This window comes from Cetorhinus maximus, chromosome 16, assembly GCF_964194155.1.
Source record: "Cetorhinus maximus chromosome 16, sCetMax3.hap1.1, whole genome shotgun sequence".
Classification (NCBI taxonomy): Eukaryota; Metazoa; Chordata; class Chondrichthyes; order Lamniformes; family Cetorhinidae; genus Cetorhinus; species Cetorhinus maximus.
The window spans coordinates 22625994-22697859 of NC_135894.1; the positions used below are offsets into that span (position 1 = coordinate 22625994).

Consider the following 71866-nt stretch of genomic DNA (forward strand, 5'->3'; position numbering starts at 1 on the left):
CCCCCCAACCCCTGTCCCCACAGGCAACCCCCCCACAACCCCTGTCCCCACAGGCAACCCCTGTCCCCACAGGCAACCCCTGTCCCCACAGGCAACCCCTGTCCCCACAGGCAACCCCCCCCCCCTCCCCCACCCAACCCCTGTCCCCACAGGCAACCCCTGTCCCCACAGGCAACCCCCCCAACCCCTGTCCCCATGGGCAACCCCCTCCCCCCAACCCCTGCCCCCTCGGGCAACACCCCCCCCCCCCCCCCCTACCCTCATAGGCATCCCCCCAAGCCCCATCTCCACAGGCCCGCACACCCCACTGGGCCCCTCCAATCCCTATCCCCATAAATCCCTAACCCCATGCACTCCGCCGTCCCCACAGTCCCTACCTCCATGTGTTCCCCACCTTGCCCCTACCCAATCCCTTTCCCATGGGCTTCCCAACACCTACCCCCACACCCATGTGCCACCAAACCCTATCCCCACGTACCCTCCCAACCTCTACCCGCATCCTGACATGCCCCAATCCCTACATCTATTCCCCAACCCCTCCCTCCATTGGTGTCCAACCCCTACCCCAACCCCAACTCCTGCCCCTATTGAGTGGGGGGGGGGCATCATCCAACCCCTGTCTCTATTTTTGGGAGGGGGACACCACTGGAGACCCTGCTCCAATCACCTACTCCTATCCCACCCCTAAGCACCCACCTATCTCCCACCCCCAAACCCTCAAGTATCCCAAATTACCCCCTATTGTGGGCCGTCACTCTCCATCCATTTGGGGCCCCAACCCTTCCCCCTATTAAAGGCCCCCAGCTCAACAGCCCCCAACCCCTCCCCCCATTGGGAGCCATACACCCCAACCCATACCATCACCACCACATGGCAGCCCCCCCCCCCGCCAACCAGTACTCCCACATCCAAAAGCCCCAAACATCTCCCCCTATTGGAGCCCCCCACCGCCCTACCCCCATGAGCCCCCCAACCCCAGCCCTGACCCCTCCCCCTATTGTGGGACATTGGCCCCCAAATTCTGCCCCTATTGTGACCAAACATCTATCCCCTATTGGGAGTCCAACTCCAATCCCTACCCCCCAACCACCCATCCCCATTAGGAGCCCCTAAACCCCCGCCCCCAGGAAACCCTGGCTCCTATTAGGCGCCACCCCTCCCATCATTGGAACCCCACATCCCAACCCACAGAGGGCCCCAACCCCTCCTCCTATTGTGGGCGGTGGGCTGCCCCAGCCCCAGTCCCACCCCCTATCGGCGTCGTCGTCGTCGGCGGCGGCGGGAGGGAGGCGAACCCCCTCCATGATCCCACAGCCCAATGGTACCGCCGGCACCCCCTCCCACCCCACCCCCCTCCCTTCCGATCTGTGAGGTGGGGCGGGTGACAAGAATCTCGGGGCCGCCCGGTAAGCGGCCCGGTGAACGCACCTTGACGAGCCAGACGCCGGTGTTGAGTTTGACTCCGGTCAGATCCAGTTCCCCTCTCTCGCTCATGGCCACTCCGTCACTGTTAGCTCGCGCTGCCCGCCGCCATCTACCCGGCAGCCTCTACTCCACGGTGGCCGGCAGGGGGGACTGAGCGGCCCTGTTTAAAAAAAACAACGGTTTTCTCGAAATAACTGACTGTCTGAGACTGTAGAAGGCAACCAAACCTCCAGCCACAGTCCAGTATCCACCAATTCTTATTTATTTGTACTATTTCCATTGGTTGTGAGGACCTATTATAATAGTGAACTGGTTTTAAGCTTTCGAGTTGCCTGGACCTACCATTTCAACAGGTCATGCCTGGTTTAGCCACTGCTACCCATATAAATGTTGGCAGAATACAGATATTAGTCTCTGATGCCAACAAAACTCAAGCAGAAGACCTTAAGTTCTGGAATTCTGTCCCTGAACTTTCCCTCTTTTAACATGCTCCTTCAAACCTGCTCTTTGACCAAGCTTTAGTTCACCCGTCGTAACTCCTCCTTTGGCTGGTGTCAGGTTTTTGTCTGATTACATTCCTTGTTAAGCACCTTGGGACATTTTACTTTGTTACATGTTCTCTATTGTTAGGAAATAGAGATAGTTTAAGTAAGTTATATTGGCATTTGTGGGAGTTCGGAATGAGTTTTAGCTTTAAAGTTTAAGTTTCATTTGTATTTTTGTGTCTGTGTGTTAAGAAAGGTCAAATGAGTTTTATTTTCACTTTAAAACGGTGCCTGCTTTTCTAATGAGAGTTTTACGACAGTAAACTAAGCAAACAAGAGTAGAAAAAAAGTACTGTTGCCTAGCAACAGGGGGCAAGAGAGGCAGGTCCCTCCCACAGGCACACACACACACAAGAAGAGAAGCAGCAGTTTTGGAAGCTGTTCGAGTTCAGTTAGTTTTGAAAGTAGCTGCCAGGAGAGACTGGAGCAAAGGAGACAGATAGCAAGTCCCAAGCTAAAGAAAAACCCCAAGAATCCAGGGGAGTGGAACAGGAGAAAGTCCCAAGAAGACCTTCTAGCCAAAGCAAGGACAGGAATCTCGAAAAGGTCCTGTTAAGTGATGTTAAGAGTGAGGGGCAGAGAGAAAGGCTCCAAGCTTCAGATTTTAAGCGACAAAAGATGAAGATAGCAGATTTAAAGTAAGATCAGCTTGCAGGAGGCAAGACAGTCTAAAGAGACAACTGAAGGTCTGTAACTCTTTGCTATGGGCATGTGAAGCAGTGGTACTGTTGACGGCTGAGGCAGTGAGAGAGAAGACAGCTTGAATGCATGTGGTGACACAGGGAAGAGGAACATCGGAAGGAGAGTTCAAAACCCTGGAGGTGAACCCTTGCCGAAGACGTCTGAGAGAAAGCATTGGTTTGGGAAAAGATTCCAAAGTGAGTTCTTGGAGAGTGGAGGTTGGAAACCCTCGTGTGAAAGACGGAGTGCAATGAGACTGGTTGGCTCACAGTATTACAAGCGTCTGGAGAGGGGGAGGAGTTGAGAAGAGATCCATAGCATCTGGTTGAGATGGCATCCATCACTTGGTTTCAGAGTGTGGTGTGTCTGACCACAGGATGCCTATTGGTTTACATGCACTGTGTATTTACTGTGAACATTAAAGTATAAGATAGCTTTTGTAACTTGTGTTATCCTTATAAATCTGTATATATCTGTAAAGGTATTGTTGTGGGTGAAGGAGTGCAGTAATATAATTCATCTTTCCTTGTTGAATAAATGTTTTATGCTTTTGTTAAAAGTTTATCAGCTGACCTGTGTGAATCTGCTCATTAGCTACTCTATATGTATCTAAACAATCAAAAATAAAAGTTAGGGTCTATCATCTGGGTTTCATTCTGGGATCAGGCTTGTCCAGGGGTAACCTCAGCTGGGCTCATAACACTATACACAAGTTGTTGATTTATAAAATTACTTTTCATCTCCCTTGGTTCAAACATGGACAAAAGAGCTAAACTCCAGAGGTGAGGCGAGAGTGATAAAAGCAAAATACTGCAGATGCTGGAAATCTGAAACAAAAACAGAAAATGCTGGTAAAACTCAGCAGGTCCGACAGCAGCTGTGGAGAGAGAAACATAGTTGACATTTCGAGTCTGTATGACCCTTCAGAGCCACAGAGAGATAGAAACGTGATGAAATTTATACTGTTTAAGGTGGGTGGAGCAGGTGAAGCTGGATAGAAGGCCAGTGATAAGGTGGGGGCAAAGTAGAGATTGACAAAGATGTCATGATGGTTCAAGGTGAGAGTGACTGCCCTCAACGCCAAGGCAGCATTTGACTGAGGGTGACATCAAGGAGCCCGAGCAACACTGGAGTCAATGGGAATTAGGGGGAAAACTCTCCACTGGTTGGGGTCATATCTAGCACAAAGGAAGATGGTCGTGGTTGTTGGGATTAATCATCTCAATTGCAGGACATCACTCTAGGAGTTCCTCAGGGTAGTGTTCTAGGCCCAACCACCTTCAGTTGCTTCATCAATGACCTTCTTTCCATCATAAGGTCAGAAGTGGGGATGTTCGCTGATGATTGCATAATGTTCATCACCATTTATGACTCCTCGGATACTGAAGCAGTCCATGTCCAAATGCGACAGGACCTGAACAATATCCAGCCTTGGGCTGACAAGTAACATTCGTGCCACACAAATGCCAGACCACGACCATCTCCAACAAGAAAGAATCTAACCATTACCCCTTGTCATTCAATGGTATTACCATTGCTGAATCCCCCACGATCAACATCCTGGGTGTTGCCATTGATCAGAAACTGAACTGGACTAATCATATAAATACTGTGTCTACAATATCAGGTCAGAGGCTAGGAATCCTGTTAGGAGTAACTCACCTCCTGGCTCCCCAAAGCCTGTCGACCATCTATAAGGAACAAGTCAGGAGCGTGATAGAATACTCTCCACTTGCCTGGATGAGTGCAGCTCCAACAACTCTCAAGAAGCTTGACACCATTCAGGACAAAGCAGCCCACCTGATTGGCATTCCATCCACAAACCTTCACTCCCTCCACCGCCAATGCACAATGGTAGCAGTATGTACCATCTACAAGATGCACTGCAGGACCTCACCAAGGCTCCTTAGACAGCACCTTCCAAACCCGCGACCACTGCCATCTAGAAGGACAAGGGCAGCAGACATATGGGAACACTAATACCTGGAACCTCCTCTCCAAGCCACTCACCATCCTGACTTGGAAATATATCACCGTTCCTTCACTGTCACTGGGTCAAAATCCTGGAACTCCCTAACAGCAGTGGGTGTACCTACACCACATGGACTGCAGCAGTTCACTTCTCAAGGGTAATTGGGGGATGAGCAATAAGTGCTGGTTTAGCCAGTAAAGCCCACCAGCCTGGCCAGCTCACAAGCTACTAGATACTTTTGATTTCAATTTCACAACTTACCATGGTGGCATTTGAATTTCTTTTTCTTTCATAGGATGTCAGCATCGCTGGCAAGGTATGTTTGTTACTTATTCCCAATCGCTCCAGAAACTCATGAACTCTGGGGCGCTCATCCGATACCGTAACTACCAAGCCTCACTACTCCATTTTCCCTTGCCCGATCCCTGCTGAATCAAAAACAGAAAAATGCTGGAAATACTCAGTAGGTTATGGCTGCATCTGTGGAGAGTTAACGTTTCAGGTCTGTGCAGCATCTGTGCAAAGAGGGTTAATGTTTCAGGTCTGTGACACAGGTCTGAAAAGTTAACTCTTTCTCTCCACATGTGGAATATTTCCAGCATTTTCTGTTTTTATTTCAGGTTTCCAGCTTCTGCAGAATTCTGCTTTTCCCTTCTGAAGCAATAGGCCATTCCAGGGATGAAAGTCACAGCCCCCTTTTGACATGGCATTCTTGCGTAAGCCTAGACATTGTGTTGGAAAGCTATTCAACATAGGAGGTCATCACTGCTGTGTGTTCCTGTCATCACGTGACAAGCACTCCAGCACTCTGAACAGCGGAGACAGGGGGAAAGGATGCAGGGAACATTCATATTTCCTTTCTCTATGCCACTTGTAGTAGAATCATTAGCTAATTCAGCACAGACCGAGGACTCAGTTCCACATCACGCAGTGGGTTTATTCACTATACCATGAGGGGGAGTTCCACCACGGAAACATTAGGGGCCAGAACACAGAAAATCCAATCTAGTTGCTCAGTTTTCCTATTGGTGGCAGTTCTAACATCTGCCTGGGTCACTATCTCCTCCTGCAGGATGCTGTCAGTACTTCTCACTGGCCAGCCTTCAAAGGTGGCTGTGAAACAGTAGTCCAAGCTCCAGAAGTTCTGTCTTTCATCAGGAGAGAAGCTCTAGTACAGCTTTAGCACTAGTGCTGTTGTTGAGGGGATAAGGGAGGAAAATTCATCCAAGAAATGGGCTTCAGAGAAACCCAGGTGGACGGGCCATCATTAACATGGTTTCATCCATTGCACCAACACTTTGCAGAGTCACTCTGCTCCATGCACTTGGACTGACAAACTGTTCCAAATGTTCTAATCCCAGCAGGGCCCACCGCTGATGTATTCAAGCATTGAAAAATTTGTGACATTCTTCCCCAAAAAGCTGACGATGCTGGACCATTGGAGCTTTCAAGATTGAGAAAAGGCTTTTATTAGGTAAGGCTATTGGGAGGTATGGAGTCGTCAGGTAAATGGAATGGAGGTGCAGATCAGCTAAGATCTAACTGATTAATGGCACAGGCCTGAGGGGGTTACATCCTGTTTCTCTGAGAAATCCCCTCAGAATCACTGTACATGCACCCACTCTGCACATCATTGGGATGGGCTAGGCTGAGAAAGTACGTGGCTGCAAGCTCCACCTTTTGCCCACCCACATGGGCTTTGTATCCAGTTTTAACCACAGAACAAAGATAATGTGGCAAACAAGAACCCACTAAAAAGCATAAATAAAACTGTTTCATCTTTATTCAGGTTAATCAAAATTAAACAAAGAATATTTTATAACAAGAGACCTGCTATTCATACGACACATCAGTTTGAAACATTATAGTTACAATACAGAAATATTACAACAGACTTAAACTATAGACTGACTGCAGTTGCTCTAAATCTGCAATTTGCCAGTAGATTGTTTTCTTTTTTACAGAAACATGTTGCTTTTTCCATGTGAAAATCTGGTGTTAAGCTCCTTAGACTTCTTGATCAGGGCTTTCTTCTGGGCTTCATCAAACCGATGAACATGCAGATCCTGTTCACGATCAAACGCCCGTCGCTCCTGGGGTCTGTCCTTCTCGACTTCTGCTTTTCTCTTCAACTTCTTGCTGTGCATGTCGAGGAGGGACTCTGATCGTCGAGATTCCTTGGAAGAACAACAACAAAAATATTGGTCGCCATTTCTAACACAAGCACAGCCCCTTTTCTCATCCTGGATATTACAGCCACTGAGGCCCCTGGCAAAGGAAACCAAGAGACTCCAGCGCACAAACCCATTTAGTACCATGAAGCTCCAATAGTCACAGGCTAGGAATTCACACCAATGGTGGCCGACTGCTCACGCTAGCTTTACAATGTGCTATACCTCACTGAAAATACTAATCTGATGGGAAACACCCTCCCAGAACATGGACTCAGGTTATACTCGGAATGGTGCAACAACTTGGAGGAAGGGCTGAAAGTTCTTTTTTAATTCATTCATAGGATGTGGGCTTCACTGGCTGGGCCAGCATTTATTGCCCATCCCTAGTTGCCCTTGAGAAGGTGGTGGTGAGCTGCCTTCTTGAACCGCTGCAGTCCATGTAGTGTAGGTACACCCACGGTGCAGTTAGGAAGGGAATTCCAGGATTTTGACCCAGCTAAAGTGAAGGAACGGCAATACATTTCCAAGTCAGGATGGTGAGTGGCTTGAAGGGGAACTACCAGGTGGTGGTGTTCCCTTGTGTCAGCTGCCCTTGTCCTTCTAGATGGTAGTGGACGTGGGTTTGGAAGGTGCTGTCTAAGGAGCCTTGAATTCATGCAGTGCATCTTGTAGATGGTATACACTGCTGCTACTGTGTGTCGGTGGTGGAGGGAGTGGATGTTTGTGGATGTGGTGCCAATCAAGTGGGCTGCTTCGTACTGAATGGTATCAAGCTTCTTGAGTGTTGTGGGAGCTGCACTCATCCAGGCAAATGGGGAGTATTCCATCACACTCCTGACTTGTGCCTTGTAGATAGTGGACAGGCCTTGGAGAGTCAGGAGGTGAGTTACTCGTCGCAAGATTCCTAGCCTCTGACCTGCTCTTGTCCAGTTCAGTTTCTGGTCAATGGTAACCCCCAGGATGTTGATAGTGGAGGATTCAGTGATGGTAATGTCATTGAACGTCAAGGGGCGATGGCTAGATTCTTTCTTGTTGGAGATGGCCATTGCCTGGCACTTGTGTGGCGCCAATGTTACTTGCCACTTGTCAGCCCAAGCCTGGATATTGTCCAGGTTTGCTGCATTTGGACATGGACTGCTTCAGTATCTGAGGAGTTGCGAATGGTGCTGGACATTGCAGTGGACATCCCCACTTCTGACCTTATGATGGAAGATCATCGATGAAGCAGCTGAAGATGATTGGGCCGAGGAACTTCTGCAGTGATGTCCTGGAGCTGCGATGACTGACCTCCAACAACCACAACCATCTTCCTTTGTGCTAGGTATGACTCCCAACCAGCAGAGAGTCTTCCCCATGATTCACATTGACTCTAATTTTGCTAGGGCTCCTTGATGCCACACTCAGTCAAATGCAACCTTGATGTCAAGGACAGTCACTCTCACCTCACCTCAGGGGTTCAGCTCTTTTGTCCATGTTTGAACCAAGGCTATAATGAGGTTAGGAGCTGAGTGGCCCTGGCGGAACCCAAACTGGGCATCAGTGAGCAAGTTATTGTTATGCAAGTGCCGCTTGACAGCATCATTGATGACCCCTTCCATTACTTTACTGATTATCGAGAGTAGACTGATGGGGCGGTAATTGGCCGTGTTGGATTTGTCCTGCTTTTTGTTTCCAGATAGCCGGGTAGATGCCAGTGTTTTAGCTGTACTGGAACAGCTTGGCTAGCGGCATGGCAAGTTCTGGAGCACAGTACAATTTCTGAATATTGTCAGGGCCCATAGCCTTTGCACTATCCAGTGCCTTCAGCTGTTTCTTGATATCACGTGGAGTGAATCGAACTGGCTGAAGACTGGCATCTGTGATGCTGGGGACCTCCGGAGGAGGCTGAGATGGATCATCCACTCAGCACTTCTGGCTGAAGATTTTAGCAAATGCTTCAGCCTTATCTTTTGCACTGATGTGCTGGGTTCCCCCAATATTGAGGATGGGGATATTTGTGGAGTCTCCTCCTTCAGTGAGTTGTTTAATTGTCCACCACCATTCGCAACTGGATGTGGCAGGACTACAGAGCTTAGATCTTATCCGTTGGTTGTAGGATCGTTTGGCTCTTATCTATCACTTGCTGCTTATGCTGTTTGGCAAGTGGATTACGCAAGTAATCCAGTGTTGTAGTTTCACCAGGTTGACACCTCATTTTTAGGTATTTTCAGGTGCTGCTCCTGGCATGCCCTTCTGTACTCTTCATTGAACCAGGGTTGATCCCCTGGTTTGATTGTAATGGGGGATATGCCGAGCCATGAGGTTACAGCTTGTGTTCGAGTACGATTCTGCTGCTGATGGTCCACAGCGTCTCATGAATGCCCAGTCTTAAGTTGCTAGATCTGTTCGAAATCTATTCCATTTAGCGTGGTGGTAGCGCCACACAACGCGATGGAGGTTATCGTCAATGTGAAGATGGGACTTCATCTCCACAATGACTGTGCGGTGGTCACTATCGATACTGTCATGGACAGGTGCATGTGATGAGGATGAGGTCAAGTATGTTTTTCCCTCTTGTTGGTCCCCTCACCGCCTGCTGCAGAACCAGTCTAGCTAGGTCATTTAGGACTCGGCTAGCTCGGTCAGTAGTGGTGCTATCGAGCCACTCTTGGTGATGGACATTGAAGTCCCACAACCAGAGTACATTCTGCGCCCTTGCCACCCTAAGTGCTTCCTCCAAGTAGTGTTCAACATGGTGGAGCACTGATTCATCAGCTGAGGGAGGGTGGTACATGGTAATCAGGAGGTTTCCTTGACCATGTTTGACCTGATGCCATGAGCCTTCATGGAGTCCAGAGTCGGTGTTGAGGACTCCCAGGACGACTCCCTCCCGACTGTACATCATTGTGCTGCCACCTCTGTCCTGTTGGCGGGGCAGGACATACCCTGGGATGGTGATGGTGGTGTCTGGGACATTATCTATAAGGTATGATTCCATGAGGATGACTATGTCAGGCTGTTGCTTGTCTAGTCTGTGAGACAGCTCTCCCAAATTTGGCACTAGCCCCAGATTTTAGTAAGGAGGGCTTTGCAGCGTTGACAGAGCTGAGTTTGCCATTGTCGTTTCTGGTGCCTAGGTCGATGCCAGGTGATCCGTCTGGTCTCATTCCTTTCTTGAGACTTTATAGCGGTTTGTTATAACTGAGTGGCTTGCTAGGCCATTTCAGAGGGTATTTAAGAGTCAAGCACATTCCTGTGGGTCTGGAGCCAGACCAGATTCTCTTCCCTAAAGGACATTAGTGAACCAGGTGGGTGTTTTTTCTTTTTACAACAATTGACAATGGTTCTATGGTCATCATTAGACTTTTAATTCCAGATTTTTATTGAACTCAAATTCCACCATCTTCTGTGGCGGGATCCAAACCCGGGTCCCTGGAACATTATCCTGGGTCTCTGGATTACCAATCCAGCAACAATACCACTAAGCCATCGCCTCCCATGAATAAAGTTGAAAAAATTTATTTTATCTCCCCCCCACCCCCACCAAGTACTAATAGCAACCATAGGTCCTTGAAGGCGGCAGGGCAGGTGCACAAGGTGGTCAAGGAAGCATATGGAATGCTTTCCTTTATTGGGCAAGGTATTGAATACAAAAGCAGGGATGTAATGCTTGAACTGTACAAAATGCTGGTTAGGCCATAGCTGGAATTTTATGTCCAATTCTGGTCACATTACAGGAAGGACATACTTGCTCTGGAGAGAGTGCAGAGGAGATTTATAAAATTGTTACCAGGACTTGAAATTTGTAGCTATGAGGAGAGATTGGGTAGGCTAGGGTTGTTTTCCTTAGAACAGAGGAGGCTAAGGGGTGACCTAATTATGAGAGGGCTAGATAGAGCAGACAGGAAAGACCTGTTTCCCCTAGCTGAGGGATCAATTACCAGGGGGCATAGATTTAAGGTGATTGGTAGAAGGGTTAGAGGGGAGATGAGGAAAGTTTTTTTCACCCAGAGGGTGGTGGGTGTCTGGGATTAACTGCCTAAGTTGGTGGTTGAGGCTGAAATGCTCAACTCATTTAAAAAGGTACCTGGATCTACATCTGAAGCTCTGTAACCTGCAAGGCTATGGACCAGGTGCTGGAAAGTGGGATTAAAAGGAGCAGCTAGTTTATTTTCTCTCTTTTTAGCTGGCACAGACAAGATGGGCTTAATGGCCTCTTTCTGCACCGTAACTTTTCTATGGTACTATGTAACGGTTCTTAGAATATTCCTCAGAGTCACACATCAACCTACTCCCCTCCTTCAAAGGTTAAAAGTGCAGGTCAGTGTCATGGGTGCCCAAACTGTACATTCTTGAAACCGAAATTCACTCCAAACCCTTCCTCTTCAGAATGGACGGCCTTTGAAGTTAATAAAATAGAACTTACCATTGTTTCCTTAGAAATAGTAGTTCTGTTTTGGACTACATTATTTTAAAATGGGAGGCACAATTTAAAAAGAAAGGCTGTTACAATTTTCATAGTTTAAGTACATATTGCATTATTTTTGGATATAAAACAAACGCTTACATTGTACGATGCCACCTCCTTGGCCATCCGTTTATCTCTTTCGGAGAGACTGGGCCGATGAGGTTCCTTTGCTGGGGAGTCTTTGGCTTTTGATGTTTCCTGAAGGAAGAAAGCAAATACAGGTGACAACAGTTACCCAGGCAGAATCTCCTCAGAGAAAATGACTTTAAAAAATTTCAGGGCAAAAAGCTGAGAACAGTTATATGTGGTATATATATATATATAGTGACACCACAAGTCCCGACCAGAATGCAGATGGAAGGGTAATATCCCTGTCAATCATGGCTGGACTGTCAATAAATGTATTGATCTGTGTTAAGTAACTATCCTCCACTCATTGCATTTTACTGGAGAAATAATCCTGCTTTTATCAGGAGACTTTGCTCCAGTTTTGGACATGTGTTCTGTTTGCTGTACTTTACAGGACCTCTGTTTAGGTAGGCTCTGCTGAGTAAATAGACTGTTTGCTATAAGACCCACTCCGCCTCTAACTCATTGGTCAACAAAGTGCTGTCAAATACTCACTTCAGTCAAAGCAAGTTACCCTGCACCAGCAGCTATAAAACTCAAGATGGCTCACAAGCTCCTGCTAAGTGAATGACATACAAAGTGCCCTCTGAAAAAACCTCTTGTATCAATCTTACTACAATATTCAGACTAGAAAACTGCAGACACATCTGAAATTAGTCCTCATTTAATACCAGCCACCTTCAAAAAAAAACAAAAGAGGTCTGACATCTCTCCACGGCTCTCCTTGCTTAACCAGAATACGGTCAGAAGGATTTGATTTTTTTTCTCTTTCTCCTCTTTTCACAGTGAGTGACATTATTCCCTGAGCACTACCGACTCTTGAAATAGTGCTGCATCCAATCTAATCCACCTGGAGTCCAGATTTTCCCTCCCTCATACAGAAATGTCTCTCCAGCTTTTGAGGTTCAATTTGAGAGTGTTAGCAGGGTAGAGAAGAAACTCTCCACAGCAATGTCGCAGTCATTGCTGGTGAATATTCTGAAATTGGCAGTCACTGTGTCCCATCCACAATGACGGGGTAATTTTCCCTTGAAACGCTGACCTAGTTCATACACAGACCCTCAACCCCGACCCCAGATCAGGGCCACAAATCCATTCCCCGCACACATGGTCCCCTGCCTCCTCCACACATGCTCAGGCCCCTTGCCCACCCCTCATGCGCATGCACCCCCCAACGCCCTCCCCTCCCATGCATGCCCCCCAACGCCCTCCCCCTGCCCTCCCCTCACGTGTGCGAGCCCCCCTGCCCTGCCCTCACACGCCCTCCTACGCGCTGCCCCTGCCTCCTCCCGTGCATACGCATGCCCCCGCCTCGCTTGCTGTGCCGCTGCTCGTCGCACCCCACCGACTCGCTCGCCCGTGTACCCGTTCGACACCCCCCCCCCAAAAACCTCGTGCGCCGCCACATCCCATGCCCCCCCTGCCTCGCACGCCACTGCTTACGGTCACTCTTTTCCGGTGCACTGCCGCTCGCGGCTATTCTCTCCTCACGCGCTGCTTTTCGCGTGCACTCTCCCCTCTCTTTTGAGACCAGATCATGCTGCATGCAGCCCCAGCCCAGTATCTGAAGCCACTGTGTCTGCTATGATCTGCAGCTAGGCCTGGCTCACCTGGCCTGATCCCCTTGCACAGCAAATGAGAGTCTGTCTCATAAGCTTGTCACTGTGCTGGGAACAAGATATGTACAGATGTACCTCACCTTCACCCCTGTTCACAAGAAACTGCATTCAACCTGACTGTATTTAATCAGCATCAGTGTATGGATTGCACAGGGGAGTATCGATGTACAATTCTGGAACAATGTAGCTGATTTCCCATACTGCAATGTATAGTACTGTCAAAGTAATACCATCACTGCATATATGTAGTGGACATGTATTCTATTCTCCAGTGAGTTCAACAAAATTTTTTAAAAGCTGTATAGTTTTCACTGTCATGCGCTTCACAGAATGATGCAGCACAGGAGGAGGCCATTCAGCCACTCTCTACCTGTGGCTCTACCTCTTTGGTAAAGCCATCCAATTAATCCCATTGCCCTATTCATTTCCCCACAGCCATGCATTTCCCTCCAACCCCCACTCTTTTGAAAGTAACGACTGAATCCGCTTTGTCGAACACTCGATTTCCCGAAATTTGCTACTTTGGCTGTACTCTGCTTTACACTTCAAAAAGAAGTTTCATTTCAATCAGAATAGGCAGGTGAATCAATGACTGAAGCACCTCCACACTATCTCATCGCCCCACAATGGAACAAGTTACTGCCATCCAGGTTTCTATACAATTAGCTACGACAAACGGCTCCCAGAAGGATCTTGCTGACGCAAAATTGAAAACAAGTCCCTCTAAAATATTAAAAATCTTAATGTCTGCACCCACATCCTCTAAGTGTCACACTTAATTCCTGCAATGCTTTCCTTGCAATGCTGTTGAGACCAACTGTGGTGTTGTGAAACCAGGGATCCAATGCTACCTGGGAGCCATTCAAATCTAGCAAGTGCAAGTCAACAATCAGAAAATTGCGGCCCTACCTGAGCTTTCTTTTCCTTGTCAGCTGGAGTATCTGTCCATATGGAGCGGTCAGACGACTCTCCGTTCGCACGCCTCTTAAACGTTCTCGCGCCCAGGCCTATGTTTTGTAAGACCGGTGGAAGCTCAGTCATCCAAGATTCTCTGGCGTGTTTCTGGGTATCATCCTGACAGATAAAGACAATGGGAAAACACGGAGGTAAATTTTAGACCTTGGATGAAACAAACGATCCGCGCCTGAAAACAGAAATGCAAAGCCTTGTCCAACGCACCGATACCAGAACAGGGCAGAATTAAATAAGGTCATTTCTCTGTGGTAAGGAAATGCTGAAAGATGAGTTTTAGAATAGGTGTTAGACTCTCCAATCAAAGCACATCATACTTTTAAATATGATTCGACAGGTTCTCAGGTCTGGTTCTGTAACAGTGAAATTCCATTGATCACGAAGAAGGGAGGAGGCTAGAAGAGAAGCTATTTGTCAATATGCAGCACGCAATGTGCTGTGGCACAGCTTATGGGAAACAAATATCCACAGCCCATGCAGTAACTATAGGAAGCAGTTGTTCTCTTACCGCATTACCAGAAGCCAGCTTTTCTTTCATTCTGTTCGCTCTGCGTTCAATATCTGCCGCCATGTTGCTTTCAGCAGCAGCTGCTGAGGGCATTGGGCCGATTAGGGCCTCCTCGTCACTGTCTTCTTCTGCGTACTATAAAACACAAACACGTCGGAACTTACAAAGCTAGGTTGTTACATCCATTGCTTCTGTTGACAAGAAGTGACAGGGGATTGGTGGGTGGGTGGGTGGGTGGGGGGAGGGGGGTTGTGGGGTTTGCTTTGAAGGCCCATGGAGAGTCAAACCAAGATAATGTTTCAGCTCATCAAGTATATGCTGTACAGCAGATCTGTGCTGCCTGTGGGTAGGACATACCCCAGCAACCAGTGAACCAGATGGATTTTATGACAATCCAGAGGTTTCACGGACACCATTACTGAACAAATTTCAGGTTTATTTAATTAACTGGATTTATATTCCCCAGCTGCTGTGGTGGGATTTGAACTTGGATCACTGGCTTATTAGTCAAGGCCTCTAGATTACTAGACCCATAAAATAACCATTGATTCTGGATCCCACGATGTTTCATGGACAAGGAAACCTCCTGCTGATTACCAACTGTTGTGCTCTCTCAGCTGATGAATCAGTACTCTTCCATGTTGAACACCACTTGGAAGAAGCAAGGGTAGCGAGAGCACAGAATGTACTCTGCGTGGGGGACTTCAATGCCCCTCACCAAGAGTGCCACCACAGCACCAATACTAACTGAGTCCTGCAGGCCATAGCTGCCAGACTGGGCCTGTGGCAGATGGCGAGAGAACAATCACTTAATCTCGTCATCACTAATCTACCCAGCAGAGAAGCATCTATCCCGTAATATACCCAAAATGCAAGAACTAAGGGGCGTGCAGCTTTTCCTTGATCAAAGCAGATCTCATGTAGCATGTTAAGATGTTATGTAAATTTTGAGACCCATTCCAAGGAAAATGAGGCGTGACAGTGCCAGCTACAGCCCTAATCAACATGAGCCACAACAGCCCAAAGTTGGCATTTTGCTCATATCCCATGCTATGCATTAGGGCAGGTGCTGTACTACAATTTACATCCATCCTGTCCCCAGCAAACCTCAGCATCAACGAGACCTTATGATGAGGCCATTTCATAGCAGTCACAGACTGATCTTCATCAACTGCTCCCTGCTGGAAAAAGCATCTACACTGACAATGAGTGAGCACAGGATTGAACAGAGTGGTGATGCCCCATGTGGTTGAATAGCCAGCCTGCAATTATCAGAAGGTTTTCTCTCAGTCATACCCAGGTGGGCTCAATAGGGAAGGAAATAGAATACAGGAATCAGGTCTTAATTTACATCGTATCCTGCTTTCTTAGGTTTCACAACTTTCTCCAATTAGGTCTGATATACTCATTGCATCTCAGCTTCCATCCCAAGCCTTTATTGACACTGCTCCATGACTAGCATGGGTTCAGCTCCAGAGAAACTCACGTCTTCCCTCCATATGAGGTCAATCTCCATTCTGCACAATGCAGGCTGGGAGAGAATCAGAGGGAACACTAACACCCCTTGCTGCCCCCCCTCCCCCCCCATCTCTCCTCGCTTTCACCAATCTGCTGTAAAGTATTTTAGGAAGAAACTAGGTTATATAAAGCAGGTTTAAGGAAGAACAAGAGTTCTACAAGGGTTCTGCACTGCTCAGAGAGTCACAGCAAAGTGTACCAAAAGTGACAGAAAGGAGATTCCTCTACTTCAGTCAGTGACAAGTGATATCAAATCAGCAGCAACACACGTTACAACATCAAAACTACCGAAATGGAAAGGTTTCTTAAATCCTACTTACCGATGTGCTTAAACTTGAGGGTACAGCTGGTTCTCTCTCTTTTTCTGACCTACTGAATCCAGGTGGTAATGCGGGACCTATAAAAGGTCTAAAGAAAAAAAAAGCGCAACAAGTGAATCTTCAGATCAGGATCGAGCTCTCTGGCAGTACACAGATAAGGGCTTCAGTCTTCGAATACCAGGCCTGCAGAGTTAGTGATGTGAATGCAGCCCCAGGTGAAGCTGCTGGCCCAACAACTTTATCCCCAGGTTTGCCATGCCAGGAATATAATCCAGCATATGGAAGCAGGAGGAAAACAAAAAAGTCTTAAGATTATTTTTTTAAGCTGGTGGCAGGGCAGGATGGGGTGGTTGCACATCCACAAATGTTGCAGCATTTCACTGTCAAATGCTGCGCTCATCTTTCTGAAGAATGAGGCTCTCACTCTGTTGTGAATGCTACCCTCAAAAACTCAAAAGAGTTTTTCTTGTCTATTTTCCTTCCTAAACGTCCAGTTTGTGCTGCCAGGGGAACTGCAAACCACACGTGAGGAGGAACACACTGGGAAACGTCCCAGCATTCCTGAGGGAAAATGGGAAGATCTGCAGTCTTGCTAGCTGTGACTCAGTTCATAGTACTCTCCCCTCGGAATCACAAAGTCGTGGATTCAAGTTCCACTTCAGAGTTCTGAACACTAAATCCAGGCCGACACTCCAGTGTAGCACTGAGGGAGTACTGTACTGTCAGAGGTGCTGTCTTTCCTATGATATAATAAACCAAGGCCCCATCAGGCCATTTTGGGTGTTACAGATCCCATGGCAATATTTCGGAGTACCACAGGGGTGTTATCCCCAGTGTCCTGGTCAATACTTATCCCTCATCCAACATCACTAAATCAGATTATTTGATTAATATCACACTGCTGTTAGTGGGAGCTTGCTCTGCATAAATTGGCTGCCAGGTTTCCTACATTACATCAGTGACTATACTTCAAGAAGCATTTCATTAACTGTAAAGCACCTTGAGGTGTCCTGAAGCCTTGAAAAGTGTTATTTGAGTGGAGGACTGTCTTTCTTTCACGTGGAGGCACAGATCCTGAGTTAGGATGGGCAACGTTTAAAATCATGGTAGGGCTTTGTAACCTAGCCTGGATACTGTCGCACCAGAGTCACAAATGGCCCAAAAAGATTCAACCCTCCATCCTGTGTGAGTTGCTTCTGGAAGCTGGTGGAAATAAAAGAAAGTTATGCTGGGGACCTCTAGTGGCAGAAAGATTGCAGCATCTGAGTGATTTTGAACTGAATCTGAGGGACAACAATAAAATTGTAGCTTCTTTAATGATATCCCATTTACCGCTCAGGCGATTGCTCCCGTTTTGGAAAACCTGGGGGAAGAGCGGGGCCAAAAAATCCATCATCTTCATCATCATCATCATCCTGGGGGGCAGCAGGCTGCTTGCTGGTTAAGAAAAAGAAGACAGCATTACTATGCAACCAGCCACACGTGTACAGGACCATCGCCGCTCAATCAGCCGCGCGCGCACAGGACCGTCGCCGCTCAATCAGCTGCATGCAGGACCGTCGCCGCGCAGTCAGCCGCGCGCGGGCGCAGGACCATCGCCGCGCAGCCACACGTGCGCAGGACCATCGCCACGCAATCAGCCACACACGTGCAGGACCATCACCGCACAGCCGCACGTGCACAGGACCGTCGCCGCGCAGTCAGCTGTGCGCGCGCAGGACCATCACCGCGCAGCCACACGTGCGCAGGACCATCGCCATGCAATCAGCCACACACGTGCAGGACCATCACCGCACAGCCACACGTGCACAGGACCGTCGCCATGCAATCAGCCACACGTGCGCAGGACCATCGTCGCACACACCAGCATCATCAGTACTGTGGTATACAATCAGGTGGAAGTGGTCTTGGAAGTCGTCAACTGACTCCAGACTCCATGGCATCAGGTCAAACATGGGCAAGGAAACCTTCTGCTGATTACCACCTACTGCCTCCCTCAGCTGATGAATCAGTGCTCCTCCATGCTGAACAACACTTGGAGGAAGCACTGAAGGTAGCAAGGGCGCAGGATGTTATCAGGGTGGGGTCTTCAATGTCCACCACCAAGAATGGCTCGTTATCACTACAACTGACCGAGCTGACCAAGTCCTGAGGAACATATCTACCAGGCTGGGCCTGTGGTAGGTGGTGAGAACCAACAAGAGGGAAAAACCTACTAGACTTAGCCTTCACCAATCTATCTGTCACAGATACATCTGTACATGGTAGTATTCGTAGGACCGAACAACTGCAGTCTCTTGTGTCAGCTGTGGTTCAGTTAGTAGCACTTTTGCCTCTGAATCACAAGGTTGCAGGTTCATGTCCCACTCCAGACTTCAGCACAAAAATCGACATTGACATTCGAGTGCATTGCAGGGGGAGTGCTGCATTGTTGGAGGTGCTGCCTTTCAGGTGTGACGGTAAATCTCGGTCCCACCTGCCTGTCTAGTGATTGTAGCGGATCTCATGGCAGTATTTTGAAGAAGAGCAGGGGATTTATCCCTATATTTATCCCTCAATCATTATCACAAAAAAAATCATCTGGTCATTAAACGTTGTTTGTGGGAGCTTGCTGTGCACAATGTTGCCACTATGTTTCCTACATTACAACTGTGACTACACAAAAGGTGCTTCATTGGCTATAAAGCATTTTGAGACATCCAGTAGTCTTGTAAGATGCTATATAAATGTAAGTCTTTCTTCCTTGCTGAGGACACCCTCCAGTGTGTCGTGTGGCAGTACCACCAATGATGGGGGAGCCCAGCACATCAGTAATCTTCAGCCAGAAGTGCCGAGTGGATGATCCATCTCGGCCTCCTCCTGAGGTCCCCAGCATCACAGATGCCAGTCTTCAGCCAATTCGATTCACTCCACGTGATATCAAGAAATGGCTGAAGGCACTGGATACTGCAAAGGCTATGGGCCCTGACAATATTCCAGCAATAGTACTAAGACTTGTGCACCAGAACTAGCTGCACCCCTAGCCAAGCTATTCTAGTACAGCTGCAACACTGGCATCCAAGGGCAATGTGGAAAATTGCCCAGCTTTGTCCTGTCCACAAAAAGCAGAAGAAATCCAATAACTGCCACATCAGTCTACTCTTGATTATCAGCAAGTGATGAAAGGTAGGATTGACTGTGCTACTGACTTGTCCATCAAGTTGCATTGTGCTTTGAGTCCAAATGCCTTAATGATGGGGCAGAGCGGTGGCAGAGGAGGAAAGAAAAGGAAACAAATCCTGCACTCTGGATCCCGCTACCTCGTGGGGCATCCTGTCCCACGTGCCCAAAACTCAGTGGGTCAAGAATCAGCCTGTTCAGTCACATGAAGATCCATGGCAGAAACTCATGAACCCAAGTAGACATTACCCTCGAATTAAGGGACAACTGACGACAACACAACAATAACCTGCTCACCCAAGCTCAGTGTGGATTCCACCAAGATCATTTGCTCCTAATCTCAAAACAGCCTTTGGCTCAAAGATGGACAAAGGAGCTGAACTCAAGAGGTGAGATGAGGATGATTGCCTTGACATCAAAGGCAATATTTGACCAAGTGTGGCATTAAGGAGCCCTAGCAAAATTTAAGTCATTGGGAATCAGGGGGAAAACTCTCCACTGGCTGGATTAATACCGGGCACAGAGGAAGATAGTTGTGGTTGTTGGAGGTCAATCATTTCAGTCCCAGGGCACTGCTGCAGGAGTTCCTCAAGGTTGTGCCCTAGCCCTACCATCTTCAGCTGTTTTATCAATGACCTTCCCTCCATCATAAGGTTAGAGTTGGGGATGGTGGTTGCACAATGCTCAGTTCCATTTGCAACTCCTCAGGTAATGAAGCAGTTCGAGATTCACGTGCAGCAAGAACTGGTCAACATTCAGCCTTGGGCTGATAAGTGGCAAGTAACATTCATAACACACAAGTGTCAGGCAATGACCATCTCCAACAAGAGAGAATCCAATCATTTCTCCTTGACATTCAATGGCATTGCTGAATCCCCCACTATCAACATCCTGGGGTTACCATTGACCAGAAACTGAGCTGAACCAGCTTTATAAATACTGTGGCTGTAAGAGGCTGGGAATTCTGCAGCGAATAACTCACCTCCTGACTCCCCAAACCTGTCCACCATCTGCAAGGCACAAGTCAGGAGTATGACGGAATATTCTCCATTTGCCTGGATGAGTGCAGCTCCCACAACACTCAAGAAGCTTGACACCATCCAGGACTTGATTGGCACCCCATCCACCACCTTAAACATTCACTCCCTCCACAACCAGCATACTGTGGCAGCAGTTTTTAATCATCTACACGATGCACTGCAGTAACTTCAACAGTACCTTCCAAACCTGCAACCTTTACCACGTAAAACGATAAGGGCAGCACATACATGGGAACACCACCACCTGCAAGTTCCCCTCCAAGCCACACCCATCCTGACTTGGAACTATATCACCATTCCTTCACTGTTGCTGGGTCGAAATCCTGGCACTTGGACTGCAGCGGTTCAAGAAGGCAGCTTACCACCACCGCCACCAATGGCAATAAGGGATGGACAACAAATGCTTGCCTAACCTGAGAAGTTAACAATCCATGAACAAATAAAAAACCCACCAGACAATCAGCACTGTCATAACACAATCAATCAGTTCCATATACAGGAACATAACCATACAATAAACACCAGCACAGCACCACTGCCACAAACTCAATGTAGTCTATTATGAAGCATGCACACCCAACGTGGTCAGGTCTCTTGAGTGATCAGCACTTCTTTACCTGTCTCTTGACTTGCCGTTACATTCCTCTATAGTTAAGTCGGCGGATTTCCTCAACTCCAGTGGTGAGCTTTGCCGCCTCTCTTCAGCACAGTGGATAGTGGCATCCTCATCACCTGAACTGTCCGAGCTCTTACTCGACTGAAATCCTGGAGGCAAAGCTGGTCCTGCAACTGTTACATAATATCGTGACAAAGAATTCTTCACGTACTGGGATAAAATATAGTAATAAAGTATAATCATCAATGATCGCTGCATTCTTGCTCCTAAAATTGGAGGTTCAATCCTTGCACCAACTCACGTCTTTGCCAGCAGCCTAACAGGAGAAAAGACTGGGAGGACAAGATAAAATGGACTGGCAAATTTTCTTTAGCAAAGGCTAGTTACTGGAGCTTAACAGGCTTCGACAGTGTAATGGATATGTCAATAACTCGAAGAACTCAAGTCCAAATATCATTTGATTATATAAGCTTTTAAAAGTTCTGGAAATATAAAGTTGGCATGAATAAAAATGACCCACAAGGCTGTCAAATTGTCGTTATAATCTAATGAGTTCCTTAATGTTCATTAGGGAGGGAAGCCTGCTGTCTTTACCCAGCCTGGCCTTAATGTCTAATACCCAAATATTCAAATAGATACAGGGGTTACACAGAGGATTGACACCTGAAATGGACTCCCAGAGATTTGTGGAAACAAAATCCCTGGAATAATTTTGCAGGACGGATGGTCCAATGAGTTAAATTCCCATTCTTCATCTTTAAGGGTGAGAACAGATATGGAGAAGCCGCTTCCACTCGCTGGAGGGCCAGTAACTGGAGGACACAACAGAACCAGAGACAACACAAGGGAACTTTTTTTTAAACACGAATGAGTTGTGATCTGGAAGATGCTGTCTGCTGCTGGATACAAATTAAATAATAACATTCAAAAGGGAATTAGAGTACTTGATGGGGAAGGTTTTACAGGGTTATGGGGGAAAGAGCAGGGGAGTAGGCCTAACCTTCCAAAGATTTGGCACAGACACAAGGGCCAAATGGCCTCAGAGTACTCTATCTTCCATGTGGTTGATGCAGTTGTTAATATATTAGAAATCTTGTGTGCAGCATGCAATTGGTGCAAACCTCTTTCCATTCCAGGGATGAGGATCTTCCATTATGAATATAGATTGGAGAAGTTGGGACTTTATTCCTTGGGGAAAAGAAAGCTGAGTGGAGATTTGATGGGGGTATTCAAAATAGTGAGGGGTCTGGACAGGGTAGATAGAAGAAATTGTTCCCATGGGTCCTGACCCGGGAAGGGGGAGAGGTGGAGGGTTCTGACAAGGGAAGGGGGAATCCTGACCCGGGGAGGGGGGAATCCTGACCCGGGAAGGGGGGAATCCTGACCCGGGAAGGGGGTGAGGGGAGGGGAATCCTGACCCGGAAAGGGGGGGGGAAGGGGGTCCTGACCCGGAAAGGGGGAGGGGGGGGGGAGAGAGAGGGGGTTCTGACCCGGAAAGGGGGGGGGAAGAGGGGGGTTCTGACCCGGGTGGGGGAAGGGGAAGGGGGAGGGGGGTGGGGGAGGGGGCTGGGGGGTATTCGAACGCTGTGGTCCCAGCCGTTCCAAAATCGAGTGCGCGCACCTGTCTCGTCGAATGCCGCTTTGGAACGCCGCCGGCGGTCGCATTCCGAGTGCTGCTGCTGTCCTCGCGCAGTCCTGTATCCGGGGGGCAGCGCGGGCCCGATCAGCGGCGCCTTCTCCTCGGACATGACGCACTGCAGCTTCCAACACTACCCCCCACCCCCCTCTCAGCCGCGCGCTGCTGAAGTGTCCTCGCGACCAACCGCCAGAGACATTTACAGTTCAACAAACAACAATAAGATCGCTACTTATTAGGTTTCCTTTTAAAAACGGCATCGAATCGGTGGCAACAACTAAAGGCTGAAAGCTCGGTTCCGCTTCACTCAGACAACAAAGAGCTTGCGCCAGCTGTAAGTGGAGTCCTCCTGACTCAATCTCCCGGTCTTCCCCGTGCAGCGCCGCCTGTTGGTAGGAAGATCTCGGTAGGAGTGACGCGTAAAGAAAGCGCCGGCACATGGTTGAACCGATAGCGCGACGTTATCTTTGAACAGCGAGGTCGATCTGTCGGTCGGTCCGGTGATTGATTGATTGGGATGAACCAGTACGGATGTTACCCGCCGCCAGTTTTCAATCCTCCGGTTCGGCTGTTGCGGCCGCCGGTTTTTTGTCCGCCGCCTGTGGCGTGGCAGCAGCCCTTCTGGGGCGGAGGGGCGGCGTCCTGGAGCCGGCCGCTCTGGGGAATGGGGGCCGGGCAGCACCACTCATCCTGGTTAAAGGCCTGTCACAGCAGCAGCCAGTTTCCGGGTAAGAAAGATTCCGCAGGACGTTTGATCAGTGGGAAGAGAGTTACTGAAAGAGATGCACGGGAAACCTGTGTCGGCCCGGGGTGACCAGCTGTCCCGTATTATAAGGGATCGCCCCTTCTTTTGACTGTTTGTCCCGCATCCCTTAAGGGACGCCTTTTGACCCATAACGCTAGGACAACCTGCGGGAGACTGAACCTGGGGGGCTCAGTTATATGATTTGAGCGGGACTGCAAGTCTGAGAGTTGGCCAGCAGAGAAATGATAATGTGACTCCACCAGGTAAATTGTAAGTTTTGGTTGCTTTAAATCATCCCTGCCGCTGTATGGCTACCAGAAATCACCCCACTCAGTTGGTCACCAGCAATCTCCCAGTTCTGCGATCGAAATGTCCCTTATTTTGTTTCAGAAGAGTTGGTCACCCTGGCCTCAGCAGATTTTCCAGGCGTTGCTCTTGGGGGTTTAGAAAAGTGTGTCAGGAAGCAAGGGCGAAGCAGGTGCAATACTTTTAACCTGGAGACTTGTCAGTGCCACAGCTCTATTCTTAAAGGGGTAAACTAGATAACTAAGGACCAGTCAGGTGAGCATTGTTGGTGGAGATATGGGATTTAAAATGAACACTCATCCAGAAAGTCATGGGTTAACTGAAGGCAACCAAGGTGGATTTGTAAAATTTAGAAGAGCTATTTGAGAATGACCCATTGATGAAGGAAATGTGGCTGTTACGCATATGAATTTTTAAAAGGATTTTGATAAGGTGCCACATACGAGACTTGTGGATGAAATGCCAAGCATGGTATTAAAGGGAATGTGACATTGAATATGAAGTTGGCTAAAGGACAGAAAAGAGTAATTGTTCATGATTTTCTTTTGAACCAGAAGGATGTCAACAGTGATGTCATCCAGACTCATTGTTGTGACCATTGCTCTTTTGGATAAACGATCTGGATTTAAGGATACGGTAGCAAAGCGGTCAAGTTACCGAGCTAGTAATCTCGAGGCCTGGACGAGTGATCCAGCGATATGATTGCAAATCCCCACACAGCAGCTAGGGAACTTAAATTCAGTTAAATAAATCTGGAATTAAAAGCTAGTTTCAGTAATAGTGACCATGAAACTACTGGAATGTTGCAAAAAGTCACCTGGTTCAGGTGTTCTTTAAGGAAGGAAATCTGCCAGTCTGGCCTGTATGTGACTCCAGATTTGTAGCAATGTGGTTGACTCTAAGTTGCCCTCTAAAATTACCTAGCAATCCATTTAGTTGTATTCAGGAAGGCTCACTGCCACCTTCTTGAGGCCACTTAGGAATGGGCAGTAAATGCTGGATTTTCCAGTGATGCCCACATCTTGTCAATGAATTTTTAAAAAAACTTAAATAAAAGGCTGACTGCTAACAAATCACTCCCATCAAAAAATCCTCGCACCCATTTGAAATCCCTTAGCCCCTACTGGAACACGCTTCACAGCCCTACAAACTGATGACAGCCTCAGTTCCCGATGACGCACTTCCTGGTTGACTGCAAACATCACTGACCGCAACCTGGTAACTGACCTGAATGGTGAAGTCCCAGGTTTCAACCATCCACGGAAAATCTGGACAGCCCTCAGCTGCTTGAAGATGGGCCAGGGAGGATGTGGCCACTTGCTCCACAAGTGGAACACAAGGAACAAAACAAATTGTGACTGCGGCCATCCAAGTCAGACCATCACCCACATGCCAAACTTCTGCCCTGAGGTTCATTCCTGGTGGCATCACAACCATTCACAGTGCACCAACTGAAGCTGTTGAATGGACTCTTAAGCTCAACATTGAACTATACCTCCAGCCAAATGAATAAAAAAAGTATAAGGAACACAAAATAAAAACTTACAGGCAAATTAGGAAGCATGGTTTACTGAAGAGATCTGAAAGAAGGGAAACAAGTTAGTATATTGGAGAGAACACAGACCAGAGGCGAAAACTTTAAAGGAAGCAAAGGAGCAGAGAATCTTGGAAGATCAGATACACAGTGGGAGGATAAATTGATAAAACTCTTCCTTTTAAAAGCACAGTTGGATCATAGGTTTTATAAATGAGAATACTGAGTATTAAAAACAATGGAGTTATGCTAAACCTATGCACATCTTTAGCTCGGCTGCAATTGGAAATTATGTCCAGTAAGTTGAAGAAATGTATTTGTCTAGATTTAGCATTCTTTACCTTTGTAAACAGTGACTTTTGCACAGGTCAATCAGGTGGCAAATCCAAATGTCACTATGATAACTTCAAAAACTGTTCTATTACTGAAGAAGACTTTGAGAATAAATAACAGGTAGCCTGTCCAAACTGTATATGTGTCAATAAATTTCAGTGGCAAACCAGAAATATGTTCTGATAAAGCATCCAGTATCCTGCAAGGTCTACTAGACGTGGAAAGCTTCAGGTGAATCAGTGGACTCTAGGTGGTTGAATTACCTCACCAATCAGGCACTTAGGAAAGTGCATATGGGCCAGCATTCGAAGACAGTTTCTCTCGTGGACCTGAGTCAGGTCAAGATCAGACTTACTCTGAGTTCACCCTGTGTAAGTGCCACACAAGTGAAGTACTTAAGCAGCTGGTTACATCTAGATTTGAGTCACTCGATCTGCAAGATGGAGTTTGTGTGGTGATTATAAGTTGTAAATGCCTCTCTTTTTTAGACTGGGATATATACAGACTTTGCTTTTCCCATAGCAAGAGCACACCAGCAACAGATGAATGCGCTACCTATCCAAAATAACACTAGAAGCAAGTCTTTTGAATAATATTAAAACTGCCTTAAAAAGACTATCTATCCATTGTGACTCCCACTGTTCGTAGAAGGCTTCGACTCAACTGATGTATATTGTGCTCAACGGTCACCTCCCCATAAACCAGCGCTTTTAAATGTGGACAAGCAATTACAGCCTCGCTGCATAGGGATCCTCCAGATCCTGGACTGAGGAAATGTTTATTTAATGCTGGTTAACTTTTGTAATTCATTAGTTGCTGGATTATTAGAAACTTTTCACAGTTAAAGCTGGTATTTCTGATATTAAAAAGGAAGAGGGGCGTTTTAATTGGTTGTTTCTAAATATTAACAACCCTTGGGTCAGATTGCTTCTTTCATTTATTGGTTAGGCAGTTATTTGTTGTTCACAATGAAGTATATCAATCTGTACGTAGTATTTTGACTATATTTTATAGTGTAGATGTTTTGCCTAGAGTGTGCACTTCCTGTAGCATCACATTTGCTTCCTGTAATATTTTCCCCATCATATTTTGTTGGTAGTGCCTATATTACATAATCATCCTTTAGTGTACTCCAAGCAATGCCACAGAAGCTCTACCGGCCATAAAGTATTTATCTTGCATAAAGAACATACTTCTTGCATGTATGCTCTTTCTGTCACTTTCCCTGTTTCTCTCTTCTGACTCTGAGTAATGCCACAGATCTGTACCCATCTCTTTTCAAAATTGCTTTGAAAATAAATATCTTCGTGATGTATCGGATGTGGTAAATGTGATTGGCGAGGTGTGAATGATATGAAAGGGAAGTAAGCACAAACTGTATGTGCAGAACACTGTTAAACTGTGGCAACATAGCAGGAGCGTTTTTTTATTCATTTGTGGGATGTGGGCATTGCTGGCTCGGCCAGCATTTGTTGCGCATCCCTAATTGCCCTTGAGAAGGTGGTAGTGAGTTGCCTTCTTTGACTGCTGCCGTCTGTGTGGTGTAGGTACACCCACAGTGCTGTTAGGGAGGGAGTTCCAGGATATTGACCCAGCGACAGTGAAGGAACGACGATATATTTCCAAATCAGGATGGTGAGTGGTTTGGAGGGGAACTTCCAGGTGGTGGTGTTCCCATTTATTTGCTGCCCTTGTCCTTCTGGATGGTCGTGGCTGTGGGTTTGGAAGGTGCTGTCTGAAGAAATTCCAAGCATTAGTCACTTGGTTTTAATACGTAATGGTTTTTGTCATGTCACAAGTGTGGAAGTTATAAAACACATCCTCATTGTTTCAAACAACCTAAATGTTAGGGGAATGTGTACATGGAAATCATTTGGCTTGTCCCAAAAAAATCTAGTTCACAATATTTCAGGATCTTCTCAGACAATGCTCCCGGATGTAATTTTTGACCATTGTAACCAGTGTAAATATTCCAGAGGGAGGAATAATTAACACCTCTGGCCTGTATGTGCAGAAATGAAAGAATATTAAGTAAACAACTTTGTCAAGTTATACAACCACTCCTCTTGTGTGCGAAAATATCTATTTAAAAATTCAGAGTAGATTTGATTGAATCTCCAACAATAAGTTGGTGTCTTCTACTCTGGGTGCAGTTGATCCTATTTACCAACCTCCTTTATTAAATAATCAGTTATCATGGTTGGTTGTTGACTTGAGTTTTGGATTTATTAATACTGTTTAATGTCTATACAGGGGCCTAACTAGTTTTTTTTTCTCACTCTTCCACCCGCCCCCCCCATTTGTAAATAAAACCAGGTAACCGTGACCAGAAGTGGCCAAACCAGCAAGCTTCAAACCAGTGGTCTCCCAACACCAACCAATATGATTCCAGAAAATACAAGGTAATTTTGATATCCCACGTACCAACTCTGCTATTCCCTGCAGCATATTTGGGCAGGCCACTTGCTTTTAATAATGTGATACCCTCCTCCTTGGGGGCGTTTTGACTTGCCCTGGAACCCACCCAATTGGCCAAAACAATACAGGACACTAAGTAAGGAAGAACTTGCATTTACATGGTGCTTTTCACATCCTCAGGATGTTCCAAAGTGCTCCATAGTTTGAAATGCAGTCCTGTTACTATGTCGGCTAATGTGACAGCCACTTTGGGCACAAGGCCCCAAAAACACAAAAGAACAGCTAAAATGTTTTTGACTTTGTTAGTAGAAGGAGTTATGCTGACCAGGAAAACTTGTCTGTTCCTCTTTGAATAATGTCACAGGATCTTGTACATGTATCTGAACAGGGAATTGGATCTCAGTTTGACATCTGCAGGATGACATCTGTGACAGTGCAGTAGTCTCAGTCCTTCACTGAAATGTTGATTCTTTGCTTAAGTGGGGCTTTAATGTCCAGCTGTTTGATTCTGAGATATGCGACTGCTACTAATTGACAACACTCCCCGTGAGTTGTTTTCAGTATCACAGGGAGGTTTGTTATGCCTCCTGGTGGTCAGCTCAGTAGCAAAATTGGCAGCAACCTGAAAGTAAAAGAGAGCGGGAGTCTAAATGTTGAGGTAGTCGTCTACCCCTCATGGCCATGTTATGCACAATACACAAAATAATTTTGCTCAAATTTATTGTAATGTTCAAGATTCAGGATTCTGTAATTTTATTTTGCATTGACTGTTTAATTTTCCAGTAATTAATAATAGTTTTCATCACCCAATTGAGGGAGAATTAAAGTGAACCATGAAGTTGAGCCCAGAAGCTCTATGCAGTGGCTTGTTGTCACCACAGTGTATTATGGGGTGAGGCACTGAACCCATTTATTTTTCGGATTTGATTTCCAGTGCCAGAAAAGGAAAAAGGAGCCGGTGTACACACACTACTGTGATACCTGTGAACGAGGGTTCAAAAACCTGGAGAAATACAATGAGCATTTGTCACAGCACATCCAGGTAAGACTGTATCAGATTGGGCCAAGTGTCTACAGGCACCTGTACAGTGCACTGCACTATGGGGCATGGGGGTGTTGTCCAAATAACCTCGTAAGACAAGCTGCACCCACCTGAACCAGAAGTATTAAAAGCACGCAAGTCTTCAGTTTCCCCTGATTATGTTCTGGGTGCAGTGTGGTGGGCTAGGCACTGGTCTTTTACCTTGGGGTCTGAGTGCACGTCCAGCCTAGGCTGATGGGATGAAACTATCTTCTGCCTGCTGACTGTAAGCATTCCACGGACATAGGCTGATTGCATAAAATTGGCAATTGGTGCAAATTGAGGACATTGTCTTTCAGACATGCTTCAACATTATTGGTGTGGAAATTAAAGGGATGAAATGCTATACTGGTGGAGATAGAGCTTTTCTGAAGTTGGGATTGAACTGCAATTTTGACCTTGAGTGTCAAATGCTTCACTCTGTATCTGGCTGTTGCATATTTTGCTTTGGGAGTGCTCAACTCTTTGACGTTGAATGCCTGAAATGAGAAAACTTCACTTGGTTAACATAAATCATAGACATGTCCATCCCCCCAATTTGTGGAGGGCTGGAAGATTATTAATACTGAACTGTGGAGTCTTGAAACTGTCAGCACATTGCAAAGTAAGTGACAGACTAATTGCAAAAATTGCTCTTTCTTGCACTGCAACAAATTTTTCGGTACTTATTCCTGACGTGCCACGCCAGTCAAATCTGCCCGGGCAAGTCCACGATAACTACCTTGTGCTGTATTCTCAGTTTCACTATTTGATCAAGAGGCCTCCACAGGATTCCCGCAAAGTCCAAAGTTAGTTATCTCGAACCATCCAGGGTAAGGCAGCCTGCTTGATCAGCATCCCATCCACTGCCTTAAACATGCATTTCCATCACCAGCAGTGTACACTGGCTGCAGTGTGTACAGCCTACAAGATGCACTGCAGCAATTCATGAAGACTCGTTCGAAGTACCCAAACCCACCACATCCAAGCCTAGAAGAACAAGGGCATCAGGTGCATGAATACACCGCCATCTGCAAGCACCCCTCTGAGTCTCACATCCTGACTTGAATATATATTGCCATTACTTCATTGTCACTGGGTCAAAATCCTTGAACTCCCATTCTAAAAGCACTGGGAGTACCAACACTCCATGAACTGCAGCGGTTCAAGAAGGTGATGCACCACCATCTACTCAAGGGCAATTAGGGCTGGGCAATAAATGCAGGCCTTGTCAACGGCACTCACATCCCATTAACAAATTTTAAAAAGTTGAGGCACTGCACATTTTATCTTTTAGTTGTGAATGTTGTAACGAAATGTAAGTGCACAAATTGAAGACAATCAGGCTATTTAGGGACAGGCAAGCCCAGCTGCTGTGTATAAGACTTTGTCTAAAAGTACTTCTACAGGTTGTTTATTTGTGTTAACATGCAGGCTTTATTTCACACCGTGAGGTCTCCAAAATCTGGTCCATTCACTTTTCTAATGGCCATCTGCACAGTAAAATATTTTAAATAGGATTCTTTCTGCGGTCATTAGTAGCCTCTTGTCACCAGATAATGCCACCTAAGTGCTTTTGACTTAAATTACATAGAAATCTGTAGAGATTAAAGCGAGGCAGATAGCCAGAGAGGTATGGGGAGGGAATTCCAGAGTTTCAAGCCTAGACAGATGAAAGCACAGTCACCAATGGTGGGGCCATTAAAATCGGGATTGCTCAAGAGGCCAGAATTAGAGGAGTCTTGATATCTTGGAAGGTTGTTGGCTTGGAGGAGATTACAGAGATAGGGACGGGTGAGGCCATGGACCGATTTGAAAACAAGGAAGAGAATTTTAAAATCAAGATTTTGCTTGATCGGGAGCTAATGTAAGTCAACGAGCACAGGATGTTTGGTGAATGAGATTTGGTGCGAGTAAGGTCATGGACAGCAAGGATTTGGATGACCTCAAGTTTACAGAGGATAGAATGTGGGAGACCAGCCAGGAATAGTCAAGTCGAGAGGTAACAAAAGCATAAGTGAGGTTTTCAGCAGCAGATGAACTGAGATTGGGCAAAGCTACAAAGATAAAAGTAGTCTGCAACTATTGTCTGCTTTCTATTACAGCACCATGGACACAACGACAGGGAAATTAACCCTGTCTACAGCTTTGTATGTAATTTAAGTCAAGAGCATTTAGGTGACATGATCCGGTGACAAGAGGCTACTAATGACCTCAGAAGGGATCTCATTTAAAATATTTTACTGTGCAGATGGCCATTAGAAAAGTGAATGGACCAGATTTTGGAGACCTCACTGTGTGAAATAAAGCCTGCATGTTAAGACAAATAAACAACCTGTAGAAGTACTTCTAGACAAAGTCTTATACATAGCTACTAGGCTTGCCTGTCCCCAAATAGCCTGATTGTCTTTAACTTGTGCACTTACATTTTGTTATGACATTCCTCTTTGGCTAAGCTTTTGGTCATTTTCCCTAATATCTGTTTATGGGGCTCACTGTCAAATTTTGTTTTATAATTTCACTATGAAATGCCTTGGGATGTTTTATTATGTTAAAGGCACAATATAAACATTTGTAGCTGTTGACTTGGGCAGCAGTTCAACTTGTTTCTTATCTACTCGATGTGTGGGGCCTATGTATACTTCAATACTTCAATTAAAGCAACATGCAGGCTGCATAAGCGCATGTGCCAGTTCCAGATTTTCTCACTGGGAATGGACTCTTTTGTGCTGAATTTTGCCCATGTAAAAAGAGCAGTAAGAGGATAGGTTGACAGATGTGAAAGAGGAATTTTATCTTTTGGGTTTATGAGTGCTGAGTTTTTCCAGTGTTGATGTTTTCTTTTTCTCCAAGAGTTTTGGCAGTAAGATATTCTTGTGCTGCAGTTAAAATTTTGCGAATGGGAATTCCAGTGGAACATAGGAAACATTGGAGCAGGAATAGGCCATTGGGCCCCTCAAGCCAATGATCTCATTGTACTCTCAGCTCCACTTGCCTGCCTGCCCCACCGCCACCCATCCCCAACCCCATAACCCTTGATTTCCTTCTCTATCAAAAATCTGTCTGACTATGCCATGAATAAATTCAATGACCCAGCCTCCACTACTTTCTGGGGAAGAGAATTATACACACCGACAACCCTTTGGAAGAAAAAGTTTCTCCTCATCTGTCTTAAAAGGGAGACCTCTTAGTTTTAAACAATGCCCCTATTTCTGTAAACCATATGCTTTCAGATACAGTACAAGCACAAGCCTGCCCCCCAGCCCCCTATCCAGCAAAATATAGTCTGCAACTTGGCCCTGTAATGCAGTATACATTGCTTGAAAAATTGTTTGTGCTTTAAACAAGCCTGCCAAGTGCAATGGTTAAATATCTGTATGTTAACTGGAAATATTCCAATTATTGTGTGTGTGTGTATAATATCACAGAATCTCAGAATTCTAACAGCACAGAAGGAAGGCCATTCGGCCCATCATGTCTGTACTGGCTCTCCAAATGAGCATTATAACCTAGTTTTTTTTTTATAAAAATTCATCCATGGGATGTAGGCTTTCCTGGCTGGGCCAGCATTTATTGTCCATCCCTCGTTGCCCTTGAGAAGATGGTGGTGAGCTGCCTTCTTGAACCACTGCAGTCCATGTCGTGTAGGTAGAACTAAAGTGCTGTTAGGAAGAGAGTTCCAGGATTTTGACCCAGTGACAGTGAAGGAACGGTGATATATTTCCAAGTCACGATGGTGAGTGACTTGAAGGGGAACTTCCAGGTGGTGGTGTTTCTATCTATTTGCTACCTTTGTCCTTCGAGATGGTAGTGTTTGTGGGTTTGGAAGGTGCTGTCGATAGAGTCTTGGTGAATTCCTGCAGTGCGTCTTGTAGATAGAACACACTGCTGCTACTATGCGTCGGTGGTGGAGGGGAGTTAATGTTTGTGGATGTGGCGCCAAGCAAATGGGCTGCTTTGTCCTGGATGGTGTCGAGCTTCTTGAGTGTTGTGGGAGCTGCACTCACCCAGGCAAGTGGAGAGTATTCTGTCATGCTCCTGACTTGTACCTTGTGGATGGTGGACACAGTATTTATATGGCTAGTCCGGTTCAGTTTCTGGTCAATGGTAACCCCCCAGGATGTTGATGTTGTGGGGAATTCAGTGATGGTGATGCCATTGAACATCAAGGGGTGATGGTTGGATTCTCTCTTGTTGGAGATGGTCATTGCCTGACACTTGTGTGGCACGAATGTTACTTGCCACTTGTCAGCCCAAGCCTGGATAATTGTCCAGGTCTTGCTGCATTTGGATATGGACTGTTTCAGTATCTGAGGAGTTGCGAATGCTGCTGAACATTGTGCAATCATCAGCATACATTCCCACTTCTGACCTTATGATGGAAGGAAGGTCATTAATGAAGTAGCTGAAGGTGGTTGGGCCTGAGGAACTCCTGCAGTAATGCCCTGGAGCTGAGAAGACTGACCTCCAACAACCACAGCCATCTTCCTTTGTGCTAGGTTTGACTCCCAACCAGTGAAGAGTTTTCCCCTGAATCCCATTGACTCCAGTTTTGCTAGGGCTCCTTGATGCTGCACTCAGTCAAATGAGGCCTTGATGTCAAGGGCAGTCACTCTCACCTCACCTCAGGATTTCAGCTGTTTTGTCCGCGTTTGATCCAAGGCTGTAATGAGGTCAGGAGTTGAGTGGCCCTACAAAACCCAAAGTGAGTGTCAGTGAGCAGGTTATTATTAAGCAAGTGTCTTTCGATAGCATTGTTGATGACCCCTTCCATTACTGATGATTGAGAGTAGACTGATAGGGCGGTAATTGGCCGGGTTGGATTTGTCCTGCTTTTAGTGTACAGGACATATCTGGGCAATTTTCCACATAGCCGGGTAGATGCCAGTGTTGCAGCTGTACTGAAATAGCTTGGCTAGGGGCATGGCAAGTTCTGGAGCACAAGTCTTCAGCACTATTGCCAGAATATTGTCAGGGCCCATAGCCTTTGCAGTACCCAGTGCCTTTGGCCGTTTCTTGATATCACGTCGAGTGAATTGAATTGGCTGGAGACTGGCATGTGATGCTGGGGACTTCCGGACAAGGCCATGATGGATCACCCACTCAGCACTTCTGGCTGAAGATTGTAGCAAATGCTTCAGCCTTATCTTTTATACTGATGTGCTGGTCTCCCCCATCATCAAGGATGGGGATATTTGTGGAGCCTCCTCCTCCAGTGAGTTGTTTAATTGTCCACCACTATTCACGACTGGATGTGGTGGGACTGCAGAGCTTAGATCTGATCCATTGGCTGTGGGATCGCTTAGCCCTGTCTATCACTTGCTGCTTATGCTGTTTGGTCTGCCTTTTCCCTGTACCCCTGCACATTGTTTCTATCCAAGTAAACATCTGATGCCCTCTTGAATTCCTCGATTGAGCCTGCCTCCACCACGCTTCCAGGCAGCGCATTCCAGACCCAAACCACTTGTTGTGTGAAAAAAAATTTTCTCACGTCACATTTGCTTCTTTGCAAATCATTTTAAATCTGTTCCCTCTCGTTCTAGATCCTTTTACGAGCTGGATCAGCTTCTCCCTATCTACTCTGTCCAGTCCCTCATGATTTTGAACATCTCTATCAAATCTCCTTTTAGCCGCCTTCTCTCCAAGGAGAAGTCCCAACCTCTCCAATCTATTCTCATGGCTGAAATTTCTCACCCCCGAGACCATTCTTGTGAGTCTCTTCTGCACTCTCTCCAATGTGTTCACATCCTTCCTATAGTGTGACCCCCAGAACTGTACACAATACTCCAGCTGAGGTTTAATGAGTATCTTATATAATTTCAGCATAACCTCCCTGCTCTTGTACTCTATGCCCCTATTAATAAAGCCCAGGATACTAAATGCTTTATTAACTACTCTCTCCACCTATCCTGCTACTTTCAATGATCTATGCACATATACACCCAAGTCTTTCTGCTCCTGCACTCCCTTCAAAATTTCACTCCTTATATTGTCTGCCCATGTTCTTCCTAAAAAAAAGCATCACCTCACACTTCTCCGCATTGAACTTCATCTATCGCCTGTCTGCCCCACTCTGCCAACTTGTCTATATCCTCTTGAAGTTCCACATCATCCTCCTCTCAGTTCACAACACTCCCAAGCTTCGTATCATCTGCAAACTTTGAAATTGTCCCCTGCACACCAAGATCTAGATCATTAATATATATCAAGAAAAGCAAGAATCCCAATACTGACCCCTGGGGAACTCCACCACAAACCTTCCTCTAGCCCGAAAAATATCCATTGACCATTACTCTCTGTTTCCTATTTTCCATCCAACTTTGTATCCGCGTTGCTACTGTCCCTTTTATTCCATGAGCAACAACTTTTCTCACAAGTCTGTTGTGTGGCACTGTATCAAATGCCTTTTGAAAGTCCATGTACACCACATCAACAGCAATACCCTCATCGACTTTTTCTGTTACTTCTTCAAAAAACTACAAGTTAGTTAAACACGATTCCCCCTTTAGAAATCTATGCTGGCTCTTCCTTATCAACCCATATTTTTCCATGTGACTACTAATTCTATCCCGAATAATTGTTTCTAGAACCTTGCCCACCACTGAAGTTAAACTGACTGGTCTGTAATTGCTGGGCTTATCCTTGCAACCCTTTTTGAACAAGGGTGTAATGTTTGCAATTTTCCAGCCCCTGGCACCTGTAATATACCTGTATGTTAAATGGAAATATTGCAATTTGTCTGAGAATAAATTATATCTGCTGCTTGTCAGCTGTAACCTGGAGGTCATCCAAATGCTCCTGTAGGGTGGATGGATATTAGAATCTGTTTAAATAGGAAACATTGTAATAGTGCATCATGAGTATCAAATTTGTTCATACACAAGTTTTGAAAGTGAGAGCTGCTTGTTGAAAAGAAATTACACATTTCATTCCCCTCCTGTTCCCAATTTCTGAGTCTGAATGAGCAGGTACACTGTTGCTGTGTCGCTCTGTGCAGAGCTGCCTGTAGGGATGCTAGGGTCTCTATGCCATTTGCCGTCCCAATTGCTTGCTGCACCTGTATGTTCGCTTGCAGTGCCTTATGAACAAGGACACCCAGGTCCCTTTGGACATCAACACTTCCCAGACTCTCACCATTTAAGAAATACTCTGTATTTTTGTTTTTCCTACCAAAGTGGATGACTTCACATTTTTCACATTATATTCCATCTGCCATTCTTGCCCACTCACATAGCCTGCCTCAATCCCCTGGAAGCTTCTTTTCATTGTCCTCGTAACTCGCATTCCCACCTAGTTTTGTGCCATTGGCAAACTTGGAAATATTACATTTGGTCCTCACATCCAAATCATTAATACAAATTGGGAATGTTTTAATGTTACAGGATATCAGCTTTTTTAAATCTAGCAAGATTGCTTCTTATAACGCTATGGAACCTCTCTGTCGTGAACTCTTTATTCAAGAGTTCTGGTACAATATTGCTGCCTCTGCTGCACTTAGATATAGAAATGCAAATGTCAGCTGAATTTTAAACTGATGTATTTGTGACAATTATTCACTCATAATCTTGGCTGAATCTGACTGTATTGTGAAAACACAAATGGTAGCATTTAGACTGACTCATTCCTGTTGAACATCAATGAATAATATTAAAAAGTAACTGAGGAGGTAATTCAGCACATTGTACCTTGCTAGCTATTGAACTGGAGCTCTCTACCTTAATTCCCTTTCCCTGTATCCTTTCATGTTCTCCTTTTTCAAATATTTATTTGTTTTTAATTATGTTAGTGTCGCTGCCTCAACAACCACTTGTGGTAATCACTCCACTTTCTAGTAACCTGCTGATTTTTTTTTTTAACTTCTCCCTTCAGTTAATGTGCAGCCAGAATTTTTCTGTATCTGTGAGATGCATTCTCCCACTATGAGCCGACCAATGATAGGTTCGCGATGGTTTGCACCGGGAACACACACATCTTGAACTAGAGTGTTTTTCCCTTTATTTCTATGGGGTGAAGTTTGCTAGTTAATAGCCAGATTGAACATGTGCATGTAAAAATCACACTGTATACAGCATTCAGAGGAAATTCTCGTCCAGCTGATGTTCAGTGAAATCTCTCCACAGGAGCAAGTGGGAAGCTTTAACAATTCACGGTGTTGTTTCAGGGCTACTTTAACAATAGTAAATATGCAATAAAGGGAAATATACTAGTTTTATTCATTGAAAAGGAGAGTGAACCCATCTTGTGGGTTTAGAATCGAGGTCACACAGGGCACAACTCTTAATGGATAGGAATAGCATTTGATGAGGTAGTACATTAACTCCTTAGTTCTGTTGAAGGGTCATGAGGACTCGAAACGTCAGCTTTGCTCTTCTCCACCGATGCTGCCAGACCTGCTGAGTTTTTCCAGGTATTTCTGTTTTTGTTTTAGTACATTAACTCAGATCATTCTGTCTGTTTCTGCCAGTGCAATGCGAAGGACTGCAATTTCAGTGCCCATGAGAAGCTGGTTCAGATTCACTGGAGAAATGTAAGTGTTGTAGTTAATCAATTGTACTTAAATCTGTTGAATTATGTGTTTCTTGAAGGATTTAAACAATATAAGTGGTTTACTGCAGTGGTCCTCAAAGTGTGATCTGTGGACCACTGGTGGCCCGCGGGCTAGTCCAACATGCGAGTCACTGACGTGCAACGCCACAACCGAGGCCATACAAGAGAACAGGCTAGGACCCTCATCCCCACCGCTCGCGTGACATTACACAACCTAGACCAGCTCCCGTGTGTGTGGCCTGAGTCGTCACAAGTATGAACAATAACAATGTAGTTTTATAAGCAAGATTTATGTTACTGTTGCGACATATAACTGAGAGATCAGATTTTTAACACTGGGGCTGTAAACAAAGAGGAGGAACCAGTTGAACATGGAGCCCGACATGAGACTGAAGCTCTGAAGAAGAGTGCTACGGACTTGAACCGTTAACTCTGTTTCTCACTCCACAGATGCTGCCAGACCTGCTGAGTTTTTCCAGTGTTTTCTGTTTTTATTTCAGATTTCCAGCATCCGCAGTATTTTGCTCTTATGAGACTGAAGCTCTCCAGCTTGGAACCAGACATCACCTCATTGATGTCTCATCAAAAGCAGCTCCATTCTTCCATTAATTCTGATTTTTCTTGCAGTGCCAAGTGAAAGCAGGTGGGGTGGGATCGATAGGTGCTCCACGGGGTCTTTTGCCCTGCTTAAGTGACCCGCAGGTGAAAGCGTTTGAGAACCACAGCTTTATTGTGCTAACGTTTGGAGTTTTTTAACCTGTTACATTGTTTTGAATGAGTAAATTGGATAGTTGTGACAAAATATAGTCTAATCTTTGTTTTCTCCTTTGTTTTTTTTCCATACAGGCACACGGGCCAGGAGCAAAACGAATTAAGCTAGACACACCAGACGAAATTGCCAAGTGGCGTGAGGAACGAAAGAGGTGAGCTCTTGTTCGCGTGATTTTGTGCTTTTGAAAACATCAGAATTAAAGTGCACTTCTGCCAGTGCAGTAAACAAGGTTTTCTTCATAAATATAATTTCTGAAGGGAACAGACTTTCTGAAGGCTTTGATTTTCTGACCTGATAAAAGTGTTTATGTTTAAGGGTTTGAAAAATCTGCTGACAGTGAGAGGTTGGGAAGACTGAATGAAGTGAAGCGTTCCACAGTTTTGAAAAGTTCCACTGTCACGGAAGAGAATGTGTTTGAGTAGGAGAATTCAGTTTAAGACATTGGGACGTAGGCAGGAGGAGGAATGTGCCAGACAGGGTATTTGTGACTCAAAGGGAACAAGAGAGTAGAGTTTGGCGGAGCAGTGACTAGGTGACGACACAAGCTCTTTACCCACCCATATCCCTACACTCTGCCCCCAGTGGGTGTCCCAGGGTCGGGCTTAATTGAATTTTTGATGTGATCTCTGGATTCTTTTCCAGGTTCTGCTAGGCGGCCTGCCTTGGCCAAAGAATGGAGGGGAAAACCACAGCCTCGTGTGGTGCAGGATAATGTGACGGTCAGACCTTTTGTTAGACCCTGACTGTTTACAAATTTCAATTAGCAAAGAAAGAAAGCCCTTCTCTTCATGTAATGATCGTATCTTCAGCTCATTACTTTATTCTTACACTGCAGTGCCCGGTTTTTAATTATTTAGGTTCTGTAACAGCTGGTATTTTTCTAGCACCATATCATGTTCTCGAGACATTCCAATGTGCTCCACACACACAATAAGATGGTTTTGAAGTCAAGTCACTATTGCTACGTAGCCGACTTGTGCATGCCAAAATCCTACAAACAGTAAATAAATAACTGGTTAATCTCTTTTGGTGATGTTGAAGAAAGAATGTTGGCCAGGCTACCTGGAGAGCCCCCTTCTCTTATTTGAATAGCCCCGTGGAATAATTTCCTCCAAAAGGTAGCACCTCTGACCATACAGCGCTCTCTCAGTACTGTCCTGAAGTGTCGACAAAGCTTCACATACTTAGAGTGAGGCTTGAAACCTGAGCTCCAAGAGTGCTACCAACTGAGTTTATTATTTTCGCAACAAAAACAAAAATTGCTGGAAAACCTCAGCAGGTCTGACATCATCTGTGGAGAGAAAGACAGAGTTAACGTTTCGAGTCCGTATGACTCTTCTTCAGAACTAAAGTGAAATAAAAATGTGGTGAAATATATACTGTTTAAGGGGGTTGGGATAGGTGAAGCTGGATAGAAGGCCAGTGATAGGTGGAGGCAAAGGAGAGATTGCAAAATATATCATAAACAAAAGGTGGAAGGGATGTTGATGGTGGTGATACTGGCTAAAGGAGGTGCTAATGGTGACATTGAGTAGAAAGCAGACTGAGCAAACGACACAAGGCCCGGGTGGGGTGGTGGGGGGTGGGGACAGTGTGGGGGAAAAAGATCGAAATAGGCTAAAATGTCGGGATAAAAAAAGAATGGAAATAAATTTTAAAAATAATAATAAAAATAGGTGGGGAAAAATATATGTATATATATATATAAATTTAAAAATAAATATTTGAAAAAAGGGGATCAAAAAGGGGTGAGGATAGAGGAGAGAGTTCATGATCTGAAGTTGTTGAATTCCGAAAGTCTGTAAAGTACCGAATTGGTCACCAGTCTGCGTTTGGTGTCTCCAATGTAGAGGAAACCGCATTGGGAGCAGCGAATGCAGTAGACCAAACTGAGGGAAGTACAAGTGAAATGTTGCTTCACTTGAAAGGAGTGTTTGGGCCCTTGGACGGTGAGGAGGGGGGAAGTAAAGAGGCAGGTGTTGCACCTTCTGCGATTGCATGGGAAGGTGCCGTGGGAAGGGGTTGAGGTGATGAAGGAGTGGACCAGGGTGACCACTTTGCGGAACACCTTCGGTCTGTCTGCAAGCATGACCCAGACCTCCCTCTCACTTGCCATTTCAAAACACCACCCTGCTCTCATGCCCACATGCCCATCCTTGGCCTGCTGCAATGTTCCAGTGAAGCTCAGTGCAAACTGGAGGAACAGCACCTCATCTTCCGATTAGGCATCTTTTGCAATCTCTCCTTTGCCTCCACCTATCACTGGCCTTCTATCCAGCTTCACCTGTCCTACTCCCCTTAAACAGTATATATTTCACCACGTTTTTACTTCTCTTTAGTTCTGAAGAAGAGTCATATGGACTCGAAACGTTAACTCTGTTTTTCTTTCCACTGACGCTTTAGGACCTACTGAGTTTTTCCAGCAACTTTTGTTTTTGTTTCAGATTTCCAGCATCCGCAGTATTTTGTTTTTATCTTATTATTTTCACATATTATGTTTTGGATATGTATGTGTGCTCAATTCATGCTGATCTGCCTGCTTTCAGCCAACATGGACTTGATACTAAAGACGACCAGCACTTGAGGGAGCATGCAGATTTTCTGTAAACTACAGATTGCTCTTAAAATCCAGTTCAATTTTGGAGGACACTGCAAAAAGCAATGTGCATGGAACTGTACCCTCTACCATAGTGTTCCCTCGTGAAACCTTGAACAAAGTATCACAGACCTGTGTCTAGTTTGTTTTCTTCTCTTTGCTTGCAAAAGCTGCCTTTCTGACAAGCTTTTGGAATGTTGCTGAGCTAATTGCTTCCTTGAAAATTGTCCATAAATAGAAGTTATCAGTTAATTTATTAATGTATGCCTTTGGAAGTGAATGGTACTTATCAAATTGTGTGAATTCTTCCATCAACGTAACTGTTCGTGATAACCCACCTTGTTGTGAAGTGTTTTGTTCTGTTACTTACTATTGAAAAATAACATCATGCCACAAATTATGTGAAAACTCTGGAAGGTGAATTTTGTCAAGCAGAGAGGTGTATGTAACATTCTCCAGGAAACACTCCAATGACCTTGTGTCAAACATGAACCTGGTAGGGGACCAGGCAATGCATGACTACATACTTTTTAACCACAAAACAGAAAGCATGTTCCTTAGAGACTGGAAGAGCTAATTGGGGGAAGTAGGAGAGTTCTTTTTACAGAGAGAATAATTAGAATGTGGGATGCTTTACCACAAGTGGCAATTGAGGCCGGAGGCCAAACTGTCTGATTAAAGGAAATTGATGTATTTGAAAAGTAAAAATATAAAAGATGGACAGGGAATTAGACTTGATAACACCAATAGAAGAACTAGTTGTTGGGGAAGACCGAAAACCTCCGCCTTTGCTGTAATTTTTCTAGTACAGGTGGAATCATTTTCCAAACTTGTCTTTTTCTGAATTGTATCAACTCCCGTTTTGTGTGATCATATCTTCACAATAACTTGGTGTGCCTTGAGTTTTGCCCTGTTCTACATGTTGTGGCTCCAAAAGTTGTTGAATCATTGCCACATTTATATTGGCTAACAGAAGCCTGATTTATTCCAAAATGTGATCTCTTTGTTTCTAAACCATTCAGATTATATACTGGCACCAGCATGATCCATACCCACCTCAGTGGTAAGCCTCATGTTCTGCAACCATGGAATCCTAGTTGTTTATTCACTGCTCTTCCCTCTCCAACTCATCAGTTTTTTTAAGTTGTGTCAAGATACACTACCACTACCTTGCCCTAAACATCACTCTTCATGTTTCATCCTAAATCCTGCATATCAACAGGATATTTGACAATGGGGGAAATATTTCAGCGAACGATGAACCTGTTCTCACTTAATTTTTTTTGTGTGCGCGCAGTTTCTGGTCAGGTTCATGATCGTGATTAGCAGTGGGAGCCATACCTTACCTCCTTCCCTCTTCCAACCTGGTGACTTTGAGATCAATTGTAGTGTCACCTCGTGTAGGTCAGGAATTGGATCATTAATCGATGTGATCTTTACTAATCATTATTAGTGCATAGCCCCATGAACCATTGGGGATGTCATCCCATGATGCTAAACTATTTTTAAAAGTATATTTGGCGAGTGGCACTTTCAAGCACTAACTGAGTCCTCTCAAGTATTCTTATTATTAGATCATTAATAAAGGGAAAATTGTTGTCTATGCTGTATTGCCGTATTAGTTGAGCTTTTACTGTAGTCGGAAAGTGGAATTCCTTCATCCATGGGGCCCTTTAAAAATGTACAGTGTGTGCCTTTTCAGAGAGGTGTCCCAAAGACGACACGTTAAAAAAAGAGCTACTGATGTTTTTTTAAAAACAATTTTGCACTCTGATTTGTTGCAATCTGTGACCTGGTGCTATATGCACACAACTCGTTTTCACTGCAGTGTATAATTTGGTTTTGAACACAACTTGCAAACCTGCTTTTATTCTCATGAGCCTGATTCTCAATGCCCATGAGCTGCTATGTAAATAGCTATACTTCAGCAAGTGTAAGCTAGCAGAACAGGATTGGAGTATGGAGATGTTGCAGAGAAGGAAGCTAGGCTGACACCCTGACACCACAGCCTCTCCCTCCCAAACTCGAGAGTCAATTGAGATGAACGGAGAATATTGCATTTTTCCATGAAAGGTTAAATTGGCTGGGCTGAATGGACTCTATCATTTGTACTTATCTTTGTCAAAATGCATGTGGTTTGTTAGGGGCAGTTTTCTAGCAGCTGGCTGGAAAAGTCAATGAATTTAAAGGTCTATTTCAGAACCTTCCTTAACTTTGATCCTGAGACAGCACAACCTGCCTTGTACATGTACAGATGCTGTAAACACTACTGTTAAATTGGTGAAATATGAAAATTTTGATTTTTGAGTGTTCTCTTAGACTTGCATTTAGAAAGCACCTGTGATAAACTCAGCATTTCCTAAAGTGATTCATAACCAAGTAAATGCATCTTGAAGTGTAATCACTGTTGTGACCTAGAAAAGTGGCAGCCAATTTGCACACAATTTGGTCCCACAAACAGCAATGTGAAAATGACCAGATAATCTGTTTTTAAATGTAGGCTGAGGGATAAATATCAGCCAGGACCCCCAAGGAGAACTTCCCTGGCCGCCTTCAAAGTAGTGCTGTGGGACCTTTTACATCCACGGGGCCTTGGTTTAACATCGCAACCAAAAGATACTGCTTCTGACAATGCAGCACTCCTTCAGTACTGCATTGGGAGTGTCAGCCTAGATTCTGTGCTGTTCTCTGGAGTAGGACTTGAACTGACACCCACCTGACTCAGAGACTAGTGCGACTGACTTAACCACAGGTATAACATCCGCAGTATGAGTTACATTCATTTCAGATCTCTATGACCTCAACAGATAATGCTCTTCCAAGATTTCAGCTAAAGGTTTTCCAGTTCAGGTGTCGGATCATGTAGATAGTGGCCTTTTCAAATGGGGAGAAAAAAGTGGTGCTTTATGATAAGGACATTTCAGTAATCAAGTGGAACAGCTTTCTAACTTTCTGGCTAGCTGCACTGAATGTTTCGTTCATATCAACTGCAATGCCATGATGTGAATGTGAAGTTGTAGTGAAACAGGTTGAAAGGCTGAAATTGTATCTTTTTTTTTAAATGGTTGTTGAAGGCGATCATTGTTTTATTTTCATCTTTCAGGAACTTTCCAACTTTGGAAAATATAGCAAGAAAGAAAAAAGTGGCTCAAGAGAAAGAGGAACGAGGAGAGGTGCTGTGGACACAGCAGTTTGAGTAAGTGTCCGTTCTGTCTTTCTTTCCCCTTCTGAGTCTCCCTGGGCATAGAAAATCTCACCTGCCACACTGGCGCTGATGATGAGCCTTGGTGGTGAGAGTGATCAGCGTGTTGGGCCATGGAAGCCATGAACTGTCTCACTTGATGCCAATGCACTAACTTTGGAGTGATCAGAAAGCATGAGTCTTGGCTGATGGGTTTTCACCCCACACCATAACCTTGAGACAAAGTTGTGAATTCCAGCTGCCATATTCTTTGCCATTTTCCCAAAAGTGCAACTAGAATTACATTAGAAATTTGCAGTTACATTACTAGTGCACATATTACCAAGACCCATCAAGTGTTCCATTGTACTTGCATTTCAGATGCTATTGGCAGTTGTATTATATCTTATGCAGTACTGAAGCGCAACATCACAATGTCCATTGTAGGCACCCCCACTGTTTTGGTTGAGATCGGGTACTGAGTTCCATCAGCTAAATGCACATTATTCGATCGTCAGAGTAAGAAGTGTGAATCGCAATATTACAGACAAGCCTGTTTTAATTAAGTCATTGTATATTTCAGTATCAATTTTAATTAATTCTTGGGATGCAGTTGTCACTAGCAAGACTGGAATTTGTTGCCCACCCATGGTTGCCCATGGGATGGTGGTAGTGAGCCACTGCCTTGAACTGCTGTGTCCATGAGGTGAAGAGGCTCCGACAGTGCTATTAAGGAGGGAGTTCCAAGATTTGACTAATGACGATTAAGGAATGAAAATGTATGTCCAGTGATGGTGTGTGACGTGGAGGTGCTGGTTGCATTAGTAATTCTGTTCCAAGAGGGTCAGGGGGTTGTATTGTATTGTTTTTAATACATGCATGTGTGCAGTTAAGATAGGACACTGATCAACATATATGTGGAGTGTTACACAGAGTTATCCTTCAGGTATTTCTTGGTACCTGTATGCTAAAGAAGTATTTTCACAAGTGATGTTTAAGTGTAATTATTTTTTTGTTTCTTGGGTGACCCTTTGAAATGTCAGGAGCAGTTCCTTTATTCCTTCATGCCACAGTTAGGGATTTAAGTGTGTTGAACTTACTTGGCAAGCTAGCTCTGTCCTTTACTTTGCAGCTGTAGACTCGTGTGGTTTTTTTGCTGTTGAATTATGGATTACAGGACAGTGATAGCTCGTTTCTAGTAACCCTCTCTTGCCAGCAAAATGAAGGGAAAATGGAAAAGCCCTCACATCAGGCACAGAAGAAGTTTTTGCAGAAAGTTTGAAAAAGGATATGAAGGTCACTTCGGAACACTCAATGGCATGCAGGAAGAACAAAATGCAAGGGAGCAGGCTGATCCCACCCAGTCCAACGGGACATGCAGTAAACTACCAGAAAACCAGGAACAAAGCCAAGTTTGTGGAAAAGACGTAGATCCTCTCAGCATATTGGCACAAAATGATGCAGGTATGAGCTTGAGACTTCTGAATGTATTTATCTATCATAATTGTTAGACCCTTTCAGGATGGAATTCAAGAAAGAGAAATAATTATATTTTCTATAGCACCTATTACAAAACTCAAGGACACCCCAACATGGTTTAGTACTCATTAAGTATTTTTGAATTGTGGTCAATGTAAGGAACACTCCAGCCAATTCAAGCACAGCAAACTCCCACAAATGGCAATGAGATAAATAACCAGATATATTGTTGTTGTGACATTGGTTGTGGGATAAATATTGGCCCCTGCTGCTCTTTAAACAGTATCATTTGAAAAAATTTGGATTGCACATGTGTGTGCTCTTTCTCGCCAGCCTGATATTAGCAACTGCATCAAGTCTGATTAGATTAATTTTGTTTCGAGTCTCGTAATTAAATAATCTTTACGCAATGTGCTGTGAAGAATGTCAGTCAGTCACTTCACTGATCGCGTTTACCTCAGTGCATCAACAAAGCCATTAACTACATGGCACTCAGCTGGTTGTCACTCAATTTTATGCATACCATCATTCAGTGGGGCTTAGGTTCAAATCGCAGCCATGACTGACATTCAGCCATTAGTTCTTTGTCAGGATTTTGGACCAAACTTTAATGTCATTGTGGGAAGAAGAAAAAAGCCAGCAAGGGACTTTTCCTTTTCTGCAGTGCACAGTACGTGGCCTAGTCTGTGCTGAGTTGCTACCAGAATGCAGACTCCACATTCACCAAATGTGTGAATTTTACCGGGAGCATCAAGGGCATTTCTACAAAAAACATCAGCAATGTAGGTCCAATGTATTCTGATAGGCGAGGAGGACTTGATATGGGATTGGATCTCTCTCTTCAGGTACCATGCCCCAGTAGGGCGTTGGCAACCATGGACTTCCATGTTAAACTTGCCCTAGAGGCGTGGATCACCTTCACTGGTGGTACATTCATTCAGTTTGCGAGGCTGTTTAGAAAGATCATTCTTTGTCTACCCCAATTTCTTCTACCATCAGCATCAGACTTTCTAAATCATGATTTCTTATTACTTGCCCAAGAAATTCCAACTGTCTCGTCCTGATCTTGGTCAGTCAGCAGAGTTCTTTTGGTCTCAGATTTTGCTAGCACTTCTTCATTTCTGGTGTGACTTGTACAAGATTTCTTCATTATTTGCCTCAAAAACTGCAACTCTGCAGCCTCAGTTCTTCTTTGCATTGCACCACTGATCATCAAACACTCGCTTCTATATGTCAAAATTGGTGTGATATAGCATTCCAGGATTCTCAGCTTTGTTTTCATGGCTAACTTTGTGTTGATCATAATCCTTTCCATTTTTTGGAATGCATCTTTGGCCATTCCAATCCTTTGTCTTATTTCTTGGTTGCACTTTCCATCGGATGTTGATGTACTTCCTAGATAACAAAATTTGTTTATCTGTTTGATCTTTTCATTCTTCACTGTATAAGATGCATGCAGCAGAGTATTGGATGAGCTGAAGTTTACAGACTGTGTAGGATGGCAAGCTCCTCGGGAGCGGATTGAAACAGGCTGGCATTTGGAGATGACAACAGCATCGTTCATCCACCAGCGCGATGACAGATTGTGTGGGCATTCATCTCATTAGCTGCTTGTGGGACCTTGCAAATTGGCTGTTGTGTTTGCTGCCGAATTAATGTTAATCTTTTTGTTTCAGAAGTAAAATAATTTAGGCTGTCCTGAGGGCATGGTCCCGGATAAAGGCAAACTCTTTCCTGTAACATTGCAGCACCGTGTATCTAAATTTGTAATTCTAGTTACAAATGCAATATGTAATTTGTGTTTAAAATAAAAAAGTCTCTCATCTAATTGTAGGGGAAAAAAGTGATGTCACCATTTTAGTTTCTCAGGTGTCAAAAGAAATGTTTATTAAATTGATATTTTGCCTTTTATATTGAAAGTTCAGCCTTCTGCGAAATCTGAGCAAGTAGCCAATTTCAAATGGTGCTCTGTTGTAATGGTGGCAAACAACACTGCCCAGCACCATCTTGGTGCTTTATGTTAACAGCGAAAGATTGTACAGGAAATTAGATTATAGTTAACATAAATATACTTTGCTGTCGGCTCGACAAAAGAATCAGCGGCAAGACGTGATCCGAATGGCAAGTCAGCTGGTGGCTGAAGAGTCCAGGATGTTTGCCAGTATTTCTGCATCTCCATTATGTCTCCTACAGAGCAGCCTTGGCATCCCAGCTGTGAATGAGTTTGCAGTTTAGCTTTTTTGTTGGGAATTGTCATTTCTTTTGTCCTTTCAGATGAGAATTCCTTCCCATTGTACACTTCATATGTGATGGGAATTTTTTTAAAAAGTACAAAATGTTGGAAATCGGTCAGTCTGAACTCATAGAAAAACACGACAGGTTAATGATTCATGTGGTGTACCCTTTATCAGAACTCTGATGATGAGTCCAATGCCTGAAGCATTAACAAAAACAGAAAATGCTGGAAAAACTCAGCACGTCCAACAGCATCTGTGGAGAGAAAAACAGAGTTAAAGTTTTGAGTCCGTATGACTCTTCAGAGCTAAAGAGAAGTAAAAATGTGATGAAATTTATATTGTTTAAGGGGGGGTGGAGCAGGTGAAGCTGGATAGAAGGCCAGCGATAGGTGGAGGCTAAGGAGAGATTGACAAAGATGTCATGAACAAAAGGACAAAGGGGTTGTTAATGGCAGTGGTACTGGCTAAAGGAGGTGCTGATGGTGGCATTAAGATAAGAAAGCAGAATGTGATAATAGCTGGACCAGGGTAAGCATTCTGGAAAGAACAACATGAACAAGTGACAGATGGCCCTTGTGGGGGTTGGTATGGGGGGAGGGGATGGTGGTGGGGAAAAAAGATCGAAAATAGGATTAAAGGTGGGGATAAAACAATAAATAAAAATAAGTGGATAAAAAATAAAAATGAGTATAGAAAAAAGGGATTAAAAAAAGGGTGAGGATGGAGGAGAGAGTTCATGGTCTGAAGTTGTTGAACTCAATGTTAAGTCCGGATGGCTGTAAAATGCCTAATCGGAAGATGAGGTGCTGTTCCTCCATTTTGCGTTGGGCTTCACTGGAACATTGCAGTAGGCCAAGGACGGACATGTGGTCATGGCAGCAGGATGGTGTGTTGAAATGGCAAGTGACAGGAAGGTCTGGGTCATGCTTGTGGACAGACCGAAGGTGTTTCACGAAGCAGTCACCCAATCTGCGATTGGTGTCTCCAATGTAGAGGAGACTGCATTGGGAGCAGCAAATGCAGTAGACTAAATTGAAGGAGATGCAAGTGAAGCGCTGCTTCACCTGAAAGGAGTGTTTGGGCCCTTAAATGGTGAGGAGGTGAATGGGCAGGTGTTGCACCTTCTGCGATTGCATAGGAAGGTGCCGTGGGAGGGGGATGAGATGTTGGGGGTGATGGAGGAGTGGACCAAGGTGTCCCGGAGGGCACGGTCCCGATGGAATGCCGACAGGTGGGGTGAAGGGAAGATGTATTTGGTGGTGGCATCATGCTGGAGTTGGCAGAAATGGCAGAGGATGATCCTTTGAGTGCGGAGGCTGGTGGGGTGAAAAGAGAGGACAAGGGGGAGGTTCTGGGAGGGAGATGAAGATGTGAGGGCAGAAGCGCAGGAGGAAGACATGTCAGAAGCACTGTTTTGGAAGTGAAGGAACTGAGAATGGCATGGATGCCTGAAGCATTAACCTGTCCTTTTCTTTTCACAGATGCTGACAGACGTATTGCACATTTCCAGTGTCTGAAATTTGTTTTCTTTGTGTTTCTGTTGAGAGGTTAAGGTGAAGCGGGGTGGGAGGAGGATCATGTGCAGCATAAACATCGACAGTGGCCAATTGTTTCTGTGCTGTGATTTCTACGTATAACCTAGCTTTTCCTCTTTTGAAGCTACTTCAGTGTCTGATTTTTTTGTCCTCTGGTAAAACATTATTGGGTCGGGTGGTGTTCCTGCAAACCATTCATTTTTTACTAAATTGTTCATATGTTCTGATTAATAATTAGTAGATTTACAATCTAGTTTTGTGTAGAAAACAATGGCACTGACCTATTTACACAGTCCTGGGTTATTAATTCTCTCCCCCTCTTCTCTTAAAGATGTTGACATGCTTGGGGCAGAGTTCCTCTAGTGCCAGGAGCCTTTCATTACCAATGCCCAACTCCCATTCCAAGCCTGTACCCCTGGACTGTGAGCTTGGGTTGGCGGGGAGGGGAGGGAAGACCATAGACGAGTCAGGTCCTGCCCTCTCACTTTAGTGCAAATGTGAACACACAATGGCAACCGTGACAATTCCTTGGGAGCCACAGGGATACTCAGGTCAGCTGTGCACTGCTAAACTGTTCAAGATGATTGAACTCCCAATGGGTTATCATTCAAATATGGAATTCCCTGATTTTTTTTTTTGTGTGGTTTCCCCGAGCCAATCGCCAAATCAGTGGTATCTTTGGAGCTTCGAATGTGGTGTGATTCAGCTCTCTGGCTGGAGGGACCATAGCAGTCCAGACAATCTGTCAGGCCTCAGTGACCAAGGCCCAACACTGTTTTCAAATCTTCTCTGTCAGCTTTTATTGGGTGGAGTGTGTGTTGGAAAGAGAAACTATCAGACCACTGAGTAAGGGTCTTGAGTTAATTCATGTTGTGAGGAGTCATTTTGGAAGGAGTTCTTTGCCAGGCTGACTGGATTAATTATGTACAGTTCTGTGGCTGTCAGCTTGCACAACCCCCTGTTGGGGGAACTGTCTGCCGAGTGTTGGATTTTGGCTGAAATGTGAAAGTGATGAAAGGTTGTGTTTGGCCTTGCAGAGTCTGACAAGGACGAGGGCCAAGCTGACGCTGAACAAGCAGAAATCACCGTTGTGCCAAAGCAGATAACATCAGGCCTGAGCTCACTGATGACCAATTACAGCAGCTCATCAGACAGTGAAAGCGACCAGGGGCCAGAGGGTAAATTTGAATAAATGGCATTTTATCTTCTCCTTTTGAGAAAAATTCCAGCTTTGTTTTTTTTTTAAGATCTATCATCACATTAAATTAAATTGTAAGATTTAAGAGCAGATGCAACTGTGTAGATTTCAGTTTTTTTTTAACAATCCTAACTCCATGATCACAGTGTCAGACTAGATTAGCACAGTGTTCTTTCACCTCTGACCTGACTCTCGATCCAGCTCAGGCTGATGAAAACCTGATGGTTATATATGGAAGTTACTATTCTTACTACTGCCCAGAACTATGACTTTAATCCTCCTTTTCCTTTGATAAACCACAAGTTTCAAGTGGGCACCTCTTGGCTGACGACATTTTCCTCTGTGTGATTCAAAATTTTGGCTTTTTGTGAGCTGTTAAACAGTGTCACATTGTTAGGATAAAGCCATATCTGCTGAGATAGAATCGCTTGCAGTTGCCTCAGGTTATTTGATTCCTGTCTGAAATGGAGCTCCTTGGATGGTTGTGGGGGTTTCACAGTACACACATCTTTGTGAACTGTGTAAAAACAGAGAAGACCTCACTGAAGGTCATTTGAGACCTGCTGGATAGAGAAATCTGGTACATTGAATGCCAAAGTTGGTTTAACTGGAAACTGCATTGGATACTTGAATCTTTCTGGGTTCCTGAATACTGTGATTGTCAAGCTATGGTCCTTGTTACTCTCAGCTTCTCAGTATTGTTAAGTTTTCATATTTACTCAATCTAAGTTAGCAGTAAAATTGATACTTTTCTTCACACCATTAAAATGATGCAACACTAGAACTTGGAGCATAATATTTGCAATATTTCTGTTAGAAATCCCCATCCAGACTGTTGCCAAAGCTGTGGAAGAAAACAGTGTGTTACTGGGATCTGTCCCAAGAAGTTCAAATGAACAGGAAATTAGAGGATGTGCAAGCAGCATTATGGACTCAGAATCACATAACCAGTTCAGTCCCAGGGGTAGAAGAAGAGGCAGACGCAGAGGTCATGACAGACAAGAAAGGAGAACTTTCGAACAGTTATTAAAACGTCGGCCAACCCTGCTTGAAATGGTGAGAGCCTTTCTCTGTGTATATATACAACACTGCTTTGTGATATGTCATGGTTATGTTTAAAATAAACCTTGTATGTTTTCATTTCATAAAAGTGGTCAAAGCAACCCACTGGATGAAAAAATTAAGAGATCATATAAACTGAGTATAAAAGTGCTGTAAAAGTACTGTAATGTAATTCAGTCTTTTTGCAGAATTTTTTTCATTCCCCTTTTCTCTCTCCCTCTGATATTGCTGACTCTTCTCCCCACCCCCAACCCAGAGACCACTTGGGCAATCTCTGTACTGCTGCCTCTCCTGAGGTCAGTAGCTAGGTACAGACTGAGGTCGAAGTTCTTGACCTGTTATCGCTGTACTGCCCATTGAGCTGTTGTATTATTTCTAACTTTAAACAACAATAAGGAATTCCCTTTGTGTCAGCTCTTTAAGGATGGCCAGTAAGCTGGAAAGAGCATTGGTTGCAAGAGGCCCAATGATGGAGTGCGAGAGATGTCCAGTCTGAACACTCCAATTGAGGGAAAGTTAAACTATTTGCTGCTACGCTGGTGTTATTGCTGATTGGAGTAGTTGGTGCTCCTGGTAATGAAATGTGTGTTCAGATACATGTACAAATCTGCTCTTCTAAAACTCTACCATCTTTAGCCGTCGCCCAGTGACTTTACCTCTAGCTGTGGAGAGCTTGGGAGATTGTTTCTTCCTTGAGGCTTGTATTCAAAAATGAAAACAGGTGAACTTGGACCATGTCTGAGAGTGAAATATTGAATTGGAGAGGGGAGATTAATTGGGTGCAAATCTAGGAACATTTTTTTAATACAAACATGCGTAATGTTGGGTAGGACAATTAGGGCTAATATTGAACAGAAAACATTTCATTCTGAAACCTCCAAAACAAGATTCCTTATGGATGGTACAATGGGTTAAAACATGATTCATCTAATTGATTGGGTTTGCATCCACCTGAGAGTGACAGATGAGTGTCATGTTCCCAAGCCAAATGAGCTTTGGCAATCTCAACTCAGTGGGTATAAGCCTACAGTACAAATCTGCCTATATTAAGGGGCAGTTACCTACAACTTAACAGCTTACTCAGTCAGCAGCAGGGATAGCTAACTGCAAAAAGTCACACCCATGCGGTGGACCACCTGGCATTGATCTAGACACTGGAAACGACAACGGCAAACTCAGCCTTGTCGACCCAGCAAAGTCCTCCTTACTAACATCTGGGGTCTAGTGCCAAAATTGGGAGAGCTGTCTCACAGACTAGTCAAGCAACAGCCTGACATAGTCATCCACACGGAATCATAGCTTACAGTTAATGCACCAGACACGCCCATCACCATCCCTGGGCATCCCTGTCGCACTGGCAGGACAGACCCAGCAGAGTTGGCAGCACAGTGATATACAGTTGGGAGGGATTTGCCCTGGGAGTCCTCAACATCAACTCTGGACCCCATGAAGTCTCATGGCATCAGGGTCAAAGATGGGCAAGGAAACCTCCTGCTGATTGCCACGTACCACCCTCCCTCAGCTGATGAGTCAGTGCTCCTCCATGATGAACACCACTTGGAGGAAACACAGAGGGTGGCAAGGTCGCAGAATGTACTCTGGGTGGGGGACTTCAATGTCCATCACCAAGAGTGGCTAGGTAGCACCACTACTGACCGAGCTGGCCGAGTCCTAAAGGACATTGCTGCTAGACTGGGTCTGCGGCAGGTGGTGAGGGAACCAACGAGAGGGAAAATCATACTTGACCTCATCCTCAGCAACCTGCCTGCCGCAGATGCATCTGTCCATGACAGCATCAATAGGCGTGACCACCATATAGTCGTTGTGGACGCAAAGTCCCGCCTTCACATTGAGGATACCCTCTATCATGTCATGTGGCACTACAATGGGATAGATTTCAAACAGATCTAGCAACTCAAGACTGGACATCCATGAGGCGCTGTGGGCCATTAGCAGCAGAATTGTACTCGAACACAATCTGTAACCTCATGGTCTAGCATATCCCCCACTCTACCATTACCATCAAGTCAAGGGATCAACCCTGGCTCAATGAAGAGTGCAGTAGGGCATGCCAGGAGCAGCACCAGGCAAACCTAAAAATTAGGTGTCAACCTGGTGAATCTATAATACAGGACCGCTTGCGTGCCAAACTGCATAAGCAGCAAGCAATAGACAAGAGCTAAGCGATCTCACAACCACTGGATGAGATCAAAGCTCTGCATCCCTGCTGCATCCAGTTATGAATGGTGGCGGACAATTAAACAAGTCACTGGAGGAGGAGGCTCCACAAATATCCCCATCCTCAATGATAGAGGAGACTCAGCACATCAGTGCAAAAGATAAGGCTGAAGCATTTGCTACAATCTTCAGCCAGAAGTGCTGAGTGGATGATCCATCTTGGCTTCCTCTGGAGGTCCCCAGCATCACAGATGCCAGTCTTCAGCCAATTCGACTCACTCCACATGAATCAAGATATGGCTGAAGGCACTAGATACTGCAAAGGCTATGGGCCCTAGCAATATTCCAGCAATAGTACTGAAGACTTGTGCTCCAGAACTTGCCGCACTCCTAGCCAAGCTGTTCTTCTACAGCTACAACACTGGCATCTACTCGGCTTTGTGTAAAATTGCCCAGATACGTCCTGTACACAAAAAGCAGGACAAATCCAACCCGGCCAATTACCGCCCCATCAGTCCACTCTTGATCATCAGTAAAGTAATGGAAGGGGTCATCAACAATGATGTCAAGCAGCACTTGCTCAGCAATAACCTGCTCTGACACTCGGTTTGGGTTCCGTCAGGTCCACTCAGCTCCTGACCTCACTCCAGCTTTGGTTTAAACATGGACAAAAGAGCTGAACTCCCGAGGCGAGGTGAGAGTGACTGCCCTTGAAATCAAAGCCATATTTGACCGAGTGTGACATCAAGGAGCCCCAGCACAACTGGAATCAGTGGGAATTGGGGGAAAATTCTTCTCTTTTTGGAGTCATACTTAGCACAAGGGAAGATGGTTGTGGTTGTTGGAGGTCATCCCAGCTCCAGGACCTCATTGCAGGAGTTCCTTGGGGTAGTGTCCTAGGCCCAACCATCTTCAGCTGCTTCATCAATGACCTTCCTCCCATCATAAGGTCAGAAGTTGGGTTGTCCGCTGATGATTGTACAATGTTCACCATTCGTGATTCCTTAGATACTGAAGCAGTCCATGTCTAAATGCAGCAAGATCTGGACAATATCCAGGCTTGGGTTGACAAGTGACAAGTAACATTCACAAGCACAAGTGCCAGGCAATTACCATCTCCAACAAGAGAGAATCTAACCATCGCCCCTTAATGTTCAGTGGCATTACCATCACTGAAGCCCACACTATCAACATCCCCAGGGTTACCATTGACCAGAAACTGAACTGGACTAGCCATATAAATACTCTAGCTACAGGAACAGGTCAGAGGCTAGGAATCCTGCGGCGAGTAACTCAGCTCCTGACTCCCCAAAGCCTGTCCACTATCGACAAGGCACAAGTCAGGAATGTGATGGAAACTTCCCACTTTCCTGGATGAGTGCAGCTCCACAACACTCAAGAAGCATGACACCATCCAGAACAAAGCAGCCTACTTGATTGGCACCCCATCCACAAACATTCACTCCCTCCACCACTGACGCACAGTAGCAGCAGTGTGTACCATCTATAAGATGCACTGCAGGAATTCACCAAGACTCCTTAGACAGCACCTTCCAAACCCACGACCACTACCATCAGGAAGGACAAGAGCAGCAGATAGATGGGAACACCACCACCTGGAAGTTCCCCTCCAAGTTACTCATCATCCTGACTTGGAAATATATCGCCGTTCCTTCACTGTCACTGGGTCGAAATCCTGGAACTTCCTTCCTAACAGCATAGCGGGTGTACCTACACCACATGGACTGCAGTGGTTCAAGAAGGCAGCTCACCACCACCTTCTCGAGGGCAATTAGGGATGGGCAATAAATGCTGGCCCAGCCAGCGTAACCTACACCCCATGAAGGAATTTTTAAAAAGTAGGCTTTAATGTATGCCATGGGGGTAGAATTCTGCATAGCTTCATTGTGATTGATGATGGGTGTCCTCTTCTGCAATACTGACATCTTTCACAATAATCAGAGCCATGCTGAAATACCAAAATGGTTGGTGGGGGCGGGGGGCAAAATTTCACTCACACACACACACACAGACACATATACATACACGTGTCAGAAAGCAGTTTCAGAGGGCTTTAGCAAATTGGAGATTTATCACTTCTCTATCTCTTTAGTATGTTTGATTTTTAAAATGGGGTCTTTTTGGTGAAGTAGTGCTACCATTCTTTGCAACCTTCTCTGTTTCTTGTGTTGCAGTTGCTGGCCCGTGACATACGACATGAAAGAAATGTAATCTTGCAGTGTGTTCGGTACATCATAGAAAACAAGTTTTTGGGCCTTAAACCAAATGGGGTGACAGTGAGCCCTGTCTCAAGAACGACTTCATGTGACGGGGCAGCGCATGCACACACAACTGAAGAATGCAGTGAGGCTCATGGACCCGAAGTACATACACCTAAACTCGAGGCTCATGGACCTGAAGTACATACACCTAAACATGCTGCTGAGAATCCTAAAGCTGAAGGGATTAGTGAAGACCCCATGATATCCCCAGCAAATACAAAATCAGCAGAGGGGCCTCAAGCAGCATTGGTTACATTGCCTGCTGTGGATGATGAAATTTGGGAGTTACCAGAAACAATGTGCGAAGAAAGATGATTGAGCAAAACATGGACGTTTTACACAGGGGGGAGAAGATTCCTGACAGAAACAAGATGGATTTGTACAAACCTGTGTAGGCTTGCAGTGTTTCCTTTGATATTTTGAAGGAATTGAAGAGAATAGAATGGATTTATTTCTAATAAATAAAACTGGTTAAATTTTTGCTATGAACAGGTTTCAGATTGTTTATTTGCCAAGCTCTAAATGCACACAGAATATTTAATATAGGTAAAGAGTTGGCGTTTGAAAATCATTAATGTTTTGAGTGGGTTCTCTCACTTTTACACTAATTGTTCATTTTGTGAAAGTGTGAAGTTCAGCATTTACTCTTTGGCATCAAAATGATCTCGGTCCTCTCTATACCTGTGAACAGCTCCACAGAACGATGTTCCGAATCAAAAAGCTAATGGAAGAGCTGAGATCTGTAGCCCCTCCACCACCACCCCCTTCTCCCCAGTGCCCACCAGCCCCGAAAAGTGGTTCGTCTATTAAGAGTTGTGAAGTAGTTGGGGGAGCTCAGTTAGAATTACATCCCAGTGAAGGTAAGGGTAGGAGCCCTTCACCCCACCCAAATGCATTCAGTAGCCTCCAGTCCCTTCCCATTCCCCTCACCCCCCCCTACTTGTGATTTAAAATAATTAAAGAGAAAGTGTGAACACTGCCAGAATTGGTTCTAAGCATTAAACCCTTCCCTTTTACCCTACAGCTGAAATACATGCTTACCAATTGGTGCGAGACAAGTGTACAAGCTGTGTTTCCTTTTGGAAATACTAAACAGGTCAGGCAGCATCTATGGAAAGAAACAGAACGTCTCACTGATTAAAGGTTATTGACCTGAAACGTTAGCTCTGTTTCTCTCTCTGCAGATGCTGCCAGACCTGCTGAGAATTTCTGTTTTTCTTTCCGATTTCGATCATCCACCGTATTTTGTTATCATTTCCCTTTGTCCACCTTCTATGGACTGTCCTGATTTGGAGGTTCAGAGGCTAGGTGGCCCAGCAGCTCACGTCATCTGATATTTCTAAATTAGAATTTGCAACTTCTTTCCCCTCTTGAGTTAAAGCCTGTGACTTTCTCAAATGTGCAGGAGCAGTGTTGATGTGAAACCGTGGGAAGGAGTGTAGCTATGCATAACATTGTGGGGAGTCCAGTGCACACAACCAATTTATCCCAATTTGCTCTAATAATCTTGCTGCGCTTTCCAGCAGTTCAGGAATTGTTAAAGATACCACCTAAGCGCTTAGACTCTGGATGTAGAACTGAACTGAACTAAGCATTGGAAAAACTTGAGAGGGGAGCATGTGCGATTTTGGCTAAGAGTCAGACACTAATCATTACCCGATATGAGTACATGCTGAAAGATTCAGGGGTACGCAGGTAAAAAAGCACAATCAGTTGTTGATTTCTGGATAGACTATGAAGTTTAAGTAGAAATGATTAGGATCAGTGTCCAATGTAGATTGGAGAGATCATGAGGAGCAGCTGTGAGACTTGAGTGGAGTATCTGTATTTTCCACTTAAATCATGTTTATGCATGAAAACAGACTGGGGAGATGGTGGTGAGGTGGTGGTGGCCTTGCCCAATTTACTGTGGCCTTATAGGAGAATTCCCAAGGAAATTTCTGGCGCATATTTTTACCATTGGGCTAGTTCCAGTGCATAATATCACCTGCCTTAATATGTCCAGAATATTCTACCTTGGGACCTAGCGCTCAGAAGGTCTGTGACTAGTAATAGCTATGTGCAGTTCTTCAACAATATTCCAAATGCCAATTAAAATGCTGAGAGGTTCTCCTGTTTATTTAAAATTCAAACAACACATGCCTCCTGTGTGGAAATTATATGCATTGACAGCTGTTGTAAACTAAAGAAATGCATATTAATAGCCTAAAGGGACAAAACATTTGGTGCAATATTAACAGGAGGGATGGGGGGTTAGAGCGCAAAAGACCACACAGTGGGAAGATGACAAAATTCAAGCCCAATAAGAGTGTTAATCGCCTTTTGCTTGTTTTTTTAAGACCTTGTTATTGATTCAAATTTTGATTCAAGATTCTGATTTAGATGTATATCACCATTTTCTTTCATTATTGGGTCAAAATCCTAGAATTACCTATACGCCTTTTGAAAGTAATTTAGGTGAAGCTGATTTATGTGAGTGATGTTATAAAGTGCTACTCCATGCTTGTTACAGATAATTTTGTGTTTGTATTAGGCTGCAGAAACCAATTTGACTGTTTACAGTACACTCCTGAAGGTAATGGCTTCTTGTATGTCAATTATATTACAGGAGAAAAGTACATCAGGTAGTCATTGTCTTATTTCATCTGTTTTTTCTGACCCCTTTACCAGTCTGATTGGAGCATAAAAGCTCATCGTGCTGAGTTTACTTTTCCTCTTGTTGTAAGGACACAAAAGTCCTAGTGACCCTGCTGCCAAGAACTGAATTCCTTGATGTGGCAGCTAGATTATTCTAATGATTTATTAGGTCTTGGATAAATGGAGATTGTTATCAGAAACAGTTTGAGTAAACTTCTTTTGGGTCATTTCTTCCATGCTAAGAATGATTCTCTCCACCCTGCTTCCTCCCTTGTTATTATGTCTTGCTGAATGTTCAAGAACATCAGACTTTTCCTGCACTTGGTTCATCAGAGTAGAAAATTCTTATTTATGTTCAAATTTCCGAATTTATGTTCAAATATGTCTCTAGTACTGCCGACTGCCCTCCAAATGCAGTCTGTTTCTGTTAATTTGAGCAAAGCTGAATCGCTGGTAATTGACAGGCAATCTCTTGTATAGCCAGAATTGGGGTGGGAGTTGGTGGGGTAGGAGGTACAGAAACGTAATTATCATCTTGGTTACAGCACTCGCATATCAATCCCTTCACCACCTGTGCACTGTGGCTGCAGATTGTGCTATCTACGGCAGCAATTCACCAAGGTTCCTTTGACAAAACCCTCCACCCTTGTGATCTCAAGAAACACAGGAACAACAGTATCATGGGACCATCATCACCTCCATGTTACTTTTCAAGTCACATGCCATTCTGACATACATGTATATCACCATTCTTTCATTATTGGTTCAAAATCCTAGAATTTCCTATCCACTGCTATTGTGGGAACACCACCATTACAGGACTGCAGTGCTTCAAGATGATAGTCCACTCCCACTACCTCAATACAACTAGGGATTGGCAATAGATGATGCTTTTCCGTGCCCATACCGGAAACAAAGAATAGTTATTTAAATCTCCAGGATTTGATGTTGAGGTTTCCTTGATCAAACCCATTTTTCCCCAGATAATCAAGAAGGGTTTTGACTGGGGTTCAGGGTGAATCTTATTTCCATGTGTTTGGGTGGATATCCTCCAAAGGAAGCTAGGGCACCATCACCTATGAACAGTTGTAAGACTTTCAAATGAAGCTGCAGTTTAAGTATTTCACAGCTGTGAGTTGAACTCTGCTCTGGATCTGACCCAAGTTGGATAGTTACCCAGGTAACCTGCAAGTTTTCTCCGATAGCCATTAGAGCAGGTGATGGCCATTTATTAACAGTTCTAGCCAGAATAGATCAAGCTTAAAGTTCCCCATTTGATTTTATACAGCATGACATGTGGGGGGTCCCAACATGTGCTTATTTGTGGCCCAAGTGCATCCAACTCTGCTATGTTGCAATGCTAAGGTAGTGGTTTGTTTCTGTTTGTGCCAGTTGTCATTGGGCCTTGTGGCATTCACCCGAGACTGTTGAAAAAGTCAGGGAGCAGACTGCACCAACGTCTGATTATCTTCCCTAAATATGCAAATTAGCATATGGTATGGGACTAGACAATAGTTAGTAGAGTACCTCTGTTCAGGAAGAGACAGCAGAATAAACTAGGCAACCAAATAACAAAAAACTTAATGTCAACAGAGGATTCTGAATGATGGGGAGTGAGTGTAATATGAAGCCACTTCTTCCATTGTTTAATTTTAGGACAATGGTTGAAAGTGTGTCAGAGGCAGAAATTAACATTTAATTTTTGTACTTAATGCTCAGCCGCACAAACCTGCATTGTGATACTGAATGGAATTTGCTTTTTGGTGTCTTGTTACATAGAATCGTGCTTGGTGCCAACACATACCAGAAGAGTGACAGTTTGAGGTGGCTATTCAAATCCCTGGGCCAAATCATTTCAGCCAGAAATTTCGGACACAACATTTTGGGATGTCTGCTTACATCCTAGTACTAGCCTGACAGTTGTGCTGACTTCCATGTATGTCGTGCTAATAGGTACAAGTAATCATGCATCATGAAATCTATCTTTTTCTTCCTTCATAAAGTTAATTGAGTAAATTAGTCTTAATAGCAAAGTCCTGATTCAATATAAGGAGACCAAGTTTGGATGCAGTACACTAATGATGCAGCTATTGATCTTAAATGGATAGCTGCAGTATTAATTCAAGTCATGTAGTCCCTTGTTTATACTCCATGGCTCCAGTTGCTCAGCAATGGCATACGCACGGAAAATCTCAATATTTAGACAATGTGTGCAGGAGCATCTGCACTCTCCAAACATTTAGATGCTTTCCAAACATGTTTGAGGATCAGTGAAGGCTTTCAATAGACTCTCGAGCAGTTTTTTTTAAAAACAAGGTTTGGCATTGTGTTGTTTATCCCGTGTAGTGCCATGTGGTTACTACTTCCACAGGGCCTTACAACACCTTTGATCCAGAGTCAGGTAGTTGCGGAGCAGAGATCACTTTGCAATGACCTTATAGGTGCAGTGTAAATGCAGCCAAACTACCTTAGAATTCAGCTTCACAATGCCAACTGTGTGCTGTCTCCAGTAATCCTGAATCGGATGAGGTTGTTTCAGATGCTGGCACTCCACCGTTCTTTAACTATTACATTTTTTTCCCAGTTGTTTACCTGTCACAGTATGGCTAGATTTAGTACTGCAATCTCTATCAATCTGAACAAGTGCTGAATCCCTGGAGAGCCTTTTAACTGAATTCTCTCAGACTCTACCAGTCACTGACCAGCACTGTGAAGAATGACGCATTATGACCCACCTATGCTTTATAGCCAATTTGTAACTCTCCTCCTGCACTCTGTGAGTCACCACAAGATTTCTGCAAGCTTCTAAAGAGTTGCACCTTATTGGTCTAGATATAAAATCGCAGGTAAATTTCCATGTTTGCTAGAGCTTTAACAGCTGCATAAATTAGCAACACCTAATGTGGACTGACTTGTCTGGGGCAATTTAGATAAATATCAAGACAACACAATCACAGTCTGAACGTGCTTCTGAGATCAAATGTTTGGTGTGCAGGTATAAATATTTTGGTTGGAGCACTTGTCATCTTTATATCCAGTTTGTTTACATGCAGAGTGAAATCACTTACCACTCAATAAAGGAGCTTGTGCTATGTTTTTAGTCTCCATGAGTAATACTTCTGACTTAAACATGTCAAAAAGCTCGGAGAAAAGATGTCAAGCAGCATCGTGCTTCAACTGGTTTCCACCGTTGGTGCAGTGCTTGGCTTACCACCCAGAGAAAGAACAACAGATTTGTATTTATATAACTCCTTTCACAGCCTTAGGACATCTCAAAGTGCTTTACAGCTGGAGGTACTTTTTAAAGTGTGATTTACTTCGAGTCATAAAACCTGGGCTGAAATTTACCTTCCCTTCAGCTTTTATTGCTTAGTCCTGTTGCAGGAAAGAATAGCCACTCTCCTCACAATCAATACATTTATTTAATATAGTTAACCTTCTCCTTTTTGGTACAATATGCTTGGACTGAATCCTTGTTGCTTGTGTGATGCCCCAACAACACAGAAAATAGAAATGTGGAAGAGGAGCTATAATTACACAAATGTAGATAGAACTGACCTTTTCTTTTAGTTATAACCTTCCTTGGAGGACATTTGTGCCTGTTTTGTTGCCCCTCTTAATAGTTTCCTATCCCAGGCCAAGAAGGATGGACAGCTTAGAATCAAAGAAACTTACACCACAGATGGTGGCCATTCAGCCCATCATGTCTGTGCTGGCTCTTTGGAAGAGCCAACCAATCCTACTCTCCCTTTCCCTTTAGTGCTCCAAAGTTTTCCTTTTCAATTATATCTCTAATTCCCTTCTACTATTCTGCATATTATTCAATAGTTACTACTGAATCTGTTTCCACAACTCTTTCAGGTAGTCCACTCCAGAGCATCATAACTCTCTTTGTGTTAAAGAATGTTTCTTCATGTTGCCTCTAGTTCATTTGCCAGTTATCTTAAATCTCTGTCCTCTGATCATTGGTATTCCCGGCAGTGGAATAATTTCTTCCCATCTACCATATCAAAGCCTTTCATAATTTTGAATACCTCTTTTAAATCTCCTATTAATCTTTGCTCCAAAGAAAACAATCCCAGCTTCTCTAGTTATTACACATTACTGAAGTTCCTCATCCCTGATTCAATTCCAGTAAATTTCCTCTAACCCCTAAACAGTGTTTTATAAAAGTTCAGCAGAGCTGCCTTGCTTTTGTATTCCATTCCTCTATTTATAAAGCTCAGGATCCCCTAAGTATTATAAATAGAGGCAGAGAATACAAAAGCAAGAAAGCTTGCTCCAAGATCACGCCTTGGTACCGTGATTGGCTCATTGCCCAAAGAAATAAATAATTGCATTGCACCTTTCATTAATATAGGAAGCACTAAGACACTTTATTACTAAACTAATACTTTTTGAAGTGTAATCAATATTGTAAAGTAGGGACCACGACGTTCACATTTATGTACAGCCTTTAACATAGTAAAACATCTCGAGGCATTTCACAGGAGCGTTACCAAAATTTGATGACAAGCCACATAAGGTGATATTAGGACAAGTGACCAAATGCTGAGTCAAACAGGTTTTTTACCATCATAAAGGAGGAGAGGTAGGTAGACGTGGCAAGAGTTTTGGAGAGGGAATTAGCGTTTCCGGCCCAGATGAAGACACAGTTTGGATTCTGTCAGGGCCACTCAGCTCCTGATCTCGTTACAGCCTTGGTTCAAACATGAACAAAAGAGCTGAACTCCAGAGGTAAGGTGACAGTGACTGCCTTTGACATCAAGGCAGCATTTGACCGAGTGTGACATCAAGGTGTCCTAACAAAGCTGGAGTCAATGGGAATTGGGGGGGGGCGGGGGGCGTGGAGAAACCTCTCCACTGGTTGGAGTCATACCTAGCACATGGAAGATGGTTGTGGCTGTTTTAGGTCAATCATCTCAGTTCCAGGACATCACTGCAGGAGTTCCTCAGGATATTGTCCTAGGCCCAAGCATCTTCAGCTGCCTTATCAATGACCTTCCTTCCATCATAAGGTCAGAAGTGGGGATGTTCGCTGATGATTGCACAATGTTCAGCACCATTCGCGACTCCTCAGATACTGAAGCAGTCCATGTCCAAATGCAGCAAGACCTGGACAATATAAAGGCTTAGGCTGACAAGTGGCAAGTAACATTCATGCCACACAAGTGCCAGGCAATGACCATCTCCAACAAGAGGGAATCTAACCATCACCCCATGATATTCAATGACATGACCATTGCTGAATTTCCCCACTATCAACACACTGGGGGGTTACCATTGACCAGAAAATGAACTGGACCAGCCATATAAATACTGTGGCTACAAGAGTAGGTCAGAGGCTGGGAATCCTGCGGCGAGTAGCTCACCTCCTGACTCCTGAAAGTTTGTTCAACATCTACAAGTCACAAGTCAGGAGTGTGATGGAATACTCCCCACTTGCCTGGATGAGTGCAGCTCTAACAACTCTCAAGTTTGACACCATCCAGGGCAAAGCAGCCCACTTGATTGGCACTCCATCCACAAACATTCACTCCCTCCACCACCGATGCACAGTGGCAGCAGTGTGTATCATCTACGAGATGCACTGCAAGAACCAGGGCTCCTTACACAGCAGCTTCTAAACCCACGACCACTACCATCTAGAAAGACAGGAGCAGCAGACACATGGGAACAATAACACCTGGAAGTTCCCCTCCAAGCCACTCACCATCCTGACGTGGAAATATATTGCTGTTCCTTCACTGCCACAGGGTCAAAATCCTGGAACTCCCTAACAGCACTGTGGGTTTACCTACACCACATGAACTGCAGCAGTTTAAAAAGGCAATTCACCACCACCTTCTAAAGGGCAGTTAGGGATGGGTAATAAATGCTGGCCTAGCCAGTGACGCCCACATCCTGTAAGTGAATATAAAAACACAGTTAATGATAGTGGGGTGACGGAAAATAGGGATGCACAAAAGCCAGAATTGGAGGAGTGTGGAGTTCTCAGAGTGTTGTGGTGCTGGAGGTGGTTGCAGAGATAGTGAGAGGTGAAGACATGAAAAGGTATAAAAGCAAGGAAGAGAATTCAACTGGGCTGGGCGTCAATGTAGGTTCATGAGCACAGGAATAATGGGTGAATAGGATTTGGTTTGAGTTAGGATATGGGCAGCAAAGTTAATGGAGGGTGGAAATGGGATCTGACTGGGAGAGGTACAGTCTGGAGGTAACAAATACATGGATAAGGGTTTCAGAAAGAGATAAGCTGAGCCAGGGACTGAAATGAGTTATATTATGGAGGTGTGAGTAGGCAATCTCTGTAATGACCGGATATGGAGTTGAAAGCTGAACTCAGATTGAAGTAAGATGTTGAGGTTGTGAACAATCTGGCTCAGCTTGAGACGTTGGCCTGGGAGGGGGAGGGAGTTGGTAGCTAGGGAATGGAGTTTGTAGTGAGGGCCGAAGGCAATAGTTTCAATCTACCCAAAATGTAATTGGAGGAAATTTCTGCTCATTCAGTACCGGGATGTTGAACAACCAGCTTGACAAATCAGATGCAGTGGAGGGGTCAAGGGTGAGGTTGGGCTGGGTGCCATCAACATTGATGTGGAACTCAACCCGTTTTTGGATGTCACAGAGTGACCATGTGTAATTGGAAAATATTAGGTCGTCATGGATGGATTCTTGGGGACTACAGAGGTTACACTGCAGGAAGAGAAACCATTGCAAGAGATTCTCTGGCTATGACTGGATAGATTAGAATGGAAGACGTCAGTTTTATACAGCAAGATCCCACATACAGCAGACCACTTTAAGACCACTTTAAGAACCTGTTTTAGTTATGTTGGTTGGGAGATTATTGATCAGGACACCAAGGAGAACTCCACTGTTTTCCTTTGAATAGACCTGTGAGATCTATTACATCAATCTGAGGGTCAGATGTGGTATTGATTTGACATCTCACGTGAAAGACAGTATTTCCAATAGTGCAACACTCCCCTCAGTACTACATTTGAATGTCAGTCTAGATTTTGTGCTCAAGTCTCTGGAGTGGGACATGTGCTCAAGTCTCTGGAGTGGAACCCATGACCTTCTGACTGAACCAACGTTGACACCTGGAGCTATGGAAATTGAGTCAAGTCTCCCCATCTTAATTTGCCTACACCCTCTGTGTTGGATCTCTGCTCGAGCCTGGTTGAACCAAAGCCCTTGGATTCCATGCTTCCATGCTACTGCTCTTTTCGCTGAACGTTACAGATAGTACTTAAAGGCAGGATCTAGAAACAGAAGGATTCTGTCTGTTTCCTTTGTATTTATTTTAAATATTGCTATAAGGTGCTGTACAATTCAAGTAGGCATTCTTGCCAAACCACAATAGAAGATTTTCTTACATGGTTTTTCAACAGCAGTTTTGTTATTAACTGCAACTGTTGTTTAATAATACCACAGTTCTAATGTTTTGCACATGGACTTTTTAATTTCTATGCTTTTGCAATCCTTTCCTGCTGTGCTGTTGCAAGATGGACCCTGGTTGGAAACCATGTTTAAGATGTTAATAAACTAAAGGCAGTGTGTGTGTTCCTAGACCACATGAAGAGGAGATAAAGACCAATGAAATACTGAATGCTGTAGATAAATGCATTCCTGATTCAAGCCAACAATTCCAGTAATCTAATGGTTATCTCTTTTATTTGAGGGAGTTTAAGTTCTGTGGTTTTAAAACTATGGATGCAATTTTAATATGATTGTTCAGTGGTATATTCTATGTTATTAATTGGATAAAGATCACTATGTCCTGACTTGGAACTGTATCACCATTCCTTCACAGTCGCTGGGACAAAATCTTGGAACTCCCTTCTGACCAGCACCATGGGTATACTGACACCACATGAATTGCAGTGGTTCTAGAAGGTGGCTCACTACCACCTTCTTGAGGGCAGTAGGGATGGGCAATAAATGCTGGCCTAGCCAGTGACACCCACATCCTGTGAAAGAATTAAAAATATGTTCAGTGGAACAATAAGATTCAGAGTATTCACCTTCCTTCCATCAGCAGGTCAGAAGTGGGGATGTTTGCTAATGATTGTGCAATGTTCACCATTCACAACTCCTCGACTCCTCAGATACTGAAGCAGTGTGTGTCCATATGCAGCAAGACCTAGACAACATTCAGGCTTGGAATGATAAGTTGCAAGTAACATTCGTGCTAGACAAGTGCCAGGCAATGACCATCTCCAACAAGAGGGAATCTAACGATCTCCCCTTGACATTCAATGGCATTACCATTGCTGAATCCCCCACTATCAACACCTGGGGAGTTACCATTGACCAGAAACTGAACTGGACTAGCCATATAAATTCTGTGGCTACAAGAGCAGATCAGAGGCTGGGAATTCTGCGGTGAGTAACTCACCTCCTGACTCCCAAAAGCCTACCAACCATCCACAAGGCACAAATCAGATGTGTAATGTAGCACACTCCACTTGCCTGGATGAGTGCAGCTCCAATAGCACCCAAGAAGCTCAACACCATCCAGGACAAAGCAGCCCGCTTGATTGGAACCCTTGTAATGCCCTGTCAGTCTTTCCACCCCACCCCCACTAGAGCTGTACCTTGAGTGTCCTGCCATCCATTCTTAATTAGCACATTCTCTTAGATAATATCACCACCTTTAACACGTCTTTGTTCCTTTGTTTGTGACATCTTTTGATTATCTGCTCCTATCACTGCTTGCTAGTTCCTACTACCAGCCACCCCCCCCAACTTCTCTCCTCCCACCCCACCCCCCACCTTAAACCAGCTTATATTTCACCCCTCTCCTAACTTTACTCAGTTCTGCTGAAGGGTCATGAGGACTCGAAACGTCAACTCTTTTCTTCTCCGCCGATGCTGCCAGACCTGCTGGGTTTTTCCAGATAATTCTGTTTTTGATTGGAACCCCATCCACCACCTTCAACATCCACTCCCTCCACCAGCAGTGTGTACCAGCTACAAGATGCACTGCACCAACTCACCAAAGCTCCTTAGACAGACCTCTGCCACCTAAGAAGGACAAAGGCAGCAGATGCATGGGAACACCACCACCTGCAATTTCCCCTCCAAGCCACTCACTATCCTGACTTGGAAATATATCGCCGTTCCTTCACTGTGGCTGGGTCAAAATCCTGGAACTCCCTAACAGCACTGTGGGCGTATCTACACCACATGGACTACAGCAGTTCAAGAAGGCGGCTCACCACCACCTTGTCAAGGGCAACTAGGGATGGACAACAAATGCTGACCTATTCAGTGATGCCCACATGCTGTGAAAATTTTTTTTAAATGCTCAGTGAAACATTGGGATTTACAGCATTCTCATTGGAGGTAAAGAAAGGTTTATATAATCAGAATCAGAATCAAAAGGTGGCAGCATATATTAAACCAGTTGTATGTGTTTACTGTGTCATGGACTGGAGGGGGGGTTAATTTAAATAACCCAATTTCTCCTCTCATTACCCGTCCGTAAACAGGAAGGCGTTTTTGATTTTCGATTCTATACACACTCAAAATGAGGCAAAAGGGTTTCGCAATGTCCATCCCTTTTCGCACACATACAAAAAGATAAGGGAAAGAAAGGGGTACAGGGCAAGAACACGATAAAAGAAATAAGAGTTATGGGTTCATGTGAGCCTAGAATCCGGAATCAAAAGTCCAGTGGCATATGTTTAAAGAGGTTAGCAGGCTGAAACAGTTGCAGGGTGATTCGACTTTCCAGAAGCGAGGACTTCCACGATGGGAGAAGGCATGTAGAGATGAATTAGTCTTGAAAGCACAGATACAGGAGTTCCAGTGTTCCAGTAGTTCACAGTGTAGATGAGGTCCAGACATTTCACCTGGACAGAGCTCTTTCTGTTGCTACCTGTGAGATGATAAAATGGTAGATTGCCTGGGGTCAGTTCCACACAGCAATATTCCAGGTTCCAGCAGCTTAGGAGAGATCATGTGACAAACCTCCCACTTCTCCTGGGTCTTGGTCAAAGGATGTATTTTCCCACATCTGGGATCTTGAGATGTTTCATAGAGGAGTCAGGGTCCCTTTTGTCCTTTGCAGACATACTCTCTCCAGTGACTAGAATTCTTCTTTTGAAATGTGAAGAGGCTTTGTGCAGTTCTGGGGTGGGATGGGGTGGGGGTACATTAGTGCCTTTTTAGAGATAACAAGTCTCTGCATTTTGTCTGAATATTAGAAATTCCTCTTTTATGAGTCATTGCTAGTCAGGGTAAAGCCTTGTCCATTTAAAAAATACAAATAATAATTTTATACAGTAGCTATATTGACATAGATATATATAGATATTTTCATTCCTGTCTTCTGGCCGGCAGCTATATATTGAGAGCTTGACTACTAAGTAAACATGATGGGCCAGAATTTACTGCAGATGGCACCGGTTAGCCCGTTTAACTTCCATGGGATATTTCACTGCAAGATGATGCATGTGGGAGATGGAAATGGCACAGCACCCTCTACAAGGCATTGGCGATCTGTGTTAATGGGGAAAACAACAGTATCTCCTTAATCAATCAATCAGATTGAAAATTGTGAATTGTACAATGCAGGGTGAAGTAAAGAGAAGGAGAGAAAGATTGGGTTAAGAGAGAGGGAAAAGAAAAGAAAAAAGTTTATATTTTTAAAACCTCAAACAACAATTAAAAGCTAAAGAACTGAGACCCTTCACTTGTAATAGTCAATTTTCAATGCCAGCGAGGATGTTTGGCAGGAATTAAGACTTTGCGGTGTGCTACAGATCACTCAGGGAATTAAGAGTTGCTGTGGCAACACGCACCTTTACATGCATGTTGTAGTCTGGAGCTAAGGATAGTGATGATAGAGGCTCCAACTTTCTTTCCATCTTCTCCCACTCTTTCCGTCTGCCATTGGCATGTGTTGAAATGATTTTCAGGTTGGTAACCTGTTTGGCTATTACCTCCTGGGGTGAGGCTCAGAGGCAGGGACACTATCCATTGTGTCATAAGACCTTCTTCATTTAAGACTTAACACGCGATTATGAAGGGTACTTACACAGAAATGGGAAAGCCCTAACTTTGTGGCAAATTTAGTTTCTATTTACCAAGCAACTACAGACTGTTCAATGCATTTGAATGGTGAGTCAGACAGTGAGATGTGAAGCTAACGACTGAGCAGCACATCTCAGACATCAACATTCAGATTTTTGCGTCTAACTGTGGGTCTGCTGTTGCCTGAATTTGCTGTGCAATTTCATGTCAATAGCAGTGAGCACTGTTAACCTTGCAATTATTTTGACAGTAAATTCAGACCCAATATACGATAAACAACAAAACAACTGGTTGTTCACAAAATGATGGATTCCCAGGTTGTCCTCATCAATGAGATGTAAAAGGGAATTGCTGACATGGTATTTGAAATACATTTAGAGAATGAGGAAGATGATCGCATTGTTAGTAAGGTGATTTTTTTCTTCAATTATTCTGCCTCTAAACACCAAAGAGTTATGCCCAATAATCTTTTACATTCACCTGAGTGGGAAGAGTGGGCAGGGCCTTTGTTTGCAATATCGTATCCAGTTTTGGCCCCTTCACTCGGCAGGAAATACAGCAGCTTTGGAAAAAGTCCAATTGAGGACTACAAGGATGATGCATTCATAATGAGATTATACTGAGCAATTGTTAACAAACTGAATCCATTAAAGCCTTGAAAGATAAGAATTCTAGTCACTGGAGACAATATGTCTGCAAAGGACAAAGGACAACCAGAAGTTCAGCCATCTGTCAAAGCTTTGAAACAGCCAAATGGATGGCTGAGCTAAACTTCAAGGGGAAAACATCTAAAGGGGAATTTCACATGACCATCTCTGCATTTCAGAGTTGTATGATGTAGAATAGCCTTTATCCAGTGGATAATATATTCTAAAGCATCTGAAGACTTTTCCATTTTCACAATGTTGTTCAATCCCTTGACAGCTTGCCAGATGTCAGAAGTGACAACCTAGCAACCACATTATTTAATGGTCACTTTCCTTTTCAAAACAAAGCCCTGTCAACACCCACTGTGTTAAAATCATATATAAATTATGATTCAGAATTTCATGATGACAAGTGAAGTTGGCAACACCATATGAACTTGCCTTTCAAATGTTTCCCTACTCTAAACCATGACGAGACATCATGTTGCCTTCCAAACCAACCTGACTCCTTCGAAATTGCGGAAGTTTGGAAATGGCCACTTCTGCAATGGTTCCGGCAACATCAGGACAGCAGCGTACGGGCTTCTGACCTGCCCCTTTATTCTACGCTGATGAAAATTGTTGCTGCTGTGAATGGGGGTGGGAATCCTGGATTCGGGTCCCTCCCACCATTTTTAAAGCTCGAGTGACGCACTTCTGCCCCGGGTGGGATGGGAAAATCCAGCCCCTTCTCACCACTTATGATGCTGGAATAAAAGGCACCACCAAAAGTCTATGTGTATCAGTGCATGATACAACCCGTCCAATGAGGAGAAAAATATTGAAGAGACTGTTGTTGCCTCACTTACCTGATGCCTATGGAGGGTGTTAGGAAATAGAGATAGTTTAAGCAAGTTATATTGGATTTTGTGGGTGTCAGGAATGAGTTTTAGCTTTAATGTTTAAGTTTGATTTGTATTTCTGTATCTGTGTGTTAAGAAAGGTCAAACTGAGTTTTAGTTTCACTTTAAAAGGTGCCTGCATTTCTGATGAGAGTTTTACAATTGTTGCAGCTAAGTTAAACAAACAAAAGTAGAGAAACTGGGCTGTTGCCCAGCAACAGGGGTCCAGAGAGGCATGTCCCTCTCACAGGCACACACAGAAAAACTAAAGAAACAGCAGTTTTGAGTTCAATTGAAGCCAGGACTGCAGAGAGACTGGGCACTGTGATAGGGAACTGCAGAGTGAGAGCAGATTTCCCAAAAGAGCTAAAATATCCCAAGGCTAAAGGAGTGTGATAGAAACAGGGGAAAGTCCCAAGCAGGCCCTCTAGTCA

General features: G+C 44.4%; 3 protein-coding genes across 4 annotated transcripts in view; 1 reads left to right on the plus strand and 2 right to left on the minus strand.

Moving 5' to 3' along the window:
* gtf2f2a (general transcription factor IIF, polypeptide 2a) overlaps window positions 1–1584 on the minus strand; it is a 101522-nt gene extending 99938 nt beyond the window's left edge. Inside the window, exon 1 of the mRNA XM_078559510.1 lies at window positions 1429–1584. Coding sequence (XP_078415636.1) covers window positions 1429–1494 — 66 coding nt within the window. The 5' untranslated portion in view covers window positions 1495–1584. The remainder of the gene's footprint in view (window positions 1–1428) is intronic.
* A 4804-nt stretch (window positions 1585–6388) lies between these two features.
* gpalpp1 (GPALPP motifs containing 1) lies at window positions 6389–23142 on the minus strand. 2 transcript variants are annotated; one of them, XM_078559512.1, is made up of 8 exons: window positions 22747–23142; window positions 21127–21298; window positions 17643–17747; window positions 16311–16398; window positions 14473–14607; window positions 13902–14066; window positions 11344–11442; window positions 6389–6800 (listed from the first exon to the last, which is right to left on the minus strand). In XM_078559512.1, the coding sequence occupies exons 1-8, from the start codon at window positions 22871–22873 to the stop codon at window positions 6582–6584; spliced, it is 1110 nt and encodes a 369-aa protein (XP_078415638.1). In that variant the 5' UTR covers window positions 22874–23142; the 3' UTR covers window positions 6389–6581. The 2 variants fall into 2 exon arrangements, with proteins under 2 accessions (XP_078415638.1, XP_078415639.1); XM_078559513.1 differs by having other exon boundaries at window positions 21127–21292; window positions 22747–23074.
* Window positions 23143–23169: 27 nt separating this feature from the next.
* nufip1 (nuclear FMR1 interacting protein 1) lies at window positions 23170–56713 on the plus strand. The gene is made up of 10 exons (XM_078559511.1): window positions 23170–23489; window positions 27996–28081; window positions 29032–29139; window positions 37622–37684; window positions 38551–38627; window positions 44176–44268; window positions 45470–45717; window positions 50542–50682; window positions 51520–51758; window positions 56138–56713. The coding sequence occupies exons 1-10, from the start codon at window positions 23279–23281 to the stop codon at window positions 56537–56539; spliced, it is 1668 nt and encodes a 555-aa protein (XP_078415637.1). The 5' UTR covers window positions 23170–23278; the 3' UTR covers window positions 56540–56713.
* Window positions 56714–71866: the final 15153 nt, after the last annotated feature.

Coding starts and splice junctions, on each gene's coding strand:
- nufip1 (XM_078559511.1), top strand. CDS start 23,279: ATGAACCAGTACGGATGTTACCCGCCGCCAGTTTTCAATCCTCCGGTT. Junction 28,082..29,031: donor ATGATTCCAGAAAATACAAG/GTAATTTTGATA, acceptor TTTGATTTCCAG/TGCCAGAAAAGGAAAAAGGA. Junction 37,685..38,550: donor TTCAGATTCACTGGAGAAAT/GTAAGTGTTGTA, acceptor TTTTCCATACAG/GCACACGGGCCAGGAGCAAA.
- gpalpp1 (XM_078559512.1), bottom strand. CDS start 22,873: ATGTCCGAGGAGAAGGCGCCGCTGATCGGGCCCGCGCTGCCCCCCGGA. Junction 17,748..21,126: donor AACGGCAAGTCAAGAGACAG/GTAAAGAAGTGC, acceptor TTTCTTAACCAG/CAAGCAGCCTGCTGCCCCCC. Junction 6,801..11,343: donor AGGAGGTGGCATCGTACAAT/GTAAGCGTTTGT, acceptor TGTTCTTCCAAG/GAATCTCGACGATCAGAGTC.